Below are 72,089 nucleotides of genomic sequence, written 5' to 3'. Positions count from 1 at the left end.
TTAACCTTCCTCGAGTTCTCACCAACCATAATTAAGGCAGTCAATTGCATGATCTGCCTTATGGGCTTCCACTGATGGCTAAGATTCTCAGCTGAATGACCCAAGACTTTAATTGTTATGCCTTAAAAACACAGAAACCCAAGGCTGCTGTGAGAGCCTCAAAACGATTAGCATCGAGAACCTTAGTAAAAATTTTAGCAATTTAATTTTTTGTGTTAACGTGCTCTAACACAATCTACTTACTTTCTACAAGATCATGAATAAAATGGTGATGTTAATATGCTTACTTTAACTGTGTTGAGTTGGATTTTTGGATATATTAATTGCACTCATATTGTCAGTGAAAATAGTCATAACATCTTGTGAGACATCATACTCAATTAACATCTGCTTCATCTAAAGTAATTAACATCATACTCAATTAAATTCATCATGCATCTGTTTCACAAAGAGTTCAACCATCTCCTGAGACGCTCCTCCGAAAACACTGTCATCAACATAAACTTGGACAATCACAAACTGTTCACCATATCTATTTACAAAGAGAGTTTTATCAACTCCCCCTCATTTGTACCTATTGTTGACCAGAAATTGGGTTAGATGCTCGTACCATGCTCTGGAAGCCTATTTGAGGCCATAGAAAGCCTTGTCAAGTTTATACACATGCTCAGGGTGAGAAGCATCCATAAATCCTTTGGGTTGAGTAACATACATTTTCTCATTTAGAATTTCATTCAAGAAAGCACTTTTCATGTCAAGCAAGAGTCTGATGGCTTCTAATCTTGCAACAAGCGAAGGTTTCATCAAAATCTACACCTTCAACTTGTGTGTATTTGAGCCACTAATCTTGCTTTATTTCTGGTCACATTTCCATTCTAATCAGACTTGTTTTTAAAAATCCACTTTGTGCCAATAACATTCACAGATTCAGGCTTGGGGATAAGAGTCCAGATGTCATTCCTCACAAATTGCCCGAGCTCCTCTTGCATGGCATTTACCCAACATTCATCTTCAAAAGCTTTTTTGACATTTTTTGGTTTAACAGGAGAAGTGAAGCAAATGTTGTTGATCATGTCAAGATAATTAATTTTATCATTTCTTTTGGTCATTACTCCTTCTTCCAGGTCCCCAATAATATTACTAAAAGGATGATTTTTACGAACCCTGCTGGAAGGTTGTCTATTACTAGCTTCTACCTCCTCTGATGTATTTTGGCTAATCTCTACTAGATTTTTGAAATTCATATCTGAAGACATGTCAGACGAGATGTTAGGAACATTAGTGTTAACAATTAGAGTGATATTGAGATCTTCTCCTTCAATAGAAGGAGAATTAGAGGATGCCGCATTATCATCAATTATAACATTAATAGAATCCATTACAGTATGAGTTCGTTTATTGTAGACACGGTAAGCTCGACTTTTGTAGAATATCCAAGAAAATCCCTTCATCAGAATTGAAATGCCATTTTCTTCTATTCTCTCTATCAACAAGAATGTAATAGACACTTCCAAAGACATGGAAATATTTCACATCAAGTTTTCTACCTCTTCATATTTCATAAATAGTGCTTGAAGTTCCCAGTCGTAAAACTACTCTGTTATGTATATGACAAGCCATGTTTAAAGCTTCTACCCATAAGTGAAATGACAGATGTTTTGCATGTATCATCACACGAGCCATCGCTTGAAGAGTTCTGTTTTTCCTTTTCACAATTCCATTATGTTATGGTGTAATAGGAGTTGAAAATTCATGGTGAATTCCAATAGACTGATAGAACTTAGTGAATTGAGAGTTTTCAAACTCCCTATCATGATCACTTCAAATACGTATCACATTCAGATTTTTCTCACGTCAAAAAACATAAAAAGTGTCTGATTTTTCACCCAAAAAATGTATCTAGGTGTACCTGGAGAAGTCGTCAACAACAATTAGAACATATTGTTTACAACCAAGACTCTCAGATTGCATGGGTCCCATCAGATCCATATGAAGATGTTCCAGAACATGGGAAAAGCTTGAGTGGCCTGATTGCTTGTAAGAAACATGAGTTTGTTTACCAGATAAACAATCTCCACAAATAATTCTAGGATAGGCTGATAAAGTGGGGAGACCGATTATAACATTAGTTACAAGAGCCTTTTGAATAGTCTTCATGCTTACATGCCTAAAACGTTTATGCAATAGGCTCGCTTCATCTTGTCTAGAGATATGGCAAACCTACAAAGAATGATCAGAATTCCACAGATAACAATTATTAGTAGAATACAAACCTATTATAACGAGAGCTTTGACATCATTTGTGACAACATATTTGTCTTTGGTAAAGCTCACATTCAGTCCTTGGTTGCATAACTAACTAATGCTAATAAGATTGGTAGTAAGACTTTCAACCATCATTACATCTTTCAGTGGAGGAAGATTCAGATAATTCAGTTTCCTTTTCCAATGACTTTTCCACAAGCACCATCACCAAAAGTGACATTTCTAGAAATGACAGATTTGAGATCGAACAAATAGCTCTTTTCACCAGTCATGTGCCTAGAGCTTCCATTATCAAAATACCAATCACCTTTAGCAGACCATCTAAGTGAAGTTAGAGCCACGTTACATTTGTTCTGAACATTTTTCTCTCTCTATACTTGTTTGACTCTTGTCTGGTTTTTGTGATGGTTCTTTGAGAAGTAGGGAGCATTCCTGGAATAGGTGGGTTTCTAGAGAATCTTCAATAATTGGTAGCAAAAAGGATGTTTGTGCCCCACCTTTCCACGATAAGGACAAACTCATCTTGGTCTAGTCAAGTTCAATACAGCGTTGTTGGTAGATGTACCTGTAAAGCCATAAGACTCGGGATCTTCAGCTTTAACAAACTCAATCTTTTACTTCCCTTTTAGTTTCGACTTATTGTAATGTTGACTTCCTCTTTTAGAAAAACCAAGCCTAGAGTTATCACCAGTTGATTTTCATTTTGTCAAAATGTTTTCTAAAGACTCAGTGCCAATATTCAATATTCTGACATTTTTGCATACAGAATCCTTTTCAGCTTTAACTTAAGAGAGTTCATGCCTCAAATCTGTAATAATAGACATAAGTCTATGATTGTCAACTATCATAGTCTCAATTATTACTTTTTGTACATCAAGGGTTTTCTGATCATCTTGCCATTTGAGAAAAAGAGTATCATAAGAGGGATTTGTAGACTCAGTTCTTGTAGTATCATGATCGGTCTTTGCATACATATCATATTTAGAAATATCACATGATGATATATCAAGGAGATATTGCTAACAAGTGCTTTTACATCATCCTTTGAGTCACTGCTATGTTTGCAATCAGTATCAGACAAAGTTAATACATATCCTTTGCTTGGTCTATTTAGAAAAGTGGGACATTCAACCTGTATATGACCGAATCCACCACACTCTCGACATATGAAGTTCTTTTCCTTGTGCAAGAATAGATTACCTAACTTGCCAGCTTTCTTTTTACTATTTTGGAATCTGAATTGATTGAGAGGAGTAGAGCTACCTGACTTGTTGTTATTGTAAGAGCCAGACCTCTTACCAAAACGTTTGAGCACATGGTTAAACTATTCTGAAAGCAATGCAATCAATTCAGTAAGAAGATTATCTGATTCTCTATTGTCACTAACCAACTTTTATTTAATCGCAAATTGAAGGGCAATTACCTTATTTTTATTTTCGACTTTCCCATCAAGGGACATTTCAAAAAGTGAGTAAGGAGCCAAATAATTCATCTACTCTTACCTTTGTTATATCTTGAGCTTCCTCAATGGCAGTGACTTTCATGTCAAATCTCTTAGGTGGAGATCTAAGTACTTTCTTGACATGTTTTTCTTCTGAAATCTTTCCTTCGAGAGAAAATGACTCATTTGCAATATCTAACAAACGTACACTGAATTCAGCAATGGATTCTTCATTGTGCATTCTAAGATGCTCAAACTTTGATGTTATCAACTATAGCCTAGACATCTTTACTATGTCGTTCCCCCATGAGCAGCAGACTAGATGTTCCATGCCTCCTTAGCTGAGACATAGGTGTTAATTAATCTAAATATGTTGTGATCTACACCACTGAATATGGAATTCAAGGCATGGGAATTTACCAAAGAGGCTTCATCTTTTTTTCTAGACCACTGAGATTTTGGTTCAAAATTTCCTTCCCATCATCAACTTTGATGGTAGGATGAGTCCATCCGGATACAACAACATTCCAATTTTTGCTGTCAATCGGCTTCAAGAATGTAGTCATTCGATCTTTCCAGTGAGAATAGTTTGTTCCATAAAAAATAGGTGGACGAGTGGTAGAACCTCCTTCCTTTATTCCATCCATGATCGAAACACCTAAAATAAAGGTGACCCACTTTGATACCAATTGGAAAAGGCAATAGGATGACTCGTCACTCAATATGCGGATGCTAAGTAAGTCATTGACAACAACTGTAACAACAAAAATACCAACAATAAGTAAACAAGTAAAGACACACAACAGTTGGTAACCCAGTTCGATGATAAACACCTACGTTTGGGGGGCAGAGTGCACAGGAAAGATAATCCACTAATATTAAAGAGTTAAGTAGTTTATAATATAGTACTTATCCGTAATATACCAACTATGACAATGACTCACATAGAGCTTAACTCACACGTCACCTAGGCTCCCCCTAGATATGGGACTCCCATTCAACTGAACCTAGGTACCTCCTATGTATGTTAATATTAGCGTCTGACACTTCGACACCGGACAGTGTGTGAGACTCTCTCAACTTGATTATCTTCCTTTTGGATCAGCAAACTCCCTTCACTGACAAATCTTAGGTCCTGCTAAGATAGAGAACTCCTTTTCTTAAGCTGAATTTTAGGCTCCCCTAAGTCTGAGAATCCCTCCTTTGGCAGCAATGACTTAGGCTCCCCTTAAGATCGTAAAACTCTTTAAAGTGTTGCACTCAATATATGAATAACATGCATAGCGGAATAGAAAGCAAACGAGCAAGAACACAATGTAGAATAGTTTGGTCGAAGTATAGAAAATGTTTAGATCAATTAAAATAAATGTGACAACTCTAAAAGGATTGCAAAACTCACTTTAAATAATTGAATCCAATTAAGAAAATAAGTCTTTATTTGGAACAAAAAGTCGAGCTTAAAAAATGACGGATATTTTCAAATAAGTAAAATATTCTGCAGTAAAATATTTTGATGTCTCAATTGGATTTTAAGACTTTATTTAAGACATCAGCAGAACTACTACCTTAAAAAAAAATATAAAGCCAACAAACCAAATCTCTAACCACTAATATCAAAAGATTTAGAGCAATTTGTTATGAATTTGAAACAGGATCTCACCTGTTTTTAAAATCTCATATAGTGTTTTAATTTTTTTTCAAAACCCTCGTTTCTCTTTTTTAGGGACCCTCTCTCTTCCAACCGTCACTCTCTCGCTCCACCTTCACGTCGCCTTGTAGTAACAAATGTACCATCGAACTATTGATTGTCACTTCTTGTTATCAATTTCGATTGTTCCCTTACCGTCGCCTATACTCCACTACAAGTGAGTGGGTTTCTTTTCCCCCATCGTTTCTTCCTCATCATCGTCCCTCTCTCTCCCATAGCCAGTACTGTTGTGGACTACCTAACTGCTTATGGTTGCTGCCGCTCGTCTCATCGATTGTTGCCGACGTTGATTGCCTCCTTATCATCGCTTGTACTCCACTATCGGTAAGTGTTTCTTTTCTCCTCTTGTTTCTCTCTCATAATTGTCCCTCTCTCTCATATCATCTTTATCTTTCTGTTCACAGTAGCAATATCCGCCATCGCCAACGCCAATACGGTCGTGGACCACCCCAAGGTCCGAAGTTTTGTTCAAAATTCCCACAATTTTGTTTAAAATATTCAATGCTACATCCATATTTGTAGTTACTTAAGTTTATTTATGATCCTAATGTAAGATTTTTGGAAAAATAGAAAACCCTCAAGGAGGAAATTACATTGTAATTTTTTTATTTGCCAACCAATCTTTCTTTACAACTTTTTTGAATTGTGCATGTTTAGTCTTTTTTTTTTTTTTTTTTTTTTTTTTTTTTTTTGTTTTTTTTTTTTTTTTTTTTTCAATTTCCCTAATAGAAACACTTTTAACATTTTAAAAAAAACCAAAAAAAGGCCTACCAATATCCGCTAAATTTTTTTTAGAGGCATTTGCAACTTTAACATCATGAAAGAAATAAATATATTGGATGCTTGTCTTTTAAGGTTTGTTTGCTTTTTTGTAAACATTTCAAAAAACTTCCACTTGAAAGTAACTTATATTGTGAATTATCTTGTATTATGTGATGTACTATTCTGGTATCAATTCTATGTGATTGTTATGGTAGATTTATACTAACAATCTTGCAGATTATAAAAAAAAGTTGAAGTCATGCTTTTTGATTTTCCTTAAAATTGTATTATGAAATACATTACAAAGCAATTTCGTAGCGAAACAGCATTATTTAACATAAATTATGAGCTGACTTAGATTTTCGATCCGCTTCCCGGTATTTTTTTTTACTTCATCAATGATTTTGGAATATGTTTATTTTTTTATTATTATTTTTAAATTTTCTCCATGATTTTTAGAGGCTTTAGGTGTTTATTTTAATATTTTATTTTTGGTCAACGGGTGGTTTTCTTCTTTAATTGACCATACTAATTATATTTCGAGTACGAAATAAAAATCTAGGTTGGTATGATTTTTTTTTTTTGCTTAAAAAACAAAAATTCTGTATTTTTTTTTTTTGAACAAATTCCCTTATTGTTGTTTTTTTTGAGGTTTTTACCTAATAATTAATAAGAAATTAAATTAATATTATCCAAATTCTTTGCGCCTTGTTATTTTTTTTTTTTAAAAAATAACTTTTAAAAGAACTTATTTCTCTTATCATCCCAGTATAAATTATTTATAGTCATTATTTTTAAATGACAAAATACTAATTCGAAATTATTTAGCAAAAATATAACTGCATAAGCCTTATGCTCTGGCGGGTCTCTATGTTGTGGTATATGGGCTTAATGGCGGGGCGAGTGAGTACTATTGCGTAGATATCGTCCAGGTGAAGCAGATTCACCGATCCGTCTGATCTATTACATTTCAGCGAGGACCACTCAAATAATATTTAGTTATTCCTTTGAAAGAAAGGAGTACTAAGGTCCTTTAATGACTTGGTGTCCAAAGATCGTTATTTCCTTTTGTTTAGAAAGGAAAAACTTAACTATTTACTTTCAACAGTTCTCTAGTTTGATGGGTATTTACATATTACTTTAAGCTATCTAGCATGTCATCATACAGAATTACCTCAAACCTCTGGTTAGGACCTCGTCTTTCAACGAGATAGTACGGTCTATTCTGAATTACAAAATTCTATTCCCGCTTACGAGACTCGCTTTCATGTCTTCTCCCGACGGCAAACTTAACTCACTAGCTAAGAATCTTTGCCCTGAACCTAGGCCTGAAGGTTCAATCCCTTATGAGATTATTACATTTTTGGGATTATCTGACTAACTGATAAAGGATTATCTTTTAATAAAATGAGAAAAAAAGGAGAAAAATTATATATAAATGTAAGGGAGAAGAGAAATAGGGAAATTGTGTGAGTATATGAAAGCAGGACATATTTCCTTTCTCTTGGTGGTGTAATGCAGAAAAAGCTCAAGGATTATTTTGGAATCTCTATAACGTGGACATAGAAAAGTAAAATAACCCTTTCTTCTCCCTAGCTCTGAGTATCTTTCCCGTATGAAATTCTACGAATGATGTTAATTTGGCCTATCCACATTTCCCATAGGAAAGAAGGATGAATTTTCTTCTCAGGAGTGGTTACTAACGGTGAGTCATGACAGATACATACATCCTTATGGTTAACCTTGTACTAACTATACGATGTGATACTCTCTCTAAATTCCCTTTGTAATTGAAGGAATTTCCTTCCAATGCCTGGCGGAAACCCTGTCTGGCATGGTATCTGGTGGGGTAAGGAGTTTTAGATGATAGCGTCTTTGTGGCTTTAATAAAGCATATGTGGACTGGTCCTAATACTTAATAAAAAGGCCTTTTCCTAATCCCTAGGCTATCCGGGACAAGAATAAACACTCTAAATTTCTTTCCGCAAACCGATAATTAATATATATTGGAGTGTAATTATAGTGAGGAGTTAAAGTTTTGCTAGAAGACTGGCTACAACTGGTGATCCCCAATCAATGGATTCTCTTTAAGAGATGGAAGGCCCTTTTCATAAAGGTCTTTGGTTAAAGAAGCCTTCTCTTTGAAGAGAGGGTTTTCTGCTAAGGAAAGAGGGTAAATTGTGAGTCCTTGTCCTATGTGTACAAGATCCTTATGAATTATGCTATACGGTCGTTCGGTATTAACCCCTAAAAGGCACAACTACCGAGATCTGTGATGAGAATCGATTCACAGATTTTGATCAGGAAGAGTGAGTTCACATCCAGTTGATATGCTTAGCATAACATCCTACAAAATCGTTAGCCCTATTATAGCAATACCGGAAATTAATTTAACCCAGGAAATTGTGGATAACCCAACCGAAGAATTTTTTTTTGCTGTACAACTAGCAGCGTATCACACTATCACATTGCATCATCAGGTCGGATCCCATATGTACCTCACCCGCCCTTTATATCCAAAGATGAACTGCTACTACTAAAAAAAACGAAAAACACGGACACTGACTCTGTTTGTGCTTGGTCATCCACTACCAAAAGATGTGATTTTTCCAATTCTGTCCTAGAGGAATGTTTAAAGGCTAGAAAGGGACAGAATAATGAAAAGGAATATTTTTAGCCGCCTATCCTATTGTTACAATACCAAATAGGAGGAAAAAAAACCAGTTCTCAAGTACAAGGGGAACCTGCAAAGACTGGTATGATTTCCTGAATGGTTTGAGTCCACAGTACGCTGACCCCATCTCGTACAGAAAAGGTAAGGTTATCATCAAACTTCAAAGGTTTTGATTTGGCCACAGACACACTCTTGACATAAGAAAGAAAGACACACATTAGTTAGATGGGATTAAAGGCTGGAGAGCAAGGATTTCCCTGTATTCAGGATACACTATGGGTAGTACAGAACAGTCGAGGTCATAGATTTCAATGGCCCTAAATGACGTTAAGCAGAAAAAAATCTATTTAAATCATTCAATCACTATGGAACGAAACCAATCAACTACAGAATGAGAATAGGATTCTCAAAAAACAATTAGTAGAGGTAGAACAAAGAATGAAAGCATACAACAGAGAAAGAGAGGTTAATGTAGAGAATATTACGAGATTATCTAAAGAAGATGAAGGCACTGAACCAAAGCTGAAACCTAAAAAGACAGGTGTCGATGATAGATACTAATAGATATATATCAGTATTTATCACTTATAGACAGTGAAAATTTGTTATATTTATAAATAAGTTGATGCATTTTCCTATTTTTGAAAACAACCCTTAAATTTATCTTAACACATCAATTAAATCTTTAGGATTTAGAGATAATGTAACACAATTAAACTCTTATCATGGGCTAGATAGATGAATTTTAATGGCACGTTCATCATTTGTGTTTCCTTAATAAAGTACTAAGAGGTCATGGGTTCAATTCAGGGTGACTATGTAGTCGAGATGTACATAAGTTGGTATGAGTCCTAGAAAAGATCTCAATTGACATGATTAGGGTTTAATTTTATTAGGCTTGTTAAACTTATTAGCTTCAAAATTCGGTGAAATTTTAGAGCTTGAACTCTTGTTTAGCATGTAAATAGTTTGCTTGGTAACCCATTCTTTTACCGTTACTTTTACATCAAATTGCTCGAGTTTCAAAAAAAAAAAAAAAAATACTTAATAGAAATTGTCACCAATCTCATAAGTTTTCACATATACATTTTCTAGCAAAATGTAGCTAGATATTGAGACTTTGGTAAAAAAAATATAATTTTCGTTGCATTGTATACTCTATTTTAAAAAATGTCATTGAAAAACAAGATGTGCACTAGAATATTTCAACGAGCTTGACATATATCTATGTTATAAATGAAATTAAGTGTTTAGTTAAGAGAGATTTGACAATAGATTCCAGTATAATTCTCGATTGTACAACTTATCTTAGTTATAATAGTGTAATCTGAGATTGGATGTGACAAATCCTTGATATATAAATATATCTTAATTAGTATGAAGTCCTCCGAATTTAACCATTGTTTTATCTATGGAATCAGAATGTGCAAAAGAAGTTAAGATTGGAGCACCATTACAATTTAGCAACATTGTGCTTCCCTTCTTGTGTGCTTAATTGAATTGAGATCAACCTCATTAATCATATACTGAGTCTGTTCAAACTTCTCAGCCACATTTAATAACGAGATTTTGTTAATCTTTATGCTTCACACCAATTTCTCAAGATAGCCACCACTTAAAAGAGCGATAGAGAACAATTTGTCTCCAAAATTGTAATTAAACACCATTAAATAATCAAATGGGTCTTAAATGCTTTATCACAAGAAAAAGATTGTTGGAGATTTATTTAGTTGACTTTATATTTTTGTAAGGCAGTGGTTTGTGCAGATGTCTTAAATAAAGTCTTAATATTTGTTTGTGACAATAGAGTATCTTCCTACCGAATATTTCCCTCATCTGGAAATATTCGGCTGTAATATTTCGTCTAATATTTTCCTTTATTGAAGTGTGGCCTTCTTATTCCAAATGGGGATTTGTTTCCTTTCTTGAAATCTATTATTTAAATAGAATTATATTATCCATTTAGGTTAGCCATATTTTGTTTTATTGAGCAAGACAATTTTTATTCGACGACTAAATTATTCTACATTGTATTTTTGCTCGTTGCTCACTATTCTGCCATGCAAGTTCTTCAACTATTGAAGTTCAACACTTTGAAGTAAATCACGGTCTTAAAGGGAGCCTAAGCTATTGAAGCCAGAGAAGGGATTCTCAATCTTAGGGAGAGCCTAAGACTTAACTTCAAAGAAGGAGTTCTCCATCTTAGTGGGATCCTAGATTCATTAGTGAAGAGAGTTCGCTGACTAAGGGAAAGACATCTCAATGAGAAGAGTCTCACACACTGTCGGAATTCGAAGTATCTAAAACTAACATTATCAAACTTAGAAGGAGCCTAATTACACTTGAAAGAGAGTCTTACATCTAGGGGAGCCTAGGTAGTTAGTGAGTTGAGCTCTACGTGAGTCACTATAGTGATCATGTATTACATATAAGTGCTACGTTGTAAACTGCTTAACTCTTTAATATTGGTAGATTAGCTTTCCTAGGCACCTTACCCCTAAGACGTAGGTGAATTATAACTTAACTGGGTTACCAATTTTTGTGTGCCTTTACTTGTTTACTTATTGTTAGTGTTTTTGTTGCTACAGTGCATGTAATGTTTAAGTTGATGTCCTAAATCTCATATGTCTTGTAGTTTGTAAATACAAATCTTATATCTAATAAAATAAGAGGTATTTTATTGATGTTCAGACTACATTAATTCAATCCAATAAACTAAGATCCAAGGTTATTTTATGAAACTTAAACATGCTTGTGGAGACACACAGGTGGATCATGTTTAAGTGATAACCTAAATGGTTTGTAGTGATGGATAAGGCTGGGTATCTTATCATGGTGACCCTACGAGTAAGACCCGCTTTGTAGATGCTACAGTTGTTGTAAAGTGCTACAGATGATCAGATCATGATCGTTCTTGTGTAGACATGCAAGCGGAGGTATTCTATACAAAGATCTTGTATAAGACCAGACTATGAAATGAATAGTCTCTCAATATAATACCATTACTAGAACAGACATACATTTCACTAGGATGAGCATAGGTGACTTGACCTTAATCCTGAGTGAGTTGTGAACTCCTGTTTATAAGGGTAATCATTTTATTTGTATGGGTGAGAGTGGCTTTGGTAGTCGACTTAACAAGCCTACTATTTTGACGATTTGTCCCAGTACGGAGCTGGGAACACAACCACACAAGATGGAATCCACTCCTTTCCATCCTTAGGGAAAGTAGATAAATTGCTTCCTTAATAGCTTATTTTGGGTCTTGAATAGTGAGGTCTGAACCTCTTACTGGCTCGAGAAGTGTTAGTTTATAGTTGGACTATAAACTGTTGTTTATTAGAGGAATCGATGGTACTTAAGAAGTTAGAGATAACTATAGAAGTAAAACAGTAATTTGAGCCAGCTGTAGTTATGAGCGATTTGTGAAGGGTCCATTCCCTGTTGAATGGTTATATCCATAGACATAGAAGTATATTTACAATGCATATAGTGCAACTATCGATTTTTAGTGGAGTGAACGGTAGTTAAAGAAGATTGATACATTTAGGTTCTCTTTGGTAACCATTTTATTTTTTGTTTTTGTTTTTTAAATTAAACCTATGAACACTACTACTACATCTAAATTTCTTTCTTTGTTATCTACTTTTCACCAATAGATTAAAAAATAAACACAAAATTTGAGAACTAAAAGAAAAAATAGCTTTAAAAATTTGTTTTTGTTTTAGGAGTTTGGTAAAAATTAAATGGTAAGAAATGTGAATGATATAGGCTTAGTTTTAAAAAACAAAAACAAAAAATAAAATGGTTATCAAACGGGACCTTAATTAAAGAGTTTAATTAATTAATCTCATATCATTGGAACTATAATTTGTAAGTCTATAAGGTCCCTTTGTTAGCTCACTAAATGATAGATGAGATGAATGATTTGAATTGTTCAAGTCAATTAATGGAATAACATATTAATGAGATTAATATGATATGGTTAATTATAGATGTGAGCTATAACTAAGAGAGAAATATTTGAATAAGATTCAAATTTTAAATTCTTATAAATAAAATCCTTGAAGAATTCATTAATTAATTTTGAGAGGTGAAAGTAAATAAACATGTGATGTTTATTTATTAATTAATGAATTATATATATTAAATTGGATTTAATATACATGGTTATTTAATTGGTATGTTAATTAATTGAATAAATGTTATTTAATTAATTGGGCTTAAAGGTAAATTAGAAAAGACTTACAGAAGAGGTAAACCCTTCTCTATATAAATATCCCTTTATGGCCAATTTTTAGGGGATGGAATTTGATTGTGAAAAACCCTAGCCTCCAATCTAGATTTTCTCTCAATTTTTTTCCTCTCAACTATTCTATTATTCTTCCTCCTCCAAGGTGATAGAGACCACTCTTCTACCCTTAGATTCGTAGAGGATAATAAGGTTATTATTACGGTGGTGTCCTTGATCGTGAAGAGGTGTTCATGATCAAAGTAAGAGGATTTATTGAGAAGTTTGAGATTCTTTCTAAAAGCATTCTTTCTAAAATGTTTATCCATTATTATTTCTGTTTTCTTTGTTATTTTTGTTTCCTTAAAAACTAAAAAACAAAATACAAGGCGATCTCACGCTTCCACGAGAATTTGACTCCGTTCAATTGGTATCAGAGACAATTCTTGCAGTTTTGATTTTTGGTTTTTAGAAACAAAAAACGGAGAACATGGTGAGTGCTTTTGTGTATTGTTTTCATGAGATGAGTACAGTAAATTTCATTTGGACATTTTTTTGCTTAATAGATGTTTTTGGTATTTGGCACATAGACTCGTCATACTTGATTTGATCATGTAAGGGCCCATTATTTTTGGGCATTTTTACTGTAAATCGAGTCTGTAAGTTCGTGTAGATTTTGGAAGAAACTTCTATGAAAATAACGCGGGAAAACAAATGCGAAACAAGAGAAAACAGAGAGAAACGGTGCAGTGTTATTTTTCAAGGATAACTTTCACTAATTTGTCGAATGTCGAGTTCTAACCGTTGAATCGTGCTTAAAGTTGGTCAGTATATTAAAGACACCTAAAGCCTCATTTTCAACGGCTAGATCATCATTTTGAGCATTGGTTTATCCACCGTCACTGCCGAACATAAGTAGGTTTCTTTTTTGTTTTTTCTATTTTCTTTTAAAAATTTCTTAATTCTATGTACCCAACTATCGGTCTATTAATGACTTTTATATAATTAAATATGCAACAGATGTAATATGAATCATGTATGTCATATAGTATAAAATCCCACCTTAGGATAAACATGTTTCATATGCATCAATTTTAATATATGTGTTATATTATATGGTTGCATGATTAATTAAGCATGCTCATGCATCATAATATAAGTGTTATATTATATGGATGCATGTTTCATTAAGCATGTTCATACATCATACAATGTTATAAATGTTATAATGTATGATGGAATGATGAATATGTATGTTTAATTTTCATGGATGATAAATATAAGTTTTATATTTTTAAATGAAAATGAACTTTTCATAGAGCATGACGTTACTTAGATTAACATAATTGTTAAATTTAATCAATGTCACAAAATTCAAATTATAGATTTTATGTTTCATTATTTCGTAACGGTTATAAGTATAATGAAATTAGAATTTAAATCTATAATCAAGAGTTGCATGCAAACATAGGTCCATATTAATTTTAAAATGGTTTAAAATCAATTCACCTAAGCTTATGTCAAAAACGTTTCTCATAAGATTTGAATAGGTTAATCTTTTAATTCGTTTTAATAGGATTAAAATGAATTCTGTCAAAAGAATTAAATTTATAAAATAATTGTACATAAGAGACCTTTATGTTGCGATCTTGTGTGTGCGTCTATCGTGAATTACACTAGACTGAAGCATTGAACTTATTATGCACTAAGTGTAGTTAATCATGCACTTGTCATAAGTTTTCTTATAGTTTGCAAAGTATAAACAAACTATAAGTTCCTCGGTGTAAGCCGAGATCAAACTCAGGGATTTTTACTAAGAATGTTTGGAAAGTATATGAATGCGTCAAGAACTAAGATAATTATAGGAGAGTTAAAAATTATGCGATTAATCAAATCTATGTGATGAAAATATCTAACCAAGCAAGGAATGCTTTGAGTTTCGTTCTAAGAAAATTGAGATATACAACAGCTTTAACGTGTGTAAAATATATGAAGAAGGCGAGTCACAATTATCATATTTCTATGATGCGTGAGTGATGTTGAATTTGAGCATATGGTTATTTCTATCTCTAGATACACTTCATATTTTACTTAGTGAAATTCACTACTTAACTTCTTAGATAGTTAGTCATAGCTACTTGACTCAATTAGTGATCATAGATAAGTATTTAAATAGCCATACACTAAGCAAACAGGGTTAACCTTTAAAGGTTCAACTTAGTTCATAGCATTAATCTTTCCCTTTACCCTATGAAGATTAACAACTCATGGTAAATGAGAAAGCGAATGTAAAGATAGATAAGATGATGAAAGTAGACATGCTGATATATATAGATAAAAATAGAGTAGTTATTTACAAAATGAATAATCTGTTATTCAAAATGCAATACAACAATAAGCAAGAGTAAAGAAGTAAGGGAAATGACAGTTGTCAGCAATTTCTTGCTTCCAATATATATATGTCAAGGCTGTTGGTGAAGAGATGGTAGTGTGGAGTGGAGAAGGCCTTCTCAAACTTTTGCTCCGGTGAAGCTTCGATGATGTATCAGAGAGAAGTTTGGAGTTGGAAGTTCTAAGAAAAATGCTCTTCGTTCTCTCTTTGCTCATGGTGCAAGTATTAGGAAAAATCTCGACTCTTGAAACCCTTCTTCATTGACATAAAGGCTCTATTTATAGAGTCATGCACGGACAATTGTTGGAATTCCCACTCTGATTAATCATCATCTTTGATGCGGTAGGTAAGGATGCCAACATTGCTATCATGGTCAAAATTTTGAAAGTTTCGGCAGAAGATTAGTTGGTACAGGGTCAGAGATCCCAAGGCATGTGATAAGCTATTTATTCATCAGGTAGAAGATCAGTGCATGCGAACAGATGCTGCAGTAACTTGCAAAATAAACACTTTGGTGCAATTTAACTCATGATATGCAGTCAGCGAGGGTTACAATATCATGCACAATATTAATGTCAATCATGAATTCTTAGTATAATCAATACATATCATGCATATCTTCCCTCATTATCCTAAGTAAAAGGCTATAATAACTTGTATTTCTACAAGTTATCACTTTTTCTTAAGAACGTTCTGTCTAGGAGGGGGTATTTAAGCTGATAGAAATGAAACACCTCCATTTGAGAACCAACCTAGAAGGTGAATTGGGCAAATATTTTATAAGCATGTAATAAGTGATTAATTTCATTAAAGAGTTTAATGTTTGAAATTAGTTAAACTATTCAATATAAGCGTTTTATTGAGCAAATTTCACAAAGACTTAGTTAAAATTAATTAGTAAAATTTTACTAAGTCAATAAACCCATCTTTTGAAAAACACTTAGTGGGAGGAAAAAGATGTATATGATATGTCATTTTTCCACCCACGTTCTCCCTAGAAGTTCATAAGGTGAGATTCATGCTTGACCTCGTGGTGCCTTGGGCGCACCCTCCCTTAGGAAGGTATTTACGTGGGTCAATATCAAGGTGAATAGAGAAACTGTTTATAGTAAGTGGGAGAATGACGTGTGTTAACACATTCTATGGTTTCCTTCATTGGTTTGAAATTTCATTTTCATGTTCGGCCTTATAGTGCCCTGGGAGCATCCCCTTTAGGATGTATGTATGGGAAAGGGACATATCAAACTCCAAATATGGATAAGATCACTATAATCAATAGCTCCAATTATGTTCTTCCCTAAGGTAGACTAGTTGGAGCAGGGTCATAGTGTTGAAAATCAAGGGTTAAGACTTATAAGAAAATATTAAGACAGCTAATAGTTTCTGGACCAAATAAATGATAATTAAATATTATAGGAATAAAAGTTATTCAAGTGTAATATTTGATTGAGAATGTCTCAATCCAGTGAAGGAATAACTATTCACCTCAAGGTAGCACTTATTCTACCTCACTGAAGATTCATTACAAAATAAAAATAATGTTGGGTTCATTATTTAGTTTTTGCTAAAAATGATTTGGTTAAATGAATTTTTGCATAAGTGTCTAAAATAAGTGATTTGTTTTGTAACAACAAACATGACTAGCTCAGTAATCACCTTGGTTGGAACTACTAAATTAAATGGTGATAACTACGCATAATGGAAAAATACAATCAATACGGTTTTTGTGATTAATGACTTGAAATTTGTCTTATTGGCGGAATGCCCTCCAACTTCTAGACCTACAGCTTCACAAACTATTCATTAGGCTTATGATAGATGGACTAAGGCCAATGAAAAGACTAAGATCTATGTACTGGTCACCTTAATTGAAGTATTGGCCAAGAAGCATGAAGCCATGGTCCTTGCTTGGGAGATCATAGAGTCACTATTGGGGATGTTTGGCCAATCAGCCATTCATCTCAGGCATGATGCTTTGAAGTCCATTTTTAATGCTCGTATGCCTGAAGGGGCGTGTGTCAGGGAACATGTCCTTGATATGATGGTCTACTTTCACGTGGCAGAAATGAATGGCACTATCATAGACGAAGCCAATCAAATTAGCTTTATACTCTAGACTCTTCCGAAGACTTATCTTCAATTCCGCAGCAATGTAGTTATGAATAAGATTCAATACAACCTTACCACTCTCTTAAACGAGTTGCAAACCTATGAGTCCTTGATAAAAGTCCAGAAAAATGTCCGGAAGGCAAACATTGCCACTTCCTGGAAATATTTCCACAGAGGTTCCACCTCTGGGACCAAGTCAGTGTCTTCTTCCTCATCCTCCAAGAACTAGAAGAAGAAGAATAGATGAAAAGGAAAGAATAAAGCTAATACCACTCGTTGCACCCTAGAAAGAGAAAAAGGTCAAGGCTACAAAAGGAAATTGTTTCGACTGCAACCAGGATGGACATTGGAAAAGAAATTGCCCAGTTTACTTGGCCGAGAAGAAGAAGGAGAAAGAAGGTATATATGATTTACTTGTTCTAGAAACATGCTTAGTGGAACATGATAACAATGTCTGGATACTTGATTCAGGAGCCACTAACCATGTTTGCACTTCATTACAGAAAAGTAGTTCTTAGAGGCAGCTAGAGGCTAGAGAGATAACACTCAGGGTAGGAACGGGGGAGGTCGTATTAGCTGTAGCAGTAGGGAGCATCAAGTTACTTTTTTATTCTAAATTCATATTGTTAGACAATGTGTATATTGTTCCAAACTTTAAAAGGAATTTGATTTATATCTTTTGTTTGCTTGAACATGATAGAGTATATTAACATGTAGTAGAGAAATTCAGAATCAATAAACACTCTAATTATACTTAATTTGAGTTTAAAACATGCTTCAAGGTAACTATTACAGAAGATGGTTTGATGAACACAAGACCTTTGATGAAACCTCTTCAACACCAGCTGAGTTCCACTTAAATGTGCTTCAATCTATAAGTAGACCACCACGAATATCTTCTCTACTATTCTTTTGCAAGGATTGTATGGTGGAAACACCAAATTGAGCTGGATTTTACGAAGGTATGAAGAAAGTTTGGAGGGTTTCGAATTCTACAGAGTTCTTGAAAGCTTAATCTAATTATTCAGCCTAGCACTTTAATTTATAAAGCTCTTATCATGCAAATTCAAAGTTTGCATGAAGGTCAGCTCCTACTTCATGGGCAAAATGGAATTGGATGAATAAGGTGCTTCGCACCATAGTGGAAATTTCCACTTTGTAATTTCAAATTTTGTTTTAAAATTGATTTCTAAAACTAATTTTTAAATAAACCAATTTATTTGTATTTATTAGTTTTATAAAAATTAATTCAATTAATTAATTTTAAATAAACCTAATTAATTAAACCTTTTAATTAATTTTGTTAATTTAATATCTAATATTAAATTAATAAAATACCAATTTCACTATAATGAATTTAATTTAATATCGTTAATATTTAAATCATAATTTAAACATTGATTAATTCTTCAGTTTTGTTTAATTTCGATAAAATTAAACATTTCAATTGTATCGAATACAATAAATAGAAACCCTAATTAAATTTGAATATTTCAAATTCTAAACCCTAATTTCAAATCTCATCAAGATTACTCAATTTACTAATCCAAATTACAAGGTAGTAGAGGGACCTTATGGACCTATAGATCATGAGCTCCAACGATTTGTAATTAATTGGTTAAACTCTTTAAACCGAATTAATCACTATTTGTTAACTACCAAAACATTCCACTATAGTGTCGATAGTTGCACTCTCCACACTATAGATATATTTCTGTCCATTTTAACCATAATCGGTAAGTCAATCCTTCATAGGTCATTCGTATTTACAACTGAGTCAAAAATTACTGTTTTGCCCTTGTAAATACATTTTGCTTTTTAAGCTCCTATTGATCCTCTATTGAACAATTGATTTATAGTCCAACTTATAAATCATAACCCTCTCTTCCATGTGAAGGCGGAGCCTCGTTGTTCAAGACAAGGCATCAGTACTTAAGAGAACAACTTATCTGCTAACCCTAAACTGGGTAGGAGCGAATTCCATATTGCAAAACTATGTCCACTGCTATCTATCCAGTCTTATCCCCAAAATGGGAGGCTTATTGAGCAGTGTTGGACTACTCTCACCTATGCAAATCAAAGAATAATCCCGAATAAACAGGAGTTCATAGTTAAATCAGGATTAAGATCGAATTACCCTAGATCGTTGAGTTTGAGATAGTCAGTTTTAACCGTAAACGGTTGCTATAAAGAAAAATGACTATTTCGAGGTCTGGTCTTATGCAAACTCATTGCACAGGATACCCCCACTCATATGTCTCTACATAAATATTTTTTGGATCACACTATTTGTATTAGTATATAAAATGGGCCACATCCAGTGGTGTCACCAGGATGAGGTACTCAATCTCATCCATATACTTATAAACCGTTGGCTACATACTAAAACTTGATCCATTTTTATGTCGCCACATAAAGTTAAAGTATTCATGTTATAGCCATGGATTCGTTTATTGGATTTTCATAAAAGGATGTAATATCAGTAATAATTTATTGAATAAAAAACTCAACAACATTTTTATTGATAAATAGAATATGTTAACAATATTTACGAACTGTGAGTTTAGGAAATTCCCGTATACTAGAACTTCTTCATATGGACCTTATAGGTCTCATGCAATCAGAGAGTCTAGAAGACAAACGATATGTTTTTAGTATTGTTGATGACCTCTCAAGATACACATGGGTTCATTTTCTTTGAGAAAAATTAGATACATTTACTGCTTTTCAAGTTCTCTACTTTCAATTACAACAAGAGAAAGATCTAAATGTGATATACATTAGAAATGATCATGGTAGGGTATTTGAAAATTCTCAATTTACTGAGTTCTACCAGTAAGTTGGAATTCATCATGAATTCTCAATCTCTATTACTCCCCAGCATAACAGTGTTGTGGAGAGAAAAAACTGAACTCTTCAGGAGATGGCTCGAGCGATGTTATATGCAAAACATCTGTCATTTCAGTTTTGGGCAGAGGCACTAAAATACAACATGTCATATCCTCAACAGAGTTGTTTTACGACCAGGTACCTCGAGCACAATTTACATAATATGGAGAAGGAGGAAACAAAATGTGAAATACTTCCACGTCTTTAGAAGTACTTGCTAGTTTCTTCTTGATAGAGAGGCTAGATGAACATGGGATTCCAAATCGGATGAAGGAATTTTTCTTGGATATTCCATAAATAGTCGAGCCTTACTGTGTCTACAACAAACAAACTCGTATTGTCATGGAGTCTATTAATGCTGTGATCGATGATGATGCAGTCTGTTTCGATTCTACGTCTATGGAAGAAAAAGATTCTAACGCTACTCCATTTGTCCATTATGATGTTCCTAACATCTCGTCTGACATGCCTTCAGATATGAATTTGGAAATCCCTATAGAGGTAAACCAGAATGCTTCTTGATAAAAATAAAAATAGAAGAAGAGAAACACAAGATTGATTTACGTGGAAAACCCTAGGTTAGAGAGAAAAAACCACGATTGAATCTTATTATTAAGTTACACTAAAATACAGAAAGACTACTCAAATAAATAGACAGATAGGAAGCCCTAGGCCCATAAGTAAATTACAAATAAACCCTTAGGGCAAACAAACCCTTTTTCGACACTCCCTCTCAAGTTGGGGTGTAAATATCGATCAGACCCAATTTGCTGACACAGTAATCAAAACTCTATCTTAACAACCCCTCTGTAAGGACATCTGCAATCTGCTGATTTGAAGGGATGTAGGGAATATGTATGCTCTTATTGTCCAATCTTTCTTTAATGAAATGTCTGTCAATCTCGACGTGTTTAGTCCTATCATGCTGGACCGGATTGTTTGCAATACTTACTGCTGCTTTATTGTCGCAAAACAACTTCATTGGAAGCTCACTATCTTGTCGAAGATCTGTTAATACTTTCTTCAACTAGATCTCTTCACATATCCCCAAATACATGGCCCTGTATTTGGCTTCTGCACTACTCCTCGCAAGAAATCATCCTGCTAGTAACATAATTGGTGATCTTGAAGGAGTGACAACCAGAAGGAAAGATAAACTCAATTATCTTGAAATGATCGGTAGTATTTGATTCACTTCCACTATTGAACCAAGAAATGTCAAAAAAAAACTCTTGACTATGAATTTTGGGTCAATGCTATGCAAGAAGAACTTGAGCAATTTCTGAGAAATGATGTCTGGACTCTTATTCCTAGGCCTGAATCTTTGAATGTAATTGGCATAAAATGGATTTTCAAGAGCAAGACTAATGAGAATGAAAATATCATAAAAAATAAAGCCAGATTAGTGGCTTAGTGGTATACTAAAAAGGAAGACATGAATTTTGATAAAACCTTCGCCCTTATTGCAAGATTTGAAGCTATCAGACTCTTACTCGGTATTTTTTATCTTTTGAAATTCCAACTATATCAAATGGATGTGAAGAGTGCCTTCCTAAACAAATTTCTAAATGAGGAAGTGTATGTTGCATAGCCTAAAGGATTTGTAGAACCTTCTCACCCTATTCATGTATATCAACTCAAAAGGGCCATTCATGGCCTTAAACAAGCACTAAGAGCCTGATATGATTGTTTAATGCAATTTCTTGTCAAGAATGGGTACAGTTGAGGAAGAGTTGATAAAACTCTTTTTGTTAAAAAATCTCGCGAGAATTTTGTGATTATCTAAATTTATGTTGACGATTGGCGACATTGTTTTTGAAGGGATGTCACAGAAGATAGTCGAACTCTATATAAAACAAATGCAGGAAGAATTCGAGAATTAAGCATGGTAGGAGAAATATCCTATTTTTTGAGATTTCAAATAAAGCAACTGAATGGGGGAATCTTTATTTCTCAAAGCAAATATGCAAAGAATTTAGTGAAGAAATTTGGCCTTGAAAATGGCAGTGTTAAAAGAACTTCTGTTTCAACTCATGTGAAAATATCAAAAGATTCTGGTGGAACTCAAGTGGATGGGAGTATATATAGGAGAATCATTGGGAGCTTGCTCTATTTAATAGCCAGTAAACTAGACATTTCTTTTGTTGTAGGTGTGTGTGTCAGATATCAATCTTGTCCCACAAGATGTCATGCCTCTTTACTGTGACAACATAAGTGTGATTAATATATCCAAAAATCCAATTCAACATAGTCATACTAAATATATTGACATCATACACCACTGTATTCGTGACCTTGTGGAAAGTTGCATATCATATTAAAGCATGTCAACATTTAAAGTCAATTAGTAGATATCTTTACTAAGGCTTTAGATGTTGATCGATTTGAGACCCTTAGAGCAGCTTTGGGTCTTTGTGTTTTGAAGGCATAGAAATTAAATTCGTGGGACGTTCAGTTAAGGATCTCGACCTATCAAACATGCAAGCCGTTGAAGTTATTCATACAAATAACTTCCTTAACGGCATAGCAATTAAATTCATGGGACATTCTTGATGGGTTCTCAATTTCCACTACAAGAAAAACCACATTTCTTGATGCTTTAAATTTTAGATACTTGACGTTTTTATGAAAAAATGTCAAGAAATAGGTGATTTTAAAGAAAAAACGTCAAGATTTTTTTTAAAAGAAGCAGAAACTGTTGATTTTTCTAGAAAATACAGTACTTGACGTTTTAAAAATGTCAAGTTCAATTAATGATTTCTTGACATTCTTAAAACATCAAGAATACTTAAATATATAGGGCAACGTTGCAATGTTACGAATTTTGACGGAAAAATTAAAAAAAAAACGTGTGGTAAACATCTCTTTAGGGTTTAATCTATCTAAGCCCTCTCCAAACCCTCTCAAAAAATAAAAAACTGTTTCAAAAACTTGGAAATTTTGGGGTTTATTTTCTCCAAACCCTCCCTTCATTTCTCTCGCCATGAACATCCCTTCTCTTGCTTTTAAGCCCACCCTTGCCGCCAAATCGTCATCGCCAGCCTGTTGGAGACCCTTTTCTGGGCGTCATCCTGCCCTCGTCGTCTGCTCATCTACAAAGCCCACGGTGGCTGTTAGTTCATCTCTGAGTGTGCCGGACTCGGCGAGGAAGGATAGACTGAAACGAATTGGGGAGCTGAGTCAAGTATCGGGTGTGTTGGGTTGCCAGTGGGGTGATAGTAGGAGATTATTTAGCCCTCTCAAATTGGCTAGGCTTGTTCTAATGTGAAGCTCTCTCATACCTTTTCGCTCATTGATAATATCAGTTGATTTCTAAGAAATGGTCCAAATGTTCTATTTTGAATAGTAAAATAAAATCTCTTCTTACATCTTTGCATCATCTTTACAGTTGCCAATGTATTATTTCTTGAATCCCCTGTTGGAGTTGGTTTTCAATATTCAAACACATCTTCAAGTTTGGTGAATAATGGAGATAAAAGGATAGGTGATACTTAGACAACATGTTACACTTGCTTTGATTGGGCCTATTATGTCATTGCTAAGCCATCTAATTTGACTATGTTTCAATTTCTGTTGTTCTAACTAATGAGAGGGAAATGAGAAAAATGGGAAGGGTTGAATTTCATTATAGAAAACTTCATATAAATACATATCTTGAATCTAAAAATAAATTCCATAATGTTAGCATCTAATCCACTGACTCCCCAAGAATAGGAACTTAGACTGGACTATAACTAAAAATAACTTCAACTATTTCCTAGAAACTAGGAATTGACTAGACCAACTAAAAAACTAATTTGCAGTTTTGAGTTACTAACATTCTCCTCCTAACTCAAATACTGCAAACACCTAAATTGCTCCTAAGAGCTTGAAAATGACTCACACAAAATCTAGGTTTAGCAAGTATTCATCCATCTTGCTGTACCATGCCCTAAGAGCTTGCTTCATCACATAGAAAGCCTTCTTCAACAAATAAACCTTCTGCTCTTTTCCTGGTATGAAAATATAGATCTCTTCTTGAATCCGTCTTGTTGCTTAAACACCTAACTTGCTCCTAAGAGCTTGAATCTGTCTGGTTGCTCAACATAGATCTCTTCTTCTAACACTCCATTTAGGAATGCTGACTTCACATCTAGCTGATACACCTTCCATCCATGTTGGGCTGACACAGCCAGTAGTAACCTGATTATGTCCATTCTTGCAATTAGTGCAGAAGTCTCAGAAAAATCAATTCTCCAGACTTGTGCATACCCTTTTTGATGAAAATGCCCCAACCTCTTGTGTCATAACTCAGTGTCATTTACTTGACACTTGAAAGCTATCTGCTCCTCGAGTGGATCCAACGAGAAGCTCTTGTACTGCATCTTTATTTTGAACAACTCATTCCCATTGGAATCAGAAATGAGGCACTTTCTTTCTTCAAACAACACTTTGAATCCCTTCTCTACTAATTGACCAATGCTTAACAAGTTTTGATCAATTTCAGGGACAAACAACACTTCAGTAATCAACTTGGTTCCAGCACAGCTCTCTATTGACACTGTGCCCTTCCCTTTTACTTCTAGATACTCATCGTTTCCTATCTTCACCCTTGACTTGAATGACTTGTCAAGGTCCTTGAACAACTCTTTGTCACTTGTCATGTCATTGGTACACCCACTATCACCTAACCAACCATCACAATGAGTGACTGATGAGAAACAAGTAGCCACAAAGAGTTGATCTTCTTCTTGCTGTACTACAACATGTGCTCTTCCTTGCTATTGAGTTTTTGCTTCCTTACAGAATCGTTCAATGTGCCTCAATAAATGACATCTTCTACACTTCACATCTGGCCTTCTCTAGCATCTGAAGTGTGGATGATTCTACTTCCCACAGTGCTTGCATGTACTACCAACATCCTTTGGAGCAGACTCTGAGCTATTGCTGCCATTTCCCTTCTTCTCTCTTCCACCTTCTCCCTGCTGCACTCTAGCTTTCAATGCCCCTTCAATGCTTCCTTCTTGTCTTATCAACCTCCTCTACTCTTGTGCTTGCAAAGCACTAACCATTTCTATCACCTTGAGTTTTGAGAGGTTTTTAGTATTTTCTAAGGAAGCAATGGTTGCTTCATATCTCTCAGGTACTGAAACTAGAATCTTCTGAACCAATCTATTGTCAGATAAATTGGTTCCTAATGCTCTTACCTTGTTAGCAATCCCAATCAACTTATCTGAGTACTCTTTAGTGGACTCAGAATCCTTCATTTGCATTCTCTCGAATTCTCGCACCTAAGTTCAACACTTTCATGTCTTTAATCCTCTCATCACCTTCATACTCACTTTTGAGGAACTCCTAGATTTCCTTTGCCGACTTCAAAGCCATAATTTTGTTGAATATGGCAGGAGACACAGTTCCATATAGGCAAGCTCGAGCTTTTGCATTCCTGGTGACCCTCTCCTTGTGAGTCTTGATCCGATGTATTGTTGGGTTATCAGGAAGTGGAGCAATCTCATAGTCTTGCTCAATCGCTTCCCAATAATCACAACCCTCCATGTAGGCTTGCATTCTGATAGCCCATGCCTGGTAGTTTTCACCATCAAATATAGGTGGAGCCAATGAAGAAAGACTGTTTGATTCTAATTCCAAATCTAACAACTTTTACAGTTGTATCACTCAGTTTCTCTCGGAGATATTTGACTAATTCTCACTCACAGATCCTTTAAGAATTGAGGGCTCTGATACCGCTGTTGTTCTAACTAATGAGAGGGAAATGAGAAAAATAGGAAGGGTGTGAATTTCATTCTAGAAAACTCCATATAAATACATATCTTGAATCTAAAAATAGATTCCACAATATTAGCAACTAATCCTACTAACTCCACAAGAATAGAAACTTAGACTTGACTACAACTAAAAATAACTTCAACTATTTCCTAGAAACTAGGAATTGATTAGACCAACTCAAAAACTAATTTGCAATTTTGAATTACTAACGATTTCTGATTTTTAACCGAGGATTCTCTGACTTTCTTATTGAAGTGGTTCGAGCGCTTTCCCAATTCAAAGGACACAATTTTTATATTACAGGAGAGAGCTATGGGGGTAAGGAAAAAATCTTTCCTCAAATTTATGGCATAAAATAACAGTGGTTTTTATCTTCAAGTACTCGTGTAAAAATGGTTGGTTTCTCTAAGGTTGTTATCTATTCTTGCCATCTTCTTCTCTTTCCACTATTTGTAATTTGTTTTGTGTTCTCCCTAATCAGTTTTAGTTGTGTGTCTCTTTCATTTCAAATGATATGAATATGTAGGGCATTATGTTCCTCAGCTAAGCCAAGCTATTGTAAGGAACAACCTTCTATTCAAGGAAAAATCCATCAATCTGAAGGGTTATATGGTATTGGGATTTTCTTCTCACAAAATCAAATAGTAATACTAAGATGTATGTAAAGTTATTATATTCACTTTTATACATTGCTCGTGTTGGTGAGCAATGCTCTTTTTGATGATCATCATGAACATGTGGGACTTTTTGAATTTTTGTGGTCTACTGGTTTGATTTCTGATCAAACATACAAGCAGCTTAATCTACTATGTGCAAATCAATCTTTTGTACATTCTTCAGAATCTTGTGACGAGATACTTGAGGTCGCCAATAAAGAACTCGGAAACATTGACCATTGTAGCATCTTCACTCCTCCATGCACTGATAGCTCTTCAGATCGGCTTCAAAAGCGAATGCATGTGAGTTTACTGATCAATGTTTTATTTATTTTTTCTTTTTTCTGATTTGCCTTGGTTGCAATGCAATACCATAATAACATGAAGGAAGGATTGAAGCTAACATATAATATTTTTCTAAAGAAAAATAGAGGTTGTAACATGTCTTTCCCTTCCTTCTGGCACATGATTGCTGATAACACATTTGCAAATCAGGGATGCTTCTTATTTGCTTAAAAATGGAGATAGATTTTCATCAAGCAAGAAGGCTTCCTGCTAGCACTAGCACATAATTGCTAAATCACACACAATTTCTAGATAATGTCGAAGTGGGGTAACTCAATAATCTTCTACTTCATTAATTTACAGTTCAAAGTTCTAACCACACCCTGAAATAAGTTCAAGATTGTAGTACGTGATCTAATTGGAATTCTCGGTAATGATCCCAAGATTTTAGTTTGCTTCTTTTTCTCAATATTCGTTTAATCTTTCAGTACTCAGTAGTATTAAATAAGCTATTATAAGTACATTTGAAGTTATGACATCTTCAGGTACCCCTTCATATCAACATTAAAAATTTTATTTGAAGTGGAGAGAGCTTCTATAAATGTTATTGATTACATAAATTTGTATATCCATTTATGTACTAAAACTATTTCTTAGATGGTTGGACGTGTTGGTGAATGCTATGATCCTTGCACTGAGAAGCACTCGGTTGCATACTTCAATCTACCGAAAGTTCAACAGGCGCTTCATGTTGATCCTAAGTATGCGCCATCTAAATGGGATACCTGCAGGTACAACATTTGAAGAACAAGTATAAACTTTTTGTGGTATTCGTTGCATATATTTCTAGATAAACTTGTAATAATAGACGTAGATTTTAAAAATTGTCATGTTTTTCACTGGGGGTTGGTACATGTGATAGTTGTTTGTTATGTGGGTAGATGGATAGTTTTGATAGAAGTTTTGAAAATGTATTTTTTGAAACTGTTCATATTGGGTTGACTGTTAGAATTATGTTCCTTATATTGTTTTGGAAGTGTCCATATGGGTCTGTTCATATTCTTCGAATTAACTTACAAAAATCTCTATGAAGTTATAAAGTTTTATAGGACTTTGTAGGGTGTGACGCTTAAGTTTAATAATTTTAAGTTATTTTAATCTATATGTTGTAGTTTTGGTATATTATTTAATTGATGTAGGTGCTAAAAGCGACGATTCAAGGTGGGCTATGTTATTTTTGTGGAGACAGGAGCATAGCGAGCGAGATTTGGCTAGGATTACTTCATACAAGATTGATAGGTTTAATTTTTTTTTTTTAATTGTTCATAGATAGTGTTGATTGTACAATAGGAAATGTGTTCATATAGGGGTTGATAGTTTTTATACTTTTGAAATTATTCATATGGAGTTGACTATAATGTTAGAATTGTTCATATGGGGTTTACCATATTCTTTTTACTTAGAAATACTTTATGAGGTTGTAATATTGACAATGTTAAAGAAGTGAAGTTTTTATAAAGATATTGGTGGAAATTTGGTTGATATATAAGATTGAAAATGCGTATATTGTTTGATTGATTGATAAATGTATGTCATATATATACCAAATGTGGTTGTTGGATCAAAATACAGGAGCAATTATAGGTAAAAATGTCAACATTACAGATTTTTCTAAAAAAATCACAACCAAATTTCTTGACATTTTTTCCTTGTCAAGATTATAAACATTCTTGACATGTTTAACATGTCAAGAACTCTCATATTCTTGACATTTCTAACATATCAAATAGGATATATCTTAACGTTTTTTCATTGTCAAGTTAAAAAATTTCTTGACGTTTTTTCCTTGTCAAGAACACTCATATTCTTGACATTTCAAACATGTCAAGTGTCTGTGTTTCTTGACCTTTTTTAAATGTCAAATGTCACATTTCTTAACGTTTTTAAAACGTCAAGAAAATCGATATTCTTGACACTGCTTCTTTGATGTTTTTTAAAACATCAAGAAAAGTGACAGTTGACATTTAAAAAATGTCAAGAAACATTGTAGTAGTGTTCTTTTTATTAGACCGAGTACTCGTTTGGGTTTTATGAGCTCTGGTACCATATTTGATAGCATGAGGTTTCATCTCAAAACCAATTGGCAATGAGAAGAGTAACCCATCTATCTATAAGGAAGGTGAGGTCCCTTAATTTTTTTTCAATGTGAAATTCTCAATATTTAGTTTTACCTCTATGTCAATTGTCTATTTTTTCACCTATTTTTACTAATCAGGTATATGAGTTGTATATTATTCCTTATTTCGGTCCCATTTTCAGCCCCTAAGAGTTGTATTCTTGAATTTTTAAAATTGATTATTTTTTGTATTCTTAGGATTTTTTAGTATATACATTGATTCTATAGGATTTTTAAATTTTCAAATTTTCGACATATATTTGGTATTGTAATTTTTTTAACATGTAGAGTAGAAGAATCAAACCTCTGACTTCGAAATTGAAAATATAAATATTATGTCATCAACCGTTATACTCATTTTAACCGTGTAATTAGGTGTGGTAGATTTAATGCTTAAATGGTGATACCTAGTAAGAAAATTTATGAAAGGAAACCCTACGTTTATCTTTAAAAACTCATTTTTCAAAAACGGTTTTGTTGGTGGAAATTAAGAGATTTCAGCGCAATTGGCCGATGGAGACATTTTCTTGTTTCATAAATGTTCAAACGGCCGCTTAAATTCAGTTATTAAACACGAAGAGATGGCGATCGAAGAGCCAGTTGGCAGATGAATTATTATTAATTGTTGTTTCAGTTTCATTGAAATCTTCTTACAACATTTATATTATTATTTGAATTTCACTATTGTTTGTTTTTTTAATTATGATACTGTAATTTTCCTTTCTTTAATTAAAAAATGTCACTTTGAAAAACCCTTCAAAACTAAATTATTTGTATAACTTTAAAATTACACCTCTTTCTTTTATATGTATAAATATATACACTAGAGTGTTTACTTCGTGTAATACATTCTTAGTTTTTAAATTTGGAATGATAATGATTTGCGTCAATTTTCTAATTTATAATAATTTAGTCAATAAACTATAATATGTAATAATGTAGAGTTCCTCAATTTAAAATTCATATATTATAAATACCTTTTTGTCATTAATTAGTTTATCTATATACAAATATAAGAAATGAGCCAATTAAATCACAATTATTATGAATATTAAATAATAAATAGTAGATGCTCATTGCTTAGTGTCCCAAAGTCATGTGTCACCCTTTATATTGTCCATGTGTCTCGTAATTATTCATGTTTGGTATCCATGTAAATCTACATTGTACTTGTCACTTTGCCTATAAATAGTGGCATTTGATGGATTTTAAAATCACACATACATTGGTGAGAATTCCTCTTCCACTAATTTTCATATTATCCAATTTTATAATTTTAGTTATTTTATATCATATTTAATATATTTATAAATATATTACTATAATATATTTTCTCTATATTCATGTTCCCGTTGTTCTCTTCAAATTCGCAACAGGTTATCAACACGAACTTCTGTCATTTTTTCTGCTAAAGGTAGATTCTAAAGATATGTCGGTTTTTCTCTCTTCATTATAATTAATAAATTTCATGTTAATATCTATTAAATTTCTAACATAAGTACAATATTTTATGACAGTGTTGCCATGACAAATATCACAAAATTAGAATTTTTCGTCCTTGATATTAACGATAATAATTATGTCATGGGTACTTGATGCCGAAATCCACCTGGATGCTATGAATCTTGGGGAAACTATTAAAGAAGAAAATACGACATTCAGTTAGGATAAAACAAAAGCTATGATTTTCTTTCGTCATCATCTCCATGAGGGATTGAAAATGGAGTATCTTCGTAAAGCTCGTTATGAGTGGATGCACTTGAGGCTACAAGATTTCAAATTAGTAAGTGATTACAAGTCCGCATTATTTAAAATCAGTTCAAAATTGTTGTTATGCGGAGAGAAAATTACTGATGTCGATATGCTAGAGAAGACATTTTCTACATTTTATGTCTCGAATATTCTCCTACAACAGCAATATTGAGAGAAAGGTTTTAAACAATATTCTGAATTAATTTCATGTCTTCTTGTGGCCGAACAAAATAACGAGTTATTGATGAAAAACCATGAATCTCGACCAATGGGAACGACACTATTCCCTGAAGTGAATGTTGTGAATTTTAATAATAATCGTGGTCGAGGTCGTGGTCGTAATCGTGGTAGAGGAAGAAATAATTATTATTTTCATGGTGGTCATTTTAATCATTCAAATTTCAAAAGAACCACACAAAATGATGATCACAAAAGAAAAACTCCACAAGATAAAAGTTCAAAAATTGTTGAAAATAAATGCTTTTGATGTGGAATGACCGGACATTGGTCACGTACCTATCGTACATTAAAAGACTTAGTTAACCTCCACCAAGCCTCCCTGAAGTAAAAATTGAAAAATGTGGAATCAAATTTTGCATAGCAAGATAATAACATATTTGACCCATCCCATATGACAAATTTGGATATGGCGGACTTCTTTGAATCTCCTAAAGAGAATATTGGTGCAAGTAATGGAACATCAAGTGTTTCTTTTGGTTTTGAGAATATCTAAATTTAATGTTATTATTTTCATTTATCTATCTTCATATTCTTTTTTAGTAACTTTTGTATATTTTAAGTGTTGTTTTTCTTATTGTAATTATTTTCTTTTAATGAAGAAACATGAATCATTTTCACATGTTGGGTGTTTTAAAAAAGAGCAAAGAAGATATATGTCAGGCAGACAGTGCAATTATATACTTACAAATAAAAAATACTTTTCCAAATTGATAATGTTGAAAGCAAAAGTAAATACAATATCAGGTTTTGCAAACTTGATTGAAAGTTTTGGAAAAACAAATATTATTTTGCCTAGAGGAACAAAATTTACAATTGATAATGCATTGTTCTCTAGTCAATCAAAGAGAAATCTTCTAAGTTTTAAAGATATACGTTGTAATAGTTATCATATTGAGACTGATAGTAAGAATAATGTAGAATATCTATATATCATATCCACTGTCTCAAATGAAAAACATATATTGGAAGAATTGTCTATTTTATATTCTAGATTGTATCATACTCGTATACGAGTAATTGAAACATATGCAACAATAAACCTGAAGTTCATGAATCTAGACATATTTATAATTTGGCATGACCGATGGGGTTATTCAGGATCTACAATGATGAGGATTGAAAATTCAAATGGACGCCCATTGAAGAACCCATTGAAGAACTAGAAGATTCTTCAATCTAATGAATTATCATGTGATGCTTACTCTTAAGGAAAATTGATAATTAGACCATCACTAGCTAAAGTGGAGACTGAATCACCTGCATTTTTAGAATGAATTCATGGTGATATAGTGGTTCATTTAGATATTTTATGGTATTAATAGATGCATCTAGCAGATTCTCATACGTGTGCTTATTATCAAGTCGAAATCTTGCATTTGCAAGATTACTTGCTCAAATAATTAATTTAAGAGCACAATTTCCTGATTATACAATTAAGACAATTCGTCTTGATAATGCTGATGAATTTACATCCCAAACTTTTGATAATTATTGTATGTCAATTGGGATAAGTGTTGAACATCTTGTAGCTCATGTTCATACATAAAATGGTTTAGCAGAATCATTTATAAAACCTTTGCAATTAATTGCAAGACCATTACTTATGAGAGCTAAGTTTCCTTCATCTATATGGGGGCATGCTATTTTGCATGCAATGTCACTTGTATGCATTAGGCTAGTAGCTTATCATAAGTACTCGCCATTGTAATTAGCTTATGGCCATGAGCCAAATATTTCCCATACTATAATTTTTGGATGTGTAGTATATGTTTTAATTGCTCCACCACAACGCACTAAGATGGGCCCTCAAAAGAGGTTAGGAATATATATTGGATATGATTCCCCATCAATTATTAAATATCTTGAGCCCCTGACAGATGATGTATTTACTGCACGATTTGCTGATTGTCATTTCAATGAGACAAATTTTCCAATACTCGGGGGAGAAATTAAGAAGTTAGAAAAAAAATTACATGGAATGCATCGTTATTGTCTCATTTAGATCCCCGTACATATCAATGTGAACTTAAAGTTAAGAAAATAATTCATTTGCAAAATATAGCAAATCAATTACAGGAGCATTTATAGATGCAAAGAAAGTAACTAACAAGTTGTCACTATTGAGTCTGAAACACGCCAGAAGTGTGGTAGATCAGTGGGTTCCAAAGATAAAAATTCTCAAAAAAAAAATTAATAGTGAAAAAGACTTGGTTGAGGATGTAAATACCCATAAAGAAATAATCGACATGACTAGTGAGGAAGGTGAAATACTTAAATATAATAATGAGATTTCCATAAACTATGTCATGACAGGAAAAAGATGGAATCGAACTAATGTAATTATTGACCAATTTTTTGCGTATAATGTTGCTCTTGATATTATATATGAAAATGAGGATCCTAAACAAAAATCTGTTGAAGAATATTGATATAGAAAAGATTGGCTTCAGTGGAAAGAAGCAATCAAAGCAGAATTAAACTCACTTTCAAAACATCAGCTGTTTGAACTAGTAGTCCGAACAACAGAAGGTGTTAAACTTGTGGGATACAAATGGGTATTTGTGAGGAAAAGAAATGAAAATAATAAGGTCACAAGATATAAAAGCAAGACTATTTGCACAAGGTTGTTCACAAAGACCTGACATTGATTTTGAGAAGACATATTCTCTGGTGGTGGATGCAATTATATTAAGATATTTAATTGGCTTTACTGTGTATAAAAGTCTGGATATGCATCTTATGGATGTAGCACAACATATTTATGTGGATCTTTTGATAATGATATTTATATAAAAATCTCAAAAGGATTTAAGATACCTGAAACATATATATCAAATTCTTGGGAATAGTATTCAATAAAGTTACAGAGATCGCTATATGATTGAAACAATCGGGACGGATGTGATAATCTCCTGGGTGAATATTTATAGAAAGAAGGATATCAAAATAATCCAATATGTTTTTGTGCTTTGATAAAGAAATCACAATCAGGATTTGCTATTATAACTGTATATGTTGATGACTTGAATATAATTGGAACTCTTGAAGAACTTAAAAAGGCAATAGAATATCTTAAGTAATAATTTGAGATGAAAGATCTCGGAAAAACAAAATTTTGCCTTGGTTTGCAAATTGAGCATTTAGCAGATGGAATATTTATTCATTAGTCAACTTACACAGGAAATTTTTTTAAAAGATCTTATATGGACAAAGCACATCCATTAAATATTCCAATAGAAGTCCGTTCATTGGATATAAAGAAAGATATATTTCGATCTCAAGAAGATAGTGAAGAGCTTCTTGGTCCTGAAGTACCATATTTTAGTGCAGTTGGTGAACTTATATATCTTGCTAATAATATAAGTGCAGATATTGCTTTTTCAGTAAATTTATTAGCTAGATATAGTTCTTCTCTTATAAAAAGGCATTGGAACGAAATTAAGCATATACTCCGTTATCTCAGAGGAACAATCGATATGGGTTTTTTTTATTGAAATAAATCAAATTTTGATCTAGTTGGTTATGCAGATTATGGATATTTATCTGATCCACATAAAGCTAGATCTCAAACAGGTTATTTATTCACATGTGGAGAAACTACTATATCATGGCGATCGGTGAAACAGACTATAACGTTCACTTCCTCAAATCATGCTGAAATTCTTACAATTCACAAGGCTAGTCAAGAACGTGTATGACTAAAGTCAATGACTCAGGACATTCATGAAACATGTGGCTTGTCTTCTAATAAGAATCTTCCGACAATATTTGAAGACAACACAACTTGCATAGCCCAAATCAAAGGAAGATATATTAAAGGAGATAGAACAAAACATATTTCACTGAAACTTTTCAACACTCATGATCTTGAAGAAAATGGTAATATCACTGTACAACAAATTTGTTTGAAGGATAACCTGTCAGACTTATTTACAAAGGCATTACCAACCACAACTTTTGAAGAATTGGTGCACAACATTAGAATACGACGATTCAAAGATCTTAAGTGATATTTTCGTGAGGAGGAGTAAATATATGGTATTCTTTTAGGAATATGTATTATATGAAATATGTACTTTTTTTCCTTCACTAGGATTTTTTCCCATTGGGTTTTTCCTAGTAAGGTTTTAACGAAGCATATTTCATATATGTATATGGGCATCTAAGGGGGAGTATTATGAATATTATAATAATAAATAGTAGATGCCCATTGCTTAGTGTCCCCAAGTTATGTGTCCCTCTTCATATTGTCCATGTGCCTTGTAATTATTCATGTTTGGTGTGCATGTAAGTCCACATCCTACTTGCCACTTTGCCTCTAATTAGTGGCATTTGGTGGATCTTAAAATCACATATACATTGGTGAGAATTCCACTTCTACTAATTTTCATATTATCCAATTTCCAATTTTATAATTTTAGTTATTTTATATTATATATATTTAATATTATTATATAAATATATTATTATATAAATATATTATTATATTATATTTTCTCTATATCTGTGTTCCCGTTATGCTCCTCTAATTCACATCAATAATAATATTTTCTATCACTAGTCTATTACCATGAGCAAAATACACATATGTTTTGTTTTCTCTCTTTTTTTTTCATTTCATAATAATACTTACAAAACGAGGGAGGTAAGTTTTCGGAGATGTCAATGATGGTGGTGCATGAGGTGAATGCTCAGATGGATTTGTGGACCGTGGCGACGAAGGGGAGTAATCAAGTGGTGTCGGTGATTATGAACGAGGAGATTGAGGAGGCTTTGTTGGAGGTGAAGGGTTTGATGTTGATTACGACAGAGATTTGGGCAGAATTGGTGGTGGTGTTGCCAGTAGGACCATCCAAGGCGGCGGAAGTGACAATGCAGGAGTTGATGGTGGTGGAGTACCAAATGCAGGTGGAGGTAGAATAGTAGATGAATTAGGAGAGGGTGGCAGAAGAGATGAAACTGAAAATCGCAGGGAAACAATTTTGGAGGTGACTACAGCAACGACAACGGTGGCAGAGAATTGGGCTAGGATTTCAATGTGACAGAAAAGTCGGAGGATGTGATGAGGTGGTAGTTGTGGAACCTAACGGGTTCGGAGGAGGTATCTTACTTCTTTTGCAGGTATCTTTCTTTTTTTAACAATTGTTGCGGCGGTGACTAAAATGGAGTAATGGGGGGGGGGGGGAATATGATGCAATGGGAAGCGGCAGAGATGGAGTGGAAGGAGAAGCCGACGATGAAGTTGTTTAGGCGTGGGTGAGGTATTGGTATCTTTAGTTGGTAGAATTGTTCAACCACCATTGTATTATCTTTTCGGTGTACTCTATCATTTATTGAGGTTTTCTTTGGAGAAATAAAGTGATCCATTAAAAAAAGACACATGCAAAAGAAATAAGAATAATAATACAATCAATAGACTAACATGAGCTTAGCTTAACTCACATTAAATTTATACTATCAACTTCGAGGTCTAAAGTTTGATCTTTCACCTCACATATTCTCAATATACACACACACATACATACACACGTGATAATAACTAAAAAAAAAAACAAAAACAAAATAAAAACAAAATAGAATTAAAAAGAATCTAAGATGTGTTACTAAAAATTAAAATATATATATTTTTAAAAAGTAATCATTTTAAAAAGCAAATAAACTGAAGACTATTTGGTATTTAACTTTAGTGCATCTTTGGGAAGAATTTTGAAATGGTTAAAATCGTTCTTGTCATATTTAAAAATCATCTAAAACACACTCTTAATCACTCAAAATCAATTTATTGTTTAATTCTAAACGTTTAAATGTATTTTTCATACTATTAAAAATTATTTCAAATGATTAAAATCACTTCTTTGCATAGATTTGAAAATGAAAAAAGTAAATTCGACCATTTTAAAATCATTCCAAAAATTCTAAGTTTAATGCTTTGACTATCACATGAAAAAACCATGTAATTCTCCATTACAAAGGGCCTAAGTTGGTTCAATAAAAAAATCAAATGGAAGATTAACAATGGGGAGAGAATTTCTTTCTAGAGATGTTTCTGAATTGATTCCTGAGATTCTTCGCCCTCTAAAAAATTACTGATGGTACTATAAAGAGGCCTGAAACGGTAAAGCTATGGATTTGGACATACAACCCAGAAGACTCCTCCATGATAGATAAACTGAATAATGAAACAGAGTTAAGATCAATCTCATAAAACCTCAAATTGATAGTCCGAAAAACCCATCTGGAAGCTTGACAGGAGTGGGGTGTTTAAAACTTCATCTATTAAAAATCCTTTATGCAACCAAATGAGTAGAGAGAACTCTACACTTGAAGCTAGACTCTATGATATTTATGGAATGCTAAAATTCCAAAAAAAAAAAAAAAAATGCAAGTTCTTCCTTTGAACTCTATCACATCAGAGCATCAATATTATGAACATCATCCAAAAGAAGCTCCGAAATCATGTGCTTAATCCAAATTGGCATCCTATCTGCAACAATCATGATGAGAGTATTAACCATCTTTTTGTCCATTGCAGCTTGGCTAAGAGATTTTAGGATTCAATGTCTAATATAGTGGGATAGAATAATAGAGGCAATTCTATCGTTGAATTGTTTAAAATGTTTTGCTTGGTCAAGCCGAACACCAATAGAAAAATTATCATTTTCAACATGGGAGTTTCCATTTTATGGATTATTTGAATCGAAAGAAATAACCAGACGTTCATGTTGGAATGACTTGAATTCTAATCAGAATTGGTTTAGGAGATTTTAAGTCAAGATGAAGATTTGTTGAAATGCCTTGAATCCTACACCTAATTAGAATTGGTATTTGATATATTTAATTATTCAAATCTTTTCCTTCTCCACTTAGGGTTTAGAGAAGTACATAAATTCTCTAACCCTATAGGTATTATTTGACAGATTTTATATTTTCTATAATATTCTCTCTATCGTATTATTCTCCCTCTATCTCGTGGACGTAGCTAACACATTGTTAGTGAACCACATAAATCAGTGTGTCGATAATCTTTATTTCATTTTACGTTTTTTGTATTCTTTAACTTTCAATTTCATAACAAACTGATATCAAAGCCTTGTTAGGGTTTTTTGAAATTTCGCATTTTTTTGACAATTAAAGATGTATGGTGTGAACGTAAAAAACGACAAATTCATCGGGAGAGTAGTACAGTTCGATTTTTCAGAGACGTCTTTTACAAAATTATTGATTTCTAGAGCTTCCGCTATTGGATCGTGTTAAATTTTGGTCAGCTTGGGACACCTAGGGTCTTGTTGTGAACGGTTGGATCATCATTTTGAACTCTAACGCTATCCATAGTCGCTGCTAAACAGAATCTATAAAACTGTAGTGTAGTTCAATTTCTCAAGAACAACTTTTACTCAGTTGTCGATTTTCATATTTTTGACCGTTGGATCATGCTGAAATTTGGTCATTCTATTGAGGATACATATAACTTCGTTTTGAACGGTTGGATTGTCATTTTGAAGTCTGACTTTGTACGTATTCGCTGCTGAGCAAAATCTATAAAACTGCAATGTAGTTCGACTTTTCAAGAACAACTTTCACAAAATTGTCAATTTTTGGATTTCAACCGTTGGATCATACTGAAATTAGGACAGCTTATTGAGGAAACCTAGAGACTCATTGTGAACAGTTAGATCATTTTGAGCTCTGATGCTCTCCATTATTGTTGTTGAACAGAATTTGTAAACCTGCCGTGAAGTTCAGTTTTTTCAAAGACAACTTTCACAAAGTTGTTTATTGCCCTAGTTTTAACTGTTGTATCGTCTCAAATTTTATACGCCTATTAAGGACACATTGTGTCTTATTTTGCACAGTTGGATCGACATGTTAAGCTCTGGAGTTTTCCATAGTTGCTACTGAACAAAATATGTAAAATTGCAGTATTGTTTGATTTTTCAGGGACAACTTCTACAAAGTTGTCAATTGCCGGAGTTTCAACCATTGGATCGTGCTGAACTTTGGTTTGTTTAGTCTAATCTACCTTTATGGATTTCTGTTTCAAGCTCAGATCTATTGATTTGATTCAAAAGTTTTTTCTTCGCAAACTCAAGTTGTTCATCATTCTACCACCTTGAGTTAGAGGGAGAAGTCTAAGCTAGTATATTTGTGGGTTTTCTGTTTTCGGTCCAAATCTGTTGTTTGATTAATAATTTTTTTCTTCGCAAACTTAAGTTGTTCGTCATTCTACCACCTTGAGTTTTAGAGAGATATCTGAGTACTTTTGGCAATATATTTATGTTGCATTTGATACATCTGTGGATTTTCTGTTTCCGGTCTAAATCTGCTGATTTGATTAGGAATTTTTTTCTTCGCAAACTCAAGTTGTTCGTCATTCTACCACCTTGAGTTTTAACTTGAGTTTACTTTAGTAGGTCCGAGTTAGTCCACAATCCACCATAAACTTTAACTGACCATTCGAATTACTCCAAAGCCACAACCAACAACCTTTCACAAGTTAGAGATTTTCCAGAGTTTATAAACTAATATACCGTGCCTTAATTTGGTGATCTAAACAATGTTTTCACATAAAACTTACAGAAAATGACTTATGAAAGGAAGAGAAAAGACTAATAAAATCAGAATACATTGAACAAAATACATAAACATAATAAACAATATATCATCTGAATTAGTCCAAACCTACCATCACCAATCTTTCACATGTCAGAGGTTTTCCAAGCTTGAAAAGGTCTCTTATGTGTGAACGGTTCTAAAATTTCACACAATTATCAAAACAACCAAATCCCCTAAAAAATTTCAAAGATGATTATTATTACACAAGCAAATTGACAGTACAGTACACAACCAACTCACATGAATGAAAAGTTGCTTACGTGTGAACGCTTCTAATAAGAACAATCAAATATGGACAACTCTTAGAAATAGTCCTTACCTTTAGATTGCAACCATCTGCTCCTTCAATTCTTCCATGTAACGTGTATAAACATAAGAGATAGTTTGAGAAGAGAGTATGAGAGTAAATAAAATTGTTGCTATCTAAGAAACTGCACCTTACCTTTGTGTTCAATTAATAAACCGAAATCCCTTCCTTGAACATTGGAGGTAGGCTTCAACTGAATTAATTTAAAAATTATGTCTTCCTCTTCTCAACTTTTTTTTTTCTTCTTTTCATCCTTTAGTGTCGACCTGAGCTATACTAACTAACATTTCAGCTCAGTGATGACACAACGGAAGTACTCGAATCAAAAATAAAAGAGGAAGAGAAGATATAACAATCAACACAGAAATTGTAGTGGTTCAATCTCAGGGTAAGATTTACATCTACTGTGAAAAGTCTCTCAATCTTCTTTACTGATAATCGAAAACAGGATTACAAAGGAATTCCTTTTGGAAGAGAAAATACTAGGTTTATTATAACAACAACAAGAAGAAAATACTTAAATAGCCAATGCTTCAACGTTTGCGAAGTCATACTCGATCCTCGATTGCATCTTACTCAATGCTCGATCGCTCGCTTACTCGCTTACTCGTTGCTCATTGTTCACCTGCAAGCTTCACGCTTAAATGCTTACTCGATTACTCGATGCCTGCTTACTCGCTTCCTTCATGTACACTTACTCGATGCATGTAAACTTGTTTACTCGATGCTCCCCTAAATGCTTGATCAACCAGCCTTTTATTATACCAGGGGAAACTCTTCAGCTTGGACCACTTTATGCACGATAAAATCCCTAGAAGGAAAAACGAATTCAGGTCACATACCTCAATCAACTAACCAATCTCGTGTTGCCTTCTATAACAAATTTAGTGGAGGAATATTCTTTTTCCAGCTCATTTACAAACAACTTTAAGATGGGCCTAAAACAACAATAACAATGCTCTTTCCATGTAAACTACAAAGAGTATACCAAACCAAATTAGAAGTCAAATTAATGTGCTGAAATTAGATAAGCCCATTGAACATAATAAAGGGCCAAAATTTATTAGGCTAGCAAAAACCACAACATTTAGCGATCACAAACTAAGCTAGTATTTTTGTCTTCACTCATTTCTTTGAATGTACAGAAAGTCCAAGAGGATTGACATAATTATTTTGCACCAGTTAATATAAACAATATTCAAACTCAACTTCAAATATACTAATCTCAGGGCAAGAACATAGTAATAAACATCAAATAATGGTCAAGAAAGTCCAGAGTATCTACTGTATTTGTTGGTGGAACTATAACATTATGGCCACGATTATAATCAAAGAAAACTATTACATGCTCAGCAGATAACCATTGGTCTAGAAGGGGGGAGGGATATTCTCGAAAATTAAAGGCGAAAACCATCTCAACCATTCGCAAACCGAATGAGAGAAAAAAAAAACAGTATTTAAAAAGAAATGTCACAAGACTAACACCAATAACCATTTTCTTTATTGAATCAAAAAGTTTGATTGAGAAACAAGCCAAGGATATGATTGTTCTTTCTTGAAGATGAACTTGTCATATATATATATATAAAATGAAAAATGGAAATCCACATGATAACAAACACAAAAATGGAAAGTGAGAAATATATTTCATCAAATAATTTAGCATACCCAGATGTGTAAGCTTTGGTGAGGAACCATGAGGTCTACAGTAGAAGCGGGATTGTCCTAATTCCCAAATTTACATAAAACTAAAAAAATACAGAACAACCTAAATCATGCATTTTAAGATAAGGTTACTTAATTTTACGGCATGCTTCTTATAAATAGTAAAGAAGGAATTAGGGTTTTGTTTGTATTAACCTCTTGAAAACACTATCTTCACAAATTTCCTCTCCAATGGGTTACAAACTGGCCTTGGATCACTTCTTAGGATCACAAACGAGAAATCAACAAAAATTTAATACTGAACACTACCACAATAAAACCTTTTGTATTCTTTTAAGCGGTTGAGAATTACAGAGAGAGTTGTGGGCTTCTCACAAATTGGGGAGAGGGAGAATCTAGCAATGAGAGGAAAACATTTTCTGGGGATTATCCATATGAGAATTATAGACCTTATGTGAATTTGGATGAGGAAGACAACTCAACTCCTCCAACTCCACTCTCACGATCTTTTGTTGAGAGAATTAAGGGGAGGGAAGTTGTAACTCCCTCCCTTCAGTTTAAAATTAAATATAATTAAATTTAATAATATATATATATGTATATATATATATAACTATATATTATATCAAATACAACACACAACTTATAATTTTCATATTGTATCACATACAATATAATCTATAGTTTGAATTCTCTCAATAATATACGATATTTAATATAAATCAAATATGTATTAAATTTAATTATATTAATCTAATTCACATGACTAATATTAAAATTATATTCAAATATTTATTTCCTCTCAAATAAACTTAGATTATAATATATTAAATACATTATATTAATTTTATCATATATTTAATTTAAATTAATTATTGTTGGAGTTGATGCCCTATATCTCACAGGATCTTATAGTTTGTAAACACTTGTATGAACAAACATTTTGTGATTTATAATATATGATATTTTATTCACATTGTCTATGAAATATTTGATATTTTAGTTGCATTAACCACAAACCGATAAACTAAGATCTATGCTTATCATTGTAACTTAAACATGTATGTGGAGACATACAAGTGGATCGTGCTTTAAGTGATAATCTAAATAGTCTGTAGTATATGAATAAGGCTGGGTACCTTATCCTAGTGACACTATGAGTATGACCCACTTTGTAGGTATTAAAAATGTTGTAAAGTACTACAAATGATTCGATCCTAATCAATCGTGTATTAGATATGGGAGCAGGGATATTCTATACAAAGGAGTTTGTATAGGACCGGACCATGAAATGTTTAGTCTTGTTATATAACACTGTTCATAATTTGAGACTTTGATTTTACTAGGATGACCATAGGTAACATGACCTTAATCCTGAATGAGTTGTGAACTCCTGCCTATGAGAGCAATCCTTTGATTTACATGGGTGAAAGTGGCCAGATCGCCGACTCAATAAGCGTACCATTTTGGGGATTTGTCTGATTGGGGAGCTGGAAGCTCAGCTACACAAGATGGAATTCATTCCTTCCCTGATGCAGAGGTAAGTAGATAAATTGCTCTCATAAGGATTGATTTCTGGTCTTGAACAATGTGGTGTCACACTCTCTCTTGGCTCGAGAGGGGTTTAGTCATAGTGGGACTATGATCTATTGTTTATTGGAGGAATTAGTGGTACTTAAGGAGTTAGATATAACTATAGGGGCAAAACAGTAATTTGGTCCAACTGTACTTACGAACGATTTATGAAGGGTCATCATACTATTGATTGGTTATATCCAATGGACACAGAAATATATCTTTAGTGGAATGCTAGGCAGTTAACAGATGGTGGATAATATGATTAAAGAGTTTAGTTAGTTATTCACGTACCATTGGAGCTTCAAGCTACAGGTCCATAAGGTCCCCTTGATAGCTCAATGGATTTAAGTTCAAAACCAGTTTGGGATTAATTTGAAATGTTCAAATTAATAAGAGGGAATTTTATTATATATGATATAATTCAATTAATTCAATTATATATGATATAATTGATATAATGTATTATATACATTATTATATGATTGGAGGAATTAATATTTGAATATGATTCAAATATATTTTCTATGAATAAGATTCATAGTTATTAAATTTAATATAATTATGATTTATTTTAAATGTCATAAAATAGAAAAAGAATTATGGTTTATATATTGTATATGATGCAATATTAAAACTATATGTTATAAATATAATATGATAAGTTAGTTACCATATTTATTTATATTTATTAATTATTTGATAATTAATTTTTTTTTCTCCATAACCACCTTTAGTGGGTAGTTATACGGTTTTATGGAAAATAGGGATAAAATAATTTTTTTTTAATTATTCCAAAACACAAATGATATACGAACGTGATTATGAATCGAGTTTACTAAACGATCACTTGAGAACCTAAACGATCGAGTAGCTAGTCTATGCGATAGACTTTCTCATCTACACGATAGTCCTGTCATTTACTCGATCATCTTTCTCCACTCTAAACCTTCCCTCAAACCAAAATACCAAAATAAGCCAGAGCCCACTGCTCCTGGATTCTCACACCGAGAATACCAAGGTAATCTAGTGGTAATGTCCGATTTGTTCGAGGATCGAGTTGTTGCTCGTTGCTGTTCAAGAGTGTTGCTTGCTGCATTGGTGAACGATCGAGGGATTATCTTGAAGAAAGGTACTTCAAAGGTATAATCTCTCAACTTTTGTTTTTATATTGAAAACATGTTGTAACTTAAGTTTAATGCATAATCTGTTCTGTATGACTGTAAATGCATGAGTTCATTCACAATGGAGTTTGGACGATCCACTTCCGCTCAAAGGTCCTCTGTAATTAGAGTTCTTTCAATTGGTATCAGAGCTAGGTTGTTCTGATTTCCAAATTCTATTGTTGTATTGAATTTCATTTAAGTTTTGGTGGATTTTAACATTCTGCAATTTGTTTAAGTATTAAATGTGTTTGTGGATGTTGTTGATAGATGTTTCGAGATAATTGTCTCTGTTTAAAGCTTTTGTTTTACTTTTACAAAAGTTAATTATAGGGCCCCTGCGTTTTGGGCATAATAACTTGCAATCGAGTCTGTATTCCTTTAAGTTTTTGAGTCGTTCGTGAAAAAGCTTCAGATGCAAGGAGTTATTGTTCGCTTCGAGGGAAAAGACAAAACGATGGTCGCATCGTGTAGCTCAAGCTAGAAAATCGTTTAGATTTGGTTGTACGATCGTGTAGAAATGTTTTACTCGATCGTGTAGCATTTGCTAAACGATCGCATAGCTAATGCTACGAGATCGTGTAAAGAGTTTACTTGGTCGTGTTGCGTTGACTATATGATCGCCTAGACACTCGAGGGTAAACGAACATAGAGTATTTAATACTCGACGTAAGGCATGCGTGCTACACGATCGTGTAGGCTATCATGCTCATCGTATAGTCAGTAGCTACATAATCGCTAAGTATACGATACTCGACGTTTCCTACTCGATCGGGTAGACTATCATGCTCATCACATAGTCATTAGCTACACGATCTCATGGCATGCGTTACTCGAAGCGCGCTGCATGATTTGCGTGGACTTTCATGCTCATCACATAGTCCTTAACCACACGATCATCGCTACACGATCGTTCATACTCGATGTGCATTACTCAACGATCAGAAGGATTTGCTACATGATCAAATGACGAGGATTCAAGAGGGGCAGTTCAAAACCTGGTTCATCTGTTCGAACCGGTTGACTTGAATCTTTTGTAATAGTTTAGCATTTATTTCTGGTGTTGAGACAATTTATCCCGGTCCATCAACTTTTATTAAATGTGCATGTGATGTATGTTTATATTATATGTCATAATGTATTTCATATAGTTTTACCATAGGTTATGCATTTTTTCATGCATCATCTTTATATTATAAGTGTTATAATATATTAGTTTGCATAATTAAATTACCTTAAAGTATGCTCATGCATCATATAATATAAGAGTTATAATTTATACATGCATTAAAGCGTATCCATGCATCACTTATATTATAAATGTTATAATATAAGGTTGTATGTTATTATAGAATGTATGCTTACTAAGATACAATACATAAAGCAATAAACTAGAGCATAACATGCGTCTAGTACGAAATTTCCCACTTGCCCTAGACTAAATGTGGCTTGTCCCATAGACCCATACTCTGCAGGTGACCCTCAAACACCTTAGCCGTAAGGGCCTTTGTAAATGGATCAACAATATTACACTCCAAAGCTATATGTGTGACGATCACGTCCCCTCGATGCACAATCTCTCGAATGAGATGGTACTTCCACTTTATGTGCTTTCCGCGCTTGTGTCTCCTAGGTTATCAGGAATTAGCCACAGTACCACTATTATCACAATAAAGTGTGATGGGCTTTGACATGTCTGGAACTACTTCCATATCCGTCAGGAATTTTCTGAGCCACACAGCTTCCTTAGCAGCTTCACAAGCCGCTATGTACTCAGCCTCCATAGTGGAGTCAGCAATGCACCCCTGCTTAGTGCTTCTTCAGACTACTGCCTCTCCGTTAAGAGTGAACACTTATCCTGATGTGGATTTCCTAGAATCCTTATCAATCTAGAAATCAGAGTTCCCATATCATGTAAGAATCAAATCCTTGTAACTATACACGAATATATAGTCCCTCGTTCTATGTAGGTACTTGAGGATGCTCTTAATAGCGGTTCAATGATCAAATTTTGGATTAAACTGATATTTACTGACTATGCCCACTGCATAACAGATGTCAGGTCTAGTACACAACATCACCTACATCAGGCTACCAATAACCAATGCATAGGGGATTCATCTCATTTCCTCAACCTCTTGAGGTGTCTTGGGACACTATTCCTTAGACAAAATAATTTCATGCATAAAAAAGAGTAAACCTTTCTTGGAGTTATGCATAAAAAACTTGACAAGCATCTTATCAATGTACGATGCCTGAGACAAGGTTAGCGTTTTGTTCTTTCAATTTCTAAAGATCTGAATGCCCGAATAAACTGCGCCTCTCCCAAATCTTTTATTTGGAATTGGGTCGCTAGTCAATTCTTAATTTTAGTCAGCATACCTATATCATTCCTAATGTGTAGGATATCGTCTTCATATAGCATAAGAAAAGCTATTGAACTATTGATGGTTTTCTTGTAAACATAAGGCTTATCAACATTCTGATCAAAGCCATAAGATTTTATCGTAGTATCAAATCTTATATTCCAAGATTGAGAACTTTGCTTCCATCCATAAATGGACATGATTAAGCTTGCAAATCTTTTGCTCTTGATCTTGGGTTATGTATCCCTCAGGTTGCTCCATATAAATAGTCTCCTCAAGATTGCCATTCAAAAAAGCACTTTTGATGTTTATTTGCCAAATCCCATAGTTATAATATGAGGCAATGAACAGGAGTATTCAAATAGACATCAACATGGCAGCAAGTGAGAAAGTCCCCTTATAGTCGACTCGTTTAACTTAGGTATAACCCTTTGCCACAAGCCTAGTCTTGAAGGTTTGCACATTCTCATCAACACCCCGTTTTCTCTTTCAGATCTATTTTCAACTTATAGGTTTTACCCCGTCAAGTTGATCTATAAGATACCAAACTGAATTGAAGTACAGAGACTCCATTTCGAGATCCATAGCTTTGGTCCATTAATCTTTGTCAACATCCTCCATCGTCTTCTTGTAAGATAATGGATCCTCAACATCTCCGTCAGCTACAATAGCTAGGGTTTCTGTTAAACCCATATAATGAATAAGTGGGTTCACAACCCTCCCACTACGTCCAAGCTCCCTCAATACTTGAGGTGGATGTGACCTACTAGATGAACTAACTTCAACAACTCTTTTTTATGTATTGGGCTTTTCAACAACTCTTGTTGAAGGTTTAATAGATTCACTAGAAAACTCTTTTAACACAATTTTACTGTAGGGCTTATGCTCCCTCATATGGTCCTCTTCTAAAAATGTAGAGTTTGTCAATAAAAACACTTTATTATCCTTAGGATCATAGAAATAACCACCTCTCGTTTTATTAAGGTAACCTACAAATAAGCACAATTTTGAACAAGGTTCCAATTTCTTAGGATTTGCCTCAAGTACATGTGTTGAGCAATCTCAAATCCTGAAATGACGTAAAGTACCTTTAAGACCATTCCATAATTTTGAAGGTGTTCTAGTAATACTCTTGGATGTAACACAATTCAAAATGTAAGCTGTAGTCTATACTGCATAACTCCAAAACGAGTCAGGTAAGGAAGCATAACTCATTATGGACTGAACCATTTTCAACAAGGTTCGATTTCTCTTTTCTGATACACCATTCTGCTAAAATATACTAGGTGTTGAGAGTTGGAATACAATTCCATGTTCTATCAAATAGTCTTGGAATTTTAAATCCAAATACTCTCCATCTTGATTAGATCAAAATGTTTTAATTTTTTTATTTATTGCATTTTCAACCTCAGCCTTGTACTCCTTGAACTTTTCAAGGGCTTCAGACTTATATTGCATTAAATAAACATAGCCATACCTTGAATAATCACCAGCGAAAGTGATGAAATATTTAAACCCTCCTCTTGCCTTAACATTCTCGGACCATAGAGGTCTGAATGTACAGGTTCTAAGGGTTATTTGGCCCTGTGACCTTTTCTAATAAAAGATTTTGTAGTCATTTTGCCTTCAAGGCATGACTCACATACAGGTAAAGAATTGTTTTCTAACTCACTTAAAAGTCCATTCTTGACCAGTCTCTTGATCCTATTGAGATTTATGTGCCCTAATCTTAAGTGCCAAAGATGAGCATTTTTCTTAGGAGAAATTTTAAGTCTTTTATTCTGAGTTATCGCAGTTTAAAATGATTTGATATTTAGAGAGCTTTAGTTGCTAACGATCTTAGCACATATACATTATCTTCCAGCTTAGCAAAATAAATATTGATACAAATTCTGTAAATAAATCCTTTATTTACATTAAACGATAAAGTATAATTTTGTTCAAGTAAACAATTTACAGAAATTAAGTTCCTCTTTAATTCAGGAACAACATATACATTTTCCAATAAAACATAACTATTCTGTAAAGTAAGTTGGAGTCCTCCCACTGTTGAAGCTGAGACGACGTACCCAGTTCCAATATGCATCGTCATCTCCCCAACCTCCAATTTCTACAAGGAATTAATTTCCTGAAGTGAAGAACAACATGGTCAGTGGCGCCTGAATCTATTATCCAGGTTGCATCATCATTCTCCACTAAACAAGTCTCCAAAACAAGTTAATCGCATTTACCTTACTTGGCCATCTTCTTTTATGCCAAGTATTTGGGACAATTACTCTTCTAGTGTCCCTCTTAGTTGCAATGGAAACAAATTCCCTTTTCAGCCTTGGCCTTCTTACCTTTCTAGGCAACAGCTGGCTTTTCCCTTTCTACCTTTCTTCTTCTTCTTCCACTTTTTGGTACTGGAAAAAGAAGGAATAGACTTAGTTTCAGAAGTCAAACCTCTGTAGAACTTCTTAGAGGATGAAGCAACATTTGCCTCACCCTTTTATTCCTTGGATTTCATCAAGGATTGGAAAGTCTACAGCTCGTTGAGTAAGGTGGTCAGGTTGTAGTCAATCCTGTTTATAATAGCATTACTACAAAACTGTAGGGAACTTTCAAGTAAAGTTTCCAGGATGAAGCTAATCTAACTAGCATCATCAACAACAGACCCGTTCATCTCAGCCACATTAAAGTGGACCATCATGTTGAGAACATGTTCTTGAATAGATGTCCCTTCTTGCATATGGGTGCATTAAAGATGAATTTGAGGGCATCGTGCCTGAGTTAAGAGGACGCTTGTCCAAATATTCCCTGCAAGGACTCCATGATCACGAGCAGAGAACATAAGCTCATGCTTCTTGGCCAAGACTTCAAAAAGGCTTACCAAAATGTACGCTGGGGAATTTCCATTCGTCCATACCCAATGCTCATATTCCTCTCAAACGTTTCGAGTGGCATTTTGAGCTGGAGCAAGAGAACAATCCTCAGTCAGGACAAATCTTAGGTCATCGATAATTAATATTGTGTTGATAGTGTTTTTTCATGCAATGTAGTTTTCATCGGTAAGTTTGTCGGCTGCAAATAAATTTAGAGTTGCATAAATCATTTTGTAATTTTTTGAAACATACAATTTATTTATATTAGTATTCAAGCATTACCCATTTAGAAAAATCAATCAAATTTAGTAAAATAATTTAATGCACTCTATGTGACATCTATTTTGTAATGATGTTTTAGTGAGGCAGGGTAAAAGCTATCGTAAGGTGATCAGGTACCCCTTCACTGAAATGAGACCATCTCAACCAATATACATAACAACTTCTTGTTACTATAACTATTAGTCACCATTGTTCGGTTCAAAAACTGTTAACTAGCTTAGTATTTTCTTGTAAGTATAACCCCTATTTTAGAATCTAGAGTTCCGTCCCAATGAGCCAAATGTAGGGAAAAATTGATAGTTGGGGTAAAAATTGAAGTAACCCTATCTATTTTTGGAGTTTGAGTAAAGAGTCATGCAAACTGCAGGGGGACACAACCAAAGGTGTCTCTGAAGGATCTCTATGACTAGAGAACAATGAGCGAAAACAGATCGTTTCAAACCCCATTGTGAAATAACAAGATATTTACAATCAAACAACAATAATTATGCATAACGAGTACATTATAACATGCTACAAAGGTAAAAGAAAATAAAGAATTGAGTAAACATACCTTTGAAAAACTTTTCTTCTAGTGTTTCCTGGATCTAACACCAAAGAATCCAATAGCATGAATGCAACACGAGCAATTCCAGAGAACAATACGAACTGGCAAATACTCGATCACAATCGAGTTAAACTCGATACCCGATCCTCGAATAGAAACTTGACGCTACCACGAGACTACCTTGGTATTCTCGGTGTGAGAATCCAGGAGGTGTGGGCTCTGTATGGATTTGGTAGAGGGATGGAGGAACTGGACGATCGAGTAAGTGAGAGAAGGAAGAAGTCTATCGTTTAGACTTAGATACTCGATTGTTTAGCAGCAAGTAGCTATTGTATAGGATACTCGTTCAATCGTTTACTCTCTCAAAGCTATCGTATAAATTTTTGCTTTATTCGCGTTGAATTTTCAAAAATGAAAACCATTTTCACTTTTATCCATTCAGTTTCCATAAACTTACTAAAACCACCACTAAGGTGGTTATTTGGAGAAAAACCGAAATCAATTATCTTAATTATAAATAAATATAATAACTAATTTATCATATTATATTTATAACATATAGTTTTAATATCACATCATATGTAATACATAAACCATAGTTCTTTTTCTCCTTTATGGCATTTAATATAAATCATATTTATATTAATTCCTTAAATCAATTAATCTATCAAATACATCAAATCAATTATATCACATATAATTTAATTAATTTAATTATATCATATATAATCAAATTCCCTTTTGTTAATTTGAACACTTCAAACTAACCCAAAAACTAATTCTCAACATGAATCCATTGAGTTACCAAGGGGACCTTATGGACCTATAGCTTGAAGCTCCAATGGTATGTGAATAACTGACTAAACTCTTTAATCAAAATATCCACCATCCGTTAACTGTAGTGAAAGATCTCTTATTGAAGAGTTCCATGAGCATGTTCGGATCGCTCCGATCTCACCGTGATCGAAATACACAATTACATTCAAACGTACAGTTATGCAAACAAACAGTGATTATTGGTATGCTATGAACAAGAAAATAACAAGGGAATGAGTTGCCATACCAGTTGAAGACGGTCTTCAAACTTTGGCACTCAACGCAGCGGAACCCTCCACCCGATCAACCAATGCCTAGCAACAGCGTCGACTACAACAGAACGAACAACCACACGAACACGAACGTTGCAGGGACGATACCACCAGAAAAGAGTCCCGGGTATTATCGGAGTGAGAACCCATAGCGTGGTCTTTGGTGAATTTGGTAGAGGAAGGAGGAAGCTCGAATCGTGTAGGCGATAAGCAAATGGGAGGGGAAAGGCACTATCGTATAGCAAAATGCTTATCGTTTAGGAGACACTACACAATCGTATAGGTTTTACTAAACAATCATTTAGAAAATGGTATATGATCTTTTAGCAAACTCGGCACATACTACGATCGTTTATAGAAGCTATGCGATTGTGTAGAAACTAGGGCGCGAGATGGACGATCGTCTAAACGAAGAGCGACTATCATATAGGCTCTTGAAAAACACTTAAGCGATTGTTTTCTATTCACTAAAGCAATCTTCTATCTTTTCTGGACGACGACTCAAAATGAAAACTATTTTAATTTTAATTCATTGGTTATAATAACTGACACTACCCCACTAACCCACATCCAATATGATTTTTGGGTTAATTATCATATAATTAACCAACTAAAATATTAATCAATATAATCATATTATATTTTTAACCTATAGTTTGATATGACATATCTACTATAGTATTTTCTCCTGTACTTGATATAAATCATATTTATATTTAATTTCCTCCAAAATAATGTATCTCATATATTTAGCCAATTATATCATATATAATTAATCAGTCCAATTATATCATATATAATCAAACTTTCTCTTGTCAATTTGAACATTTCAAATTAACCCAAACACTGGTTCTTAACTTTATCCAAGCTACCAGGGGACCTAATGGACCTGTGGCTCGAAGCTCCAACGGTTCGTAAATAGCTGACTAAACTCTTTAGCCACGAGATCCACCATCCGTTAACTGTCAGGCATTCCACTAAAGACCAATAGCTGAACTCTTCTTACCATAGATATATTTCTGTGTCCATTAGATATAACCAATCATGAGTACAATGACCCTTGACAGATGCTCGTAAATATAGTTGAGCCAAATTATCGTTTTTCCTCTGTAGTTACATCCCACTCCTCACTGATTCCTTTAATGAGCAATACAACATAGTCCAACTACGTATGAACACCTTTCGGGCCAAGAGAAGGTGTGTGGCATCACATCGTTCAAGTCCTGGAATCAACCCTTAAGGAGCTATCTATCTACTTACCCCTGCCTTAGGGAATGAGTGAATTTCATCTTGTGTAGCTGAGTTCCTAGCTCCCAAATCAGACGAATCCCCAAAATGGTAGGTTTGAATCAGCGACCTGGCCACTTGCACCCATATAAATCGAAGGACCGCCCTCAATGGCAGGAGTTCCAAACTCACTCAAGATTAAGGTCATGTTACCTATGGTCATCCTAGTGATGTGAAGTCTCTGCCATGAACGGTGTTAAATAACGAGACATTAACACTTCGTGGTCAGTCTTATACAAACTCTTTGTATAAGATGCCCTCGCTTGCATGTCCCCGACATGAATGATTAGGATCAGACCATATGTGAAAAGTCACAACACTTGTGACCATTCCATAAAGCAGGCCGCATCCGTAGCATTACCAGGATAAGGTTTCCCTTCTATATCCATATATTATAGACCATTTTAGTTATCACTCAAGACATGATCCACTTATATGTTACTACATACATGCTTAGTCACATACAGATAACCATGGATTTTATGTTTATTAGTTTGTAGTAAAGCAAATAAAACAAACAACTGAGCAAAATACAAGATGTGAAGTAAATATCATATATTATACAATACAAGGGTTTGTACAACCCCAACAGGACACGAGATTTTAGGGCATCAACCCAAACATGTCGGGCACTCCACTGAAGACCGACATCTGCACTCTTCGCATTACAGATATATTTCTATGTCTATCGGATATAACCAATCAACAATACAATGACCTTTCACAAATTGCTCGTAAGTACAGCTGAACCAATTTACCGTTTTTCCCTTATAGTTACATCTAACTCCTTAAGTACTACTGATTCCTCTAATGAACAATATGTCATAGTCCCACTATGAGTAAACACTTCTCGGGCCAAGAAAAGGTGTGGCGCCACATTGTTCAAGCCCCAAAATCAGCCCTTAAGGGAGCAATTTATCTACTTACCCTTGCTTCGGGGAAGGAGTGAATTTGGTCTTGTGTAGTTGTGTTCCCAGCTCCCCAATAGGACGAATCCCCAAAGTGCTAGGTTTGAGTCGGCGATCAGGCCACTCACACCCATACAAATCAAAGGTCCACCCTCATAGGCAGGAGTTCACAACTCACTCAGGATTAACGTCATGTTGTCTATGGTCATCCTAGTGAAATGAAAGTCTCTATCATGAACGAAATTATATAATAAGACTCTGTATAGAGCATCCCCGCTCGCATGTCTAATACACGAATGATCAAGATCAAACCATTTGTAGAACTTTACGACACTTATAACATATACAAAGCAGACCACACTCGTAGCATCACTAGGATAAGGTTTCCCTCATTTATCCATATACTACAAACCATTTAGGTTATCACTAAAAACACGATCAACTTGTATGTCTCCACATACAGGCTCAAGTTACAATGATAACCAAGGATCTTAGTTTATTGGTTTGTGGTTAATGCAACTAAAATATCTCATATTTTAAAGACAGAAGTGAATAAAATATTTCATATTATAAATCACCAAATGTTTGTTCATACAAATGTTTACAAACTACAAGACCCTACGAGATTTAGGGCATCAACCCCAACAGCCTTGAGGTTGAGCATGAAAATTTACTGCAAACTAATGAGAGAGACTATGGGATGTGTTGACACGCGTTCCACTCCTACTTACTATAAACACTCTCTCCATTCACTTTGGTATTGACTTATACAAACACCACCCTTAGGGGGACACAAGTAAAGGTGCCTTGAGGCCGAGTATAGATCTTAAGGTGTGAATTATAGGGAGAAACGTGAAAAGGAAAAATGAAGTATCATATACCACATTTTTCTCCCATTTAGTGTTTGGGTTATTTAACTTAGAAAAATATGGCTACTTATTTTTACTAAGTGATTGTTTAAATATGCCCAAAAGTAACCCTTACTTTGGATAGTCTTTGGATAGTTAAACAACTTTGATTAATTTTTATTAAACATTTTAATAAATTTTAATAAAAAATTGCATGCTTGTAACAAATCTATCTAATTCACCTTTCCAAGTCAATTCCCAGGTAGGGATGTTCCATTTCCGTCAACTTAAATACCCGGTCTAGACAAAACTAACATTAGACAAAAGGTCCCTTATAGATACGTTTACTACAAATTTAATCTTTTAAATAAAATCAATTTAATATATTAAGTTGATTAAAAGATTAAACTAATTTATAATCTCATTAGAAAATTTGTGATCTTAGGTCTATTTGAATCATATTTTAAAACAATTTTTAAAATGATTTGAGCCTAAGTTTATATGCAATTTTGAATTATTGATCTTAATTTCTAATCTCATTTAATTATAACAATTATAAAGTAAATGAAACAAATTAAAATCATACATTGAGTTGAATGATATACTTATTAAAATTATAACATTTACAAAATTATCTAAAGTAGTGTCATGATTCATGCAATTCCCATTTCATTACTTAACATACAGAACATTTATATATACTAAAGTAATGAAACAATAAAAATAACATTCATACATACATCCAACTATATATTATAGCTCTTATAATATACATGATGCATGACAATGTTATTATGCATGTAAGTATATATTATAACACTTATATTGTATGATGCATGAGCATGTTATAAAATTAAATCATGCAACTATATATATATTATAGCATTTGTAATATAATGATGCATGAATAATGCATACCCTATGGTGGGATTTTATTATATGTCATACATTATGATATATATATATAAATAAAATTAACCCATACATCAAATACATAATTTAAACAAAAATTATTGAATTAAGATTGGACTCCTAAGTAATTAATTAAATTAAGAGAAATTATATTGTAAGGCAAATGCATTTTAAGAAACCAAAGCTGTGACTTCAACTTTTCTATAATTACAGGTGTGGTAATCACATAACAATCATATAACAATCACATAACAATCAGATAGCAATCACATAACAATCACATAGAAATCAGATAGTAATCAAATTTTCACGCGGAAGTCATTTGCCATGTTTGCAAAAAAGTAAAACTTAGTAACATGTGCCAAATTTTCAATTTATTTTTTTTATTAGAGTTGCAATTACCCTTAAATTAATATAACCTTTATATTAATTTAATTAATGGAAAAACTAACTACACAAAATAATAGTCAAACTGGTTCAAAACAAGTGAATCGGGTCTTGAACCGCATGAACCAGACTGCCCAGAATCCCAAACTGCCCACGAACCACTAGAACCAAGCGAATCGGATGCGAACCAGCTGAACCACAAATCGCACCGCCCGCGAACCGAGAAAAAATTTCCATCTTGGAGGTTGCAATGTTGTAACCTAACATTGCAACACTATAGAAAAATTTTCCATTTCGGCTTTCACAACGTTCCAACACTAGGGCACAACGTTGCAACACTACTGTATAGATCCGAAATCCTTCGATTCTTCTCTGATTTAGGCCTCAATTTCTCTAGAAAAATGCCAGAAACATCATGAATGACCCATGACTATGAAATTACAAACTCTATGACTATTAATGACCAAAATAACGAGCCCTTACAAATGAAATTTGTAAAAATAAAGCTGTAAATTTAATTGACCAATCTCGAGAAATCCAAAATTTTAAACCATTCACAACCATTCATCTATATAAACAATAAAGAACGCAAATGCACCAATTCTATAAAATAAATTCTGGAAAAAAAATAAATTGGGCCAAGAAACGTTACTCTGATACCAATTGAAGGAACCTCAAGGTCCGCAATGGAAGCGGGATCGATCCCAATTTTGTTTTTTTATAGAATTACAAAACTACAAAACAACAAATTTATGCATTAAACATAAAATTATAGCATGCAAAATAAAAGAAAAGGAAGCGGTTAGGGATTAACTTACCCTTGAAGAATAAATTCTTCATGAAATCCTCCTTTCTGAATCGATCATGATCAAACATGAACCAATATCCAACAACGAGGACACCACCACAAAAACGACCTCCGTATTCTCCATAGAATGAGAATGCTCAAGAGTATGTGGGTTCTTAATTTTGGGATGAAGGAGAGAGTTTGAGAGAGAGGAAGAATAATCACTCCTGGGAGATTTTTTAGCAGTGTCGTAGATGAGACACTACCCTAGAGAGACTATCTAAATCTTCCTCCCCTCTCCCCCACATTTTGAAAAATAAAATAAAATTAAAAATAATTTAATTTAAATAAAAATTATATATATATATATATATATATAATAATAATAATAATTAACTTAGTGTATGTATATATAACAAATAACCTATAGTTTTTATATTGTATCAAATACAATATAACCTATAGTTTCATTTCTCTCAACAATGCATGATATTTAATATAAATCACATTTATACTAAAATCAATTAGATGAATCTCATCCATATAATTAGTATTTGAATCATTTTCAAATTTAAATCCTCTTTAAATAAACTTTATACCATAATGTATCAAATACATTATATTAATTATATCATATATAGTTAATTTAGATTACTTATATCACATATAATTAATTCCCTCAATTAATTTGAACAATTCAAATTATTGCAAAATTAATTCTCAATAATCTCTGTTGAGCTACAGAGAAGACCTTATAGACTTGTAGTGAAGCTTCAATGGTGCTTGAATAATTAATTAAACTCCTTTAATTAAAATATTCAATATCCATTCACCCGTCAGTTACTCCACTAAAGACCGACAGCTGCACTCTTCGCACTGCATATATATTTCTATGTCCATTAGATATAACCAATCAACAGTGCAATGACCCTTCACAAATTGCTCGTAAGTATAGTTGGGCAAAAATTACCATTTTTTTCCTATAGTTATATCTAACTCCTTAAGTACAACTGATTTCTCTCATGAACAATAAGTAATAATCCAATTATGACCAAATCTTTTTCGGCCAAAAGAGGGTGTGACGTCACATTGTTCACACCCCGAAATCTGATCTTAAGGAAGCAATTCATCTACTTACCCCAACGTTAGGGAATGAATGAATTTCATCTTGTGTAGCTATGTTCCCAACTCCTCAATCAGACGAATCCCCAAAAATGGTAGGCTTATTGAGTTGTCGATCTGGTCATTCTCACCCATACAAATTAAAGGACCGTCTTTATAGGCAGGAGTTCACAACTCACTTAGAATTCAGGTCATGTCACCTATGGTCATCCTGGTGAAATGTAAGTCTCTATTATTAACGGTGTTATATAAAGAGACTATTCATTTCGTGATCCAATCTTATGTAAACCCCTTTTTTATAGAACATCCCTACTCGTATGATCAGATCATTTCTAGCACTTTACAACAATTGTAACATCTACAAAGTGAGTCGTATTCGTAGTGTCACCAGGATAAGGTATCCAGCCTTATCCATCTACTACAGACCATTTAGGTTATCACTTAAACATGATCCACATGTATGTCTGTACGTACGTGTTTAATCTACAAAAGATAACCTTGGATGTTAATTTATTGGTTTTGTGGGTTAATGCTACTAAATATCGCATATTTTATTAAATAAATAAATTGTTTGTACACAATTACAAACTATAGAACCCACGAAATTTAGGGCTTCTACCCCAATAGAAAGTCCTTCTGATGATGACTTTATCATCGGCATTGAGATGCCATTAGGTCGAGCTCGAGATAAAGGACGAGGCAAAAATGTCGAACGACTCACTTGGGTTCTATTTGCTTGTTAAGGTTTTCCTTTGGTTATCGATACTTCTATTAGGGTTTGAGGTGGCAACATATTACAAAGGTTGGCATTTTAAAGAGAAAGTGAAAGAGAGAGGATGAAGGGGAGAGAGGATGAAGAGAAGAGTTTGTCACATCAACCATCTAGTCAATTCTTTTTGTTCAAATTTCATAGTTTCTTTTAAATAAAAATATGGAAACCATGTATCTCATCCATGAGTTTGATCTTCATTGACCAAGTCATATGTTGATATGGAGGTCACACAATAATCGTGTACCGGGTATACGATTTTGCTATTCTACTTTTATCAATATTTTCTCTTCTACCTTACTTTTGTAATTTTTGTCTTATATACCCTATTTTTGTTATTACTTTTAAAAATACATTATTTTTTAACATAATCCTCTTAAAAATTGAAAAAGAAAACTCCAAATGAAGTTTCTTCCTCAACTCCAACGCTTCCTCTCCCTTCCTTCATTGCTCTTCCTCTCCCTTCCCTTTCCTTTAAGAAAAATCACTTCCCTTTCCTTTAAGAAAATGATTTTTTTTTTTTTTTTTTGGAAATTATGAAAATGAAATGTTAGATTCCTAAAATTTCAACCCCTTCCAACGTTGGATTCAAGTCTCTTGGGTTTCTTTTGTTATTTTATTTTTTTTTAAAATAATTTTTGCCATATCAAGATTAAGATAGCCACATCATTACTTTATTTAGTTTAAAATTAGTCCAATAATCATACTAGTCATTTTTTTCTTTAAGTCACTATGATTCTGTTATTTCAATGACTAAAATTGAGTATTATTATTTCAATGACTAAAATTGAGTATTATTGAAATCTCAAGGATAAAAATTTTAGATTTTAAAACATGGAAACCAAACAAAAATTAAACTCAAAATCCAAACATCAAAAGGGATTTTTTCCTTTAATTTTATACCATTCCAATATTTTATTTTATTATAAGAAACATTTGAAGATACGATTGAAATTCTTAATGGTATATTCTCTGCATCCCATGAAGTTGCAATATTTGACTGACAATAATGCATGTGATAGACTCTAAAATATAAAATGTATTTTTAGTTTTTATTAGGCAATAATAAACAAATTTTTTTATGGCTTCCTTTATACATTATTTACTAATCAATAAAATATATTTTTAGTTAGTAAAATATAATTATATTAAAATTAGTTTCTTTTCTTAAACAATAGATTTAATCAAACACATATTAATCATTTACTTCATTTCAATTTCACAAACAAACACACACCCTGAAAATTTTTGAAATATTCAAATTGAAAACTTCTAAATTGGAAGCAAGTTTTTTTTTTTTCTCTCATGAATTATTTGTTTTCAAACAAATATGGCAAACCAAATAAATCCAAAGCCATTCTGACTCTGCACAATACATAATTACTAAAAATTAAAGCTTCCTTCTTGTTAGGTAGAAAAAAAAAAAAAAAAAAAAAAAAAAAAACCATATCTACTTGTATGATATAACAAGAAAATTAAACAGCAAATTCTCATTACATTACAAATCCAGTCGAAAAATGGTAACTTTAAATGATATTTGAATATTTTTTACTAACTCAAAAACACAAATATCACCTTCTTTCAAGTTATTATCTCTGGCAAATATCCTCCATCCAGTCCCGATTTCAAATCTTTGAATATGAGAATACCAACGGTTGACACACTTAACCTTCCAACCATAATTTCCATTTAAAACTTGAAGATTGAATTCTTTGATCTCCCTCAAATGAACATTTCCAAATTTTGCTGGAATACACTGCATAACAATTAAAGATATATTTGAGAGTGATTTTAATATGATCCAAAAATTAACTGTTTGTATTGAATTTTTAAGTGCAAACTTACCACATGACCCCTGCCAGTATGAAGGTATGCAGGTCCTATTGTAACCAAAAAAGAAGGATTTTTTATTTGTGATTTAAAAATTGAAGCTTTTTCATTATTTATCATTCTTGCTTCTTGAGCTGGAAATGTTGGCTTCTTCTTCAAACACTTCACTTCATTTCCCACTTTGTGGGGTTTCAAATCTGCCATTAAAATAATTGTCAGTTTACAAAAGAAATTGCTTCACCTATATACATAAATAATCAATTGAAAAATGAACAATAAAGACTATAATATAAATTAAAAAAAAATGTCAAGTAAATACATTGTACCTATGTTTAACTCAGAAGTGTGCAAATCTTCTTTCTTGGCCTCCATTTTTTTTGAGGTCATGAGGTTTGCAAATGACTTTACTCCCACTTGCTTGATCACTTCTTTTCATCCTCACAAGAGTTGGTGAAGGTAAAGTTTGAGCAACATTATTTTTAACTTCCTTTTTTGATCTCTTGTTGTTACCCATTATTTGGGCACATCCATTTTCTTCAAATTCTTCTCTCTCCCTTTTTACAGGCATTTGAAAGCCTTTAATTTCCCCTTAGACTGTCTTTTGTTATTAAATTCTCTACAAGGAGTTGGATATTCAATCCCAGTAGCAGTTTTGTCAAATATAAGAACATGAAAGCAAGAGTTGCCTTTGTATGTGAATACTACAAAATGACCATAATCAATTGAATAAAATTTTACAAAATCAGCCCACCCTTTTTCTAACCAAATTTTTTCATTACTTTTTTTTAATCCTATTTTCCACTTTGCCCCATTAAATACTTTAAGGCAAACCTTCTCAGCTTGCAAAGTTTCTCCATATTTTCTCACAAATGTCATTGGAACTTCCTGAATTATAAAAAGGCCAAAAAAGAGAAGAAAAAAAAATCAGAAATTTAAGACCCATTTCTACTCATGTTCTAAAAAATTAAGCTAAATTTCTGGGGGGAAAATAGCTTTCAAAAAATAGTTATTTTTAGAATAAAACTACGAATAATACATGTGCTTCTTCAAGAAATTTGAGAAACATAAAATGAGTTTTTCAGCAGCAGCAGCGGTGATCATTTTCTGTTTTAAAAACCCAAAAACAACTTTCAAAAACGGAAAAAAAATCCCTTTTCAATATTTCTTCAAGAAATGTAAAAACGTTTCTTCAATTTTTAAAACAGAAAAATGAAATAGTTAACAAGCATACCAGTTTTTTTAGAAATAAAAATAAAGAACACAAAACACAAAACTAATTGGTTATTAAACAAGCCCTAAAAGAATAGTTTTCAAAATTTTTTTAAAGTAAACTAAGAATACAAGTGTTTCAAGATAATATGGAATTCTTGAGTTTTATGAATATAGGGCACTACAAAGAAGAAGAAGAAGAAAGAAAAAACTAAAGAAGATAATATTTGACTTACAAGCTTTTGTTGAGTGATTGTGTGAGGAAGAATGACTTTGAAGAAGTGGGGAGGCGTTGATGAAGCTAATGAGGTAGCCATTGTTGTTAAGGGAAGCTTTAACTTGTTTTTTCTTTTATTTTTGTTCTTTGAAATGAGAATATGAAGGGAAGAGAAAGAAGAAGAAGGGTTTTAATAAAGAGGGTTGAAGGATTAAATTAATTCGGTTGATAATGATATATATTTCTTTTTCATTGATGGGGAGAGAATTAATGAAAAAGTTGTTTTGAGGAAAAATAAAATATTTTGGAATATGATTTAACAAATTTTTCAAAAAACCCTTCTTTTTTTTTTGGAAACAAAGAAGGGTTTGGTGGAGTTTGGTGGAGGGAACTTTCTTGTTTCAGAAATGTTCAAAAACCCCTATTTTCTTTATTTAGGCTGAACAAGATATGCCAATCACACACCAATGTGGCAGATGACTTTGTATATAATTGACCCGAATTCATTATTTTGTTGTACGAAAAAATCATGTAAAGAAAATAAGCAATAAATTTTAAAGACAAATTATTTATATATATTTTTTATGGATATCTTTTCATATCACTTGTGTATTTGTCACATTGATGTTTCAAAATCAAATAAGAGTCCAGTTGAGTACAGTTTAACGAATGTAAATTATGTAATTAGACAGAAAATAGAGATTTCCACCCACAACTAGACTTTCCTTATTTGTAATTTGTAATTTGTAATACTTGTATTTAACCCTCTATTCTCTATTGTAAGATACACAGAAATTCTAATAAAATATTACTTCTTGGAATACATCCTACTCCCAGCATTTCTGTGGGAAACTTATGGCCAGGCTACAATCGTTCCTAAAAAAATGCAAATTCTGTTAGAAAAAAACGTGGAGGACAAATATGAAAAATGAGAGATATATTTTCCATTTAACTAAGGATGTCTTTATATAGGCTTACAAACATAACAATAGGAATGCCAATAGTTACAAAAGTCTCATAACTCACATAACTCCTATAACTTAAAAATCACTATTGGTTACAAAACCCAAAAGTCACACTAAATGTCACAAATAAAGTTTAATAATGACAAACGTTTCAACACCCCCCCCCCCTTAAACTTGATTTGTTACACCAAGTAAACTCCTCATTTTGATAAAAGTCTCCAATTTGAGGGGCTTTATGAAAATGTCCACCGCTTGGTCTTGTGATTTGACATATTTGAGTTCCACTTCTTTCTTCGTAATGCAATCCCGAATGTAGTGAAATCGGGCGTCAATGTGCTTGCTCCTCCCATGAAATACCGGATTTTTAGCTAAGGCAATGGCCGATTTGTTGTCAATAAAAATCTCCATTGGACCTTCCAGTTTCTTAGCCAAATTGCATGACATACACATGAAGTTGCTGCAACGTACTCTGCCTCGCATGTTGATAATGTGACTATGGGTTGCTTTTTTGACATCCATGTGAACGGCCTTTCACCAATAAAAAACACAAACCCCGTAGTGCTCTTTCGAACATCCAAATCACTACTACAATCATTATCACAATAATCAACAATATCAAAATTTCTAGAAAAGACATAGGAAAGACCATACCCAATCGTCCCTTTGATGTAACGAAGTATCCCTTTTGCCATTTTGCAATGTATTGCTGTCGGTTCGTCCATAAATCCATAATTCCAACCAAATAAAGAATATCTGGTCTTGTACATGTCAAGTATCTCAAACTTCCAACCAAGCTTTTAAAATATGTAGAATTTACCTTCTCTCCTCCATCTTGCTTGATGATTTTGACTTCACATTCCATCGGTGTTCCAACTGGATTAGCATCATTCATATTGGACTTCTTGAGCACTTCTTTAGCATAGCCTTCTTGGGATATAAAAATTGCATCTTCACCTTGTTTGACCTCGATCCCAAGATAGTAACTCATGAAACTAATGTCCGTCATTTCAAACTCCTTTGCCATCTCTCTTTTGAACTCATCAAACATACTAGGATTGTTTCCGGTAAATACTAAATCATCAACATATAAACAAATGATTAGTATGCTTTCACCTTGCATTTTGATGTAGAGGGCATGCTCATAAGAACACTTCATATACTTCTTCTCTTGAAAGTACTTGTCAATCTTCGAATTCCATGCTCTTGGTGCTTGCTTTAAACCATAAAGTACCTTCTTCAATCGAAGCACTTTATCTTCTTCACTCTTGACTTCATAACCCAATGGTTGTTCCACATAGACCTCTTCCTCAAGAATTTCGTTCAAGAATTCCGATTTGACATCCATTTGATGTATCTTCCAACGATTATGGGTTGCCAAAGCAATAATCAAACAAATAGTTTCAAGGCGAACAATAGGGGCAAATATCTCATCATAGTCGATGCCATGTCATTGGCTATACCCTTTCACCACTAGTCTCGCCTTGTGCCTCTCAACATCGCCATTGACTTTTCTCTTTGTCTTGGATACCCACTTCACTATGATCGGTTTGTGCTCTTTTGGAAGCTTGGTCAACTCCCATATGTCATTTTTCTTTAACGCTCGAATTTCTTCATCCATTGCATCCTTCCATTTCTTGCTTGCAATGGCTTCTTGGAAACTAATAGGCTCACTATCACCAAGAAGACAATAAAGAATTATGTCATTTTTATTTTCATTTACCTCATTAAGTTCCCGTAGACTTCGAGTTCCTCTTGGGCCAATTTCGTTCTACGAGTCGCTGGATGAACCTTCAAATGATGATCGATCGATGAATGAGGTGGCACTGGAATGGGCAAACCTTCACCCATTTCATTCCTAGTCCGTTCATTTTCATCGTCTTTTTCAAAATATGGAAGGAAATCATACTCCTCCTTTTGTATATTCCAATCCCAAGAGGCTTCCTCATCAAAAACAACATCATGACTAATAATTACCTTCTCATTCAAAGGATTGTAAAGACAATAAACCTTTGAACTTGCATCATAGCTGATGAAAATGAGTTTCTCACTTCAATCATTGAGCTTGGTCCTTTTTTTCTTCCGACACATGAGCATATGCAACACTCCCAAACACCTTGAAGTGACCAATCCTGGGCTTTCTTCCGTTCCATGCTTCTTGAGGCGTCTTGTCAAGCACACTTTTGGTTGGTGCTCGATTTGTCAAATAAACCGCACAAGCTACAGCCTCCACCCAAAATTCCCTCGACATCTTCTTTGTCTTTATCATGCTTCTTGCCATGTTCAAGATTGTCTGATTCTTCCTCTCCACCACGCCATTTTGTTGCGGTGTCCTTGGGATTATTAACGAACGTCGGATGCCTTTTTCATCACAAAATTGTTTGAACTCATTTGATGTGAATTCACCACCTCGATCAATTCTCATGGCCTTGATTGTAAGGTTGCTTTTATTCTCCACACGTGCCTTAAATCTCTTAAAGATTTTCAAATACTTCTGATTTTTCCTTCAAAAAGTACACCCATGTTTTTCTAGAAAAATCATCAATAAAGAGAAGGAAATATTTACTTTTACCATGAGACTCTGGTTTGATCATTCCACACATATCGGCATGGATGAGTTCTAAAGGCTTCTTTGCTCTTGTCATAGACTCCTTCGGAAAACTACTTTGATGATGTTTGCCAAGCGAACACCCTTCACACACTTGGTTTGGCTTGTGAATGTGTGGTAAACCTCGCACCATCTTCTTCTTCGACAAATCTTCTAGACTTCCAAAATTAAGGTGCCCGAACCGTAGATTCCATAGCCAAGAGAGATCTTCATAACATGTCTTCAAGCATTTTGGAACATCATTACATATATTCAAAGGAAACATTTGATTTTTGGTCATGAAGACTTTAGCAATAAGTCTCTCATGATTATCCCTCAAATACAAACAATTTTTTTTCATTTGAACTTCAAAATCTTTCTCTAATAATTGTTCTACACTCAATATATTGTTTTTTACATTGGGGATGTAATAAACATTTGTAATATATTGATTTTCTCCATTTTTTAACCGAATGAGAATTTTACCTATTCCTTTGATGGCGGCCAAATAATTGTCTCCAAAGGCAATATTACCTTTCTCCATCTCATTCAACTCTACAAACATCTCGCGTTTTCCATACATGTGATTCGAGGCTCCTGTGTCAAGATACCACATACTATCTTGACTCTCTTCTTCTTCCTTTGAGACCATAAATAAGGTTCCATTCTCCTCTACATAATTGGACTACCCTTGATGGGCTTTTGATGTGCTAGCGGTTGATCGATCCTAATACTTTCGATCAATCGACTCTGTCTGAGATGAGTAACACTCATTCGCATAATGTCGATATTTGTTACAATTATAATATTTTATCTAAGATTTATCTCTCCCGGTCCTTCCACCATATCTTCCACGACCTCGACCTCCTCTTCCTCTTGAGGATTCAGACGAGTTTTGAGAAACATCGATGTTGGCTTTACCTCTTCCACCATGGCCTCGACCACCATGACCTCTTCCACGTCCATGACTATTCTCCTCCTTGATTTTGAGTTGGAGAAGTTGTTCAACGGTCTCTATTTGCTCTATCCTCCTTTTCTTTTTCTCCTCATAGGCCTGTAACGAGCCCATAAATTGTTCAATTGTCATGATCTCGAGATCCTATGTCTTCTCGATCGTCGTGGCGATAATCTCGAACGTTGTATTTAGGCTTCATAGAACCTTCTCCATGACACGAACATCAGTGATTTCTTCACCATTCCATCTCAATTGGTTGACAACAACCATTACTTTTGTGTGATATTCCGCTATCACCTCCGTCCTTCATTTGTAAAGATTCAAACTCACCACGTAAGGTTTGCAACCGTACCTTTTTCACACGATCGGCTCCTCTATGAGTCGATTAGAGCTTGTCCCATGCCGCTTTTGACGTCTCCGCATTGGCGATGGTCTCAAACGTATCTTTGTCCACCGATTGATACAAGATATAAAGGGCCTTCTTGTCCTTCTTTCTTGTCTTCTTTAACACATCTCTTTGAGCTTGATTGGCTCCAGCTTCTACCTCTTGGAAACCGTTCTCCATGATCTCCCACACATCTTGTGCTCTTAGTAACGCTTTTATCTTGATGCTCCAATTGTCATAGTTGAGCTTGGTACGCATTGGTAGTTGAAGTGAACCTATCCCAACGTTGACTATTTTTCTCTCAATATTTTCTACTAGCTCTGATACCACTATGTTAGAAAAAAAACATGGAAGACAAATATGAAAAATGAGAGATATATTTTCCATTCAACTAAGGATGCCTTTATATAGGCTTACAAACATAACCATAGGAATGCCAATGGTTACAAAAGTCTCATAACTCACATAACTCTTATAACTTAAAAATGTCATCAAATGCTCATAACTCACATAATTCCTATAACTTAAAAATCACTATTGGTTACAAAAAACTAAAAGTTACAAAACCCAAAAGTCACACTAAATGCCAAAAATAAAGTTTAATAATGACAAACGTTTCAACAAATTCTTTGTCTCTCCATTTCTGCTTCTCTTTGTTGGATCTATCGAACACTCTTGTGCTTACCTTTTGTGAATGAAGTTCTTGCTAATGGGATTGGGGTATGATAAGGACGCTAAATATGTATCAACATAATTGAGATATCTGGGTATGATGTTGAAATTGTAATCATCTCTCACAAACACCCTCTTCCCCTTCAAATTAGCCTCTTTGAATGTATCGATGCTCCCTTTTGATTTCTATAAGAATCGCCTAAGAAAAACCACATAGAAAACAATGAATAAAAAAAGGAACACATATAAGAAAAAGTTAGGGAGAGGGAAGAGATGGATCGGATTGGTGAAACTTACGAGAAAGAAATAGATGAGAAATTAGAGAAACCATGGATGAAGTTTAACCAGAAGAAATTGTTTAGAACATGAGAAAAAACTGGAGAAGGAGGGAGAGTAGTGAATTGTAGAGATTAGGGCAAGGGAAAGAAATGGGGAAGGAGGGAAATACACCAAATACGCCTTTTTTTCCAGTTTCTGAAATACACCAAATACCCTTCTTTTTTTTGTTTTTCAGTTTTTGCCCTTTTTTTTCCTTTTATTTTCCCTCTTTTTTTCACCTTTATTTAAAGTTTTTCGTTTCCCCCTCTTTTTTATAGCCCATTTAATAAAAGGCTATAATGAAAGGCTATTAAAAGAGTTATATCTTGTAGTGTATGTATATATATATTAACTAACTTACTATATGTATATATACTATATGTTATGTCAAATATAACACATAACTTATAGTTTTTATATTGTATCAAATACAATATAATCTATAGCTTTAATTTCTCTCAATAATGGATGGTATTTAATATAAATCACATTTATACTAAATTCAATTATATGAATCTCATTCATATAGTTAATATTTGAATCATATTCAAATATTTAATTTCTCTCAAATAAATTTTATGTTACAATGTATCAATTACATTATATTAATTATATCACATATGATTAATTTAATTAATTATATCACATATGATTAATTTTTTCAATTAATTTGAACAATTCAAATTAATCCAAACTTAATTCTCAATAATCTCTGTTGAGCTATAGAGGGAACCTTATGGACCAGTAATTTGAAACTCAAATGGTACTTAGATAATTAATTAAACTTTTTAATTAAATTACCCAACATCTATTAACTGTTGGTCACTCCATTAAAGACCGAATACTGCATTCTTCGCATTATAGATTATATTTTTGTGTCCATTGGATATAACCAGCCAACAGTGCGATGACCTTTCACAAATTGCTCATAAGTACAGTTGGGCCAAAATTATCATTTTTCCCTTGTAGTTACATCTAACTCCTTAAGTACCATTGATCCCTCTAATGAACAATAAGTCATAGTCCAATTATGACCAAATTCATCTCGACCCAAGAGAGGGTGAGGCCACGTTCAAGCCTCAGAATCAGCATTTAAGAGAGTAATTTATCTACTTACCTCGACATCAGGGAAGGAGTGAATCCCGTCTTGTGTAACTATGTTCCCAGCTCCCCAATCAGACAAATCCCTAAAATGGTAGGCATATTGAGTCGACGATCTGACCACTCTCACCCATACAATTCAAAAGAATCGCCTTCATAGGCAAGAGTTCACAACTCACTAAGGATTCAAGTCATGTAATCTATGGTTATCCGAGTGAAATATAAGTCTCTACTATTAACGACGTTATATAATGAGACTAGTCATTTTATGATCTGATCTTATACAAACTCTTTGTATAGGATATCCCCGCTCATATATGTCCACATAAATGATCAGGATCAAATCATTTATAACACTTTAAAACACTTGTAACATCTACAAAACGGGTCGTATTCGAAGTTTCACCATGATAAGGTACTGTTGGGGTTGATGCCATAAAGTCTCGTGTCCTGTAGTTTGTAAAAAAAATTGTATGAACGCTTGTGATGTATAATATATGATATTTTACTTCACTTCTTGATTTTTCTCTATTGAATGTTTTATTTGCTTTACAATAAAACAATAAACCTAAAATCCCTGGTTATCTGTATGTAACTTAAGCATATATATGGTGACATACAAGTAAATCATATCATAAGTGATAACCAAAATGGTCTGTAGTATATGGAAATGGGAGGGAAACCTTATCCTAGTAACACTACGGAAGCGGCTCGCTTTGTTGAATGGTCACAAGTGTTGTGACTTGTCACAGATGGTCTGATCTCGATCATTCATGTAGGGGACATGCAAGCGGAAGTGTCCTACAAAGAGTTTGTATAAGACCTAACTACAAAGTGTTACTGTCTTGTTGTATAACATCGTTCATGACAGAGACTTCACTTCACTAGGATGACAATAGATAACATGACCTCAATCCTAACTGAGTTGGGAACTCCTGCCATTTAGGGCAGTTCTTAGATTTGTATGGGTGCAAGTGCCCAGGTCGCCGACTCAAACCTACCACTTTGGGGATTCGTCTGATTTGGGAGCTGGGAACTCAACTACACAAGATGGAATTCACTTCTTCCCCGAAGCAGGGGCAAGTAGATAGATAGCTCCTTTAAGGGCTGATCCCACGGCTTGAATGGTGTGGTGCCACACACCTTGTCTTGGCCCGAGAGGTGTTCACATATAGTTGGACTACATTGTATTGTTCATTAGAGGGATCAATGATACTTAAGGAGTAGATGTAACTACAGGGAAAAACGAAAAATTGGCCCAATTGTACTTACGAGCATCTGTGAAAGGTCATCATACTCATGATTGATTATATCCGATGGACACAGAAATATATCTATGGTATGAATAGTTCAACTGTTGGTCTTTAATGGAATGCCTGATAGTTAACGGATATGGATCTCGCTCGCGGTGTGAATCCATACGGTCGTTTAGTATTGAGAGCCTATGCGATAGCGCCCATCGTCCTAAACGGTAGCACACCCGCGCACTAAACGATTGTCCACAATTTCTAAATGATCGCTTACTTTTTCTAAACAATCGCTTAGCATGTCGAGCAGACCTAAATGATCGCTTACCATTTGCTAGACGATCGCTTAGCTAAACCTACACGAGCGTGTACCTTTGTCTAAACAACAAGCACCGACTATACGATAGTCTTCTACTATCTCCCACTTGCTTGTTCGTACTACACGATCGTCTTTTCCTCCTCCTTCTACCAATTCCATCAAAGTCCACCCTTTGGATTCTCACTCTGAGAATACCTAGAGCTTCGAGGGGTGGTGTCATCCCTGATTGTTGTTGGTTCGTGTGCTGCCGATCGTGTAGACGACCGTGGTACTGTTAGGCGACTATTTGCTAGGCGATAAGAAGTGTAGATGAGTTCGCTTCCACTGGACAGAGTTCGAGTGAAGATTGTCTTCAACTAGTACGTTTACTCAGTCTTTTGTATATTTTTTGTTAAAGCATGTATGTAATTAGTGTTACAATGCATATCTATTTGTTAGAATATATGTGTGATAATTTTGTCACAATGAAATCGGAAAGATCTGCTTCTGCTCATGGATTCTCTTGTTTAAAAGTTCCTTCAATTTGTATCAGAACCAAGTTGCTGATATTCTAATTTCATTGATGCAAAGAATTGCAGATGCATTTGCGATGGGTGCAACATATCTACTCTCTGTTTAATTGTTAAATTGTTTGTGGATGTGCTGATTAATGGAGTTTTCTAGGATGCAACCTTGATTTGACTAATTCTTTTACATTTTCGGTTAATTGTAAAGGCCCCTATGTTTTTTAACATAATTAATTGTTATCGAGTCTGTAATTCAAAGTTAGTTTGAGTCTTGAGTTGTTCGTGAAGAAGTTCGGAGCAAGGGTTGCTGTTCTTCGAGGAAGAAGATGATCAAGAGTTGATCGTGTCGTGTAGATGATGGGGTAGGCGATCGTTGAGTATTGGATGCTTGGGTGTCGTTTAACATGTGCACGCACTAGTCGATCGTTTAGCTAAGCAAGCTTCATCACTTAGTAACTGACTAAACGATCGCGGAGTAATGCACGGTAAATAGTTTACCTCTTCGCGCGTTAAGCAATTGCCTAGACGATTAGGCTTCGCAGCCTCGTTGTCGTCTAAGCGATCAATTAGCTTTTTCGCACTATCGTCTAGTGTGCACTAAGCGATCATTTACCTGTTGATTTTACTAAACGATGGAGCTTCGCCTGACGGTTCAAGACTCGGTTCGTCTGTGAACCGGTTTGCTCGATGAAAAATGTAATAGATAGAATTATTTCATTCCAGTTTTGTAAACTTTCATCTCGGTCCATTAATCTTTGGTTTATTACATGAGATGTATGGTTATTTATATGTCATATGGTATGTACATATAGAAAATCCCACACTAGGTTATGCATTGGTCATGCATCATCTCTTTATTGTAAATGTTATAATTTAGAGAATTATGATTTAGTTACGTAAGAGTATGTTCATGCATCATATAATATAAGAGTTATATTTATGCATGCA

General features: G+C 33.8%; 2 protein-coding genes across 2 annotated transcripts; both read right to left on the bottom strand.

Annotated features, from left to right (window-relative positions):
- Nucleotides 1–24,551: 24,551 nt before the first annotated feature.
- LOC120089156 lies at nt 24,552–25,717 on the bottom strand. The gene is made up of 3 exons (XM_039046568.1): nt 25,520–25,717; nt 24,776–25,231; nt 24,552–24,653 (listed from the first exon to the last, which is right to left on the bottom strand). The coding sequence occupies exons 1-3, from the start codon at nt 25,715–25,717 to the stop codon at nt 24,552–24,554; spliced, it is 756 nt and encodes a 251-aa protein (XP_038902496.1).
- A 12,033-nt stretch (nt 25,718–37,750) lies between these two features.
- Nucleotides 37,751–61,216, bottom strand: LOC120089155. The gene is made up of 4 exons (XM_039046567.1): nt 60,990–61,216; nt 60,679–60,860; nt 60,409–60,589; nt 37,751–37,830 (listed from the first exon to the last, which is right to left on the bottom strand). The coding sequence occupies exons 1-4, from the start codon at nt 61,048–61,050 to the stop codon at nt 37,751–37,753; spliced, it is 504 nt and encodes a 167-aa protein (XP_038902495.1). The 5' UTR covers nt 61,051–61,216.
- Nucleotides 61,217–72,089: the final 10,873 nt, after the last annotated feature.

The sequence above is a fragment of the Benincasa hispida genome, chromosome 10 (assembly GCF_009727055.1).
Source record: "Benincasa hispida cultivar B227 chromosome 10, ASM972705v1, whole genome shotgun sequence".
Taxonomy (NCBI): Eukaryota; Viridiplantae; Streptophyta; class Magnoliopsida; order Cucurbitales; family Cucurbitaceae; genus Benincasa; species Benincasa hispida.
The sequence above is the reverse complement of the archived record's forward strand: the minus strand, read 5'-3'. Positions and strand labels throughout refer to the sequence as shown.

What these genes read in the sequence shown, in the direction of transcription:
- LOC120089155 (XM_039046567.1), bottom strand. Translation starts at nt 61,050, where the DNA reads ATGACCTCAAAAAAAATGGAGGCCAAGAAAGAAGATTTGCACACTTCT. An exon ending in CACTTCTGAGTTAAACATAG is followed by an intron (nt 60,861 to 60,989) that starts GTACAATGTATT and finishes TTTTAATGGCAG; the next exon opens with ATTTGAAACCCCACAAAGTG. An exon ending in AGATAATAACTTGAAAGAAG is followed by an intron (nt 37,831 to 60,408) that starts GTGATATTTGTG and finishes TGATTGTTGCAG; the next exon opens with ATAGGATGCCAATTTGGATT.
- LOC120089156 (XM_039046568.1), bottom strand. Translation starts at nt 25,717, where the DNA reads ATGAAGGATTCTGAGTCCACTAAAGAGTACTCAGATAAGTTGATTGGG. An exon ending in AACTCAAGGTGATAGAAATG is followed by an intron (nt 25,232 to 25,519) that starts GTTAGTGCTTTG and finishes AAAACTCAATAG; the next exon opens with CAAGGAAGAGCACATGTTGT. An exon ending in AGATAGCTTTCAAGTGTCAA is followed by an intron (nt 24,654 to 24,775) that starts GTAAATGACACT and finishes GGACATAATCAG; the next exon opens with GTTACTACTGGCTGTGTCAG.